The 72,089-nt window shown below is 39.0% G+C and overlaps 2 protein-coding genes across 2 annotated transcripts; one reads left to right on the forward strand and one right to left on the reverse strand.

The window, feature by feature from the left end:
- Window positions 1–10,494: 10,494 nt before the first annotated feature.
- pvrl2l (PVR cell adhesion molecule related 2 like) lies at window positions 10,495–43,065 on the reverse strand (the record flags this gene model as incomplete). Its single annotated transcript, XM_063011387.1, has 7 exons — window positions 10,495–11,052; window positions 16,853–17,001; window positions 33,000–33,117; window positions 33,224–33,517; window positions 37,420–37,663; window positions 39,963–40,072; window positions 43,011–43,065. Coding segments are annotated over 7 exons (1,500 nt in total), but the record flags the coding sequence as incomplete, so codon positions are not given.
- Window positions 43,066–52,948: 9,883 nt separating this feature from the next.
- On the forward strand, window positions 52,949–55,422 carry LOC134301042 (uncharacterized). Its single transcript, XM_062985575.1, has 4 exons — window positions 52,949–53,425; window positions 53,962–54,117; window positions 54,224–54,316; window positions 54,687–55,422. The coding sequence occupies exons 1-4, from the start codon at window positions 52,949–52,951 to the stop codon at window positions 54,996–54,998; spliced, it is 1,038 nt and encodes a 345-aa protein (XP_062841645.1). The 3' UTR covers window positions 54,999–55,422.
- Window positions 55,423–72,089: the final 16,667 nt, after the last annotated feature.

Consider the following 72,089-nt stretch of genomic DNA (forward strand, 5'->3'; position numbering starts at 1 on the left):
GGCAATTTTGTGTCTCCAATTCACAATTCTCCATTCAACTAACATGTCTTCAGACTGTGGAAGCTCCAAGATGAAGACTTCATGCAGAAAGGACCCAGACCACTACACCTGGAAACTGAACCCCTAATCAGTGGTAGCTCCCCCAAGCAGTGGTAGGTACTGGACTAATAATCAAAAGGTTCCTGGTTCAAGACCTGAGCAAGGCCCTTAACCCTCAATTGCTCAAACTGTGTTCAGTCATAAATGTAAGTCACTTTGGATAAAAGCATCTTTTAAATGCAGTAAATGTAAACCCAGGAGGCAACAGTGCTTTCCACTGAACCAGTGTGCCACCCTGTGATCTACAGCTATTTTTAATAAAATGTAAAAAGGTTCTGTAACGGATATTAGCTGGTAATATCTATTATTCACACCTCATTGTGTTAATAAAATTTTAACATGAGAACTTTGTGCCAATTATAATAACTTGAAAATAAACAATAATCAACTATTACCTGTGATTAAGCACCATAAAGCTAAATAGTTTCATTCAAAAGTGGTTTAAAAATCAATTTGCCCAAATTGATTGCATGTATAATTTGTTTTAGGTCACATTGTGCTTAACTGGTCCTTAATATGTAAAAGGATGCAACTTAGTAAACGGCCATGTCAGGTTGGCATGTTTGAAAAACACAGAATTAGGACATAACTGTAAAAGATAAAAGAAGCATTTACCAAACTTTTACCAAACATGAACCTTTCATAATGGTAAAAGAAATGAATTTGAATTTGAAGTGGGTGATGGTAAGCAGTTCTTAAAACACATCTTATATTATATTGGGTCTCTTTTGATATTATTACATATACACACTAAACAATTTTAATGGTTTGCATTTAGTCCACCAGAGAGTGCCATTTTTGTCACCACTGTTTCTGGCTAAAAAGATGCCAAAACTAATTTGCCATCTTTGCAGAATGTTTTTAATTCAGCTACATAATAGGGTTTCCCAGCATGAATTGATTTAAGGTCTTGCCACAACATCTTAATGGGAACCAACTGAGGACTTTGACTTCAAAACTTTAAATTTGTTTCTTTTGAGCCATTCAGAGGTGGATTTGTAGGGCAGTTGTTGCCTAGTGGTTAAGGTACTGGTCCAGTAATCAGAAGGTTGCCAGTTCATGCCACTGTTGGGCCCTTGAGCAAGACCCTTAACCCTCAATTGCTTAGATTGTATACTGTCACAACTGTAAGTCACTTTGGATAAAAGCGTCTGCTAAATGCCGAAAATGTAAATGTAAATGATTTGCTTGTGTGATTTAGATTGTCCTACTACATAACCCAGCTGTGCTCGAGCCTTAGATCACAAACTGACGCATGGCCATTCTCTTTCAGGATTTTCTGACATTCTATCAGTTATTACTAAGGCCCTACGTAATTAACACCCATGAAAAGCGTGCCACGGATCGTGAAATGAGCCGTTTCCTGTGAAATATGCAATTTGCAGTAAGATTTAAAATTTAAGGTTGGTTTTTAGCGATTTAACATTTTCATTTACATAGCATGTATGAGGAGCAATATGAGGCGGTCCTAGAAATCATACGGTATCATAATTAAGTTAGTGTAAGAGACTTTTCTGTGCTATAGTGTGCTGACAATGTTTGATGTATGTGTTCAAATATTCAGCACATTTTGTCTCTTTGGGGATTCCATAAAGTGTGCTTCTCTACACATGTGATCATCTATCTGTAGTCTGTGCTCAAAAGAACAAGCCAGTAAAGTATTATGGTCTGATAATGTTAGCTGCTATAGCTATTATCATGGCTAAATAATAGGTTCAGTCTTTAAAATTTAAAGTGGGGGTCGAATTAGTTTTCTTACTTGTGTGCATAGGCATTAGAGTGTTGTTTGTATGACTGTGAGGGTTTAAGAGTTTATTTGATTTTTTCATATGTTATATGGTGTTTTTAAGTCCTAGTGCTTCTAAGAATATAAGCAGTTTTTTTGGGGGGGAGGGGACGGGAGGGACGGGACTGATCATATGTAAACTCAAGCACTACCCCAAAATAAGTCTGAGGTTAGAGAATTGGGCTAAAAAACCACTAACAACTGTGATAGGTACAACTTTTTTATTCGCTCATCACCTCACTCTTATCATTTTCTACTGTCACACCTTGTCCTTCACACCATCCTCTTACACAACTATTAAGTAATGTCTCCCTAACCCCGTCATGAAAACTCCAAATGTACCTTAATCTCTGTCGGTCTAGCATTGCAGCAGAAATAGCTTGCTACAGCACATTGCATTCTCGGGGCTCAACTAGCTTTGGCTTTATAATACTGTAAACATATACCACAGCAAAATCCAGTTTTTGTGCTTGAAGTTAGTGCCACCAAAAGTGCTGTATGCTCCAATTATCTCTCTTACTTTCTCTCACAGTCCTGGGTGTCGACTTAGTGCACTTTTAAATTGTGTTTAGCACCTGCAATAGTAACTAAGAAACCGTTCCACTGAACAGAGTGAACAAATAAAGAATATTATTACACACACTCAATGATTACTTAATTGAGTATATCACGAACATTATTACTGACTGTAGTCAATCCATCATGTATCACAGGGGTTTTCAACCTATTTAGGCATGCGCCCCCCTTCGTGTGCCAAGTACGGCTTGCGCCCCCTTCGCATCACGCCCCCCTTCCCGTTGGTGAAACAGCGCCACAGTGTGCCCCCCCCCCCGCGCCCCACAAGTTGTAAGCCCCTGATTTATCAGTTGAAAGGGGCTCCCATATGAACCCCACCAACTAAATGTTATTTGGATGCAGGATCATTATCAGCGTTGCAATGACATGGCAGCGTGTGTTGCCATGATTTGCTGGCGCTGCGTGTTGGCTTCTGGCTGCGCCTTATCTCTGACCCCTAGGACCGGTGCTGCCCACCTGGACTATAGACAAAGGTGCAGAGCTTGGGCGTTCTAGGTCATAGAAACTTGTGGTGATAAGGGATGTTGGGCTGCTGTTGTTCTGCCTCTCTTGTCCGATCACACAGGTTTGATGACAGTGGGGTTCTCCCTTTGTCTGCATGGGTTTCCTCTGGGTGCTCCGTTTTTTTCCCCCAGTCCAAAGACATGTAGTCAGGTTAATTGGAGATACAAAACTGTCCATGACTGTGTTTGACATTAAACTTGTGAACTGATGAATCTTGTGTAATGAGTAACTACTGTTTCTGTCATGAATGTTACCAAAGTGTAAAACATGACGTTAAAATCCTAATAAATAAATAAATAAATGATGATGGTGCAGGAGGTGGGTGCTTATGTCCTGTGAAAGCCTTCATGACTGTGTTACCTGCTTGCGCTCCCTTTTAGTAATGCTGTAATAATTAGAGGTGCCGAAGTCTAATGCTACTCTCTGCAAAACTGATATTTTTCTCTTAACGATATAACATTTTAACTACATTTTCTGTTATTTTACCCTGAGGTGGTTCTGATGGAAACCTGTTTACCCACCTGAGGTTGTCGAGACTGCCATGCCAACAGTGCTGCTCCTGCTAGATCTGACAGAAACCTGGCATGTTGCACCAAAAATGTTTAGAACTTACTACAGACTTTATTACAGACTGGACTGGATAATAAAGTTATCACTTTTAGTTTAATTTAATTTTGTGTATGTATGTATGTGTGTAAATTCATTTAAATTATCCTCCAGTCCACCCAAGGAGGATGGGGTCCCTGCTGAGTCTGGTTCCTCTCAAGGTTTCTTCCTGTATTTTAAGGGAGTTTTTCCTTGCCTCTGTCACCCTCTGCTTGCTCAACAGGGGTTTTTGGTCTGTTGGTCCTGGAGTCTGTAAAGTTGCTTTGAGACTATGTCTATTGTAAAAAGTGCTATACAAATAAAAATGTACTTGACTTGACGTACTGTTATGAGTGTATCAGGTATAGAAATTGTGTCAATGCTGGGAGTACAATAATGCTCCAATTCGAAATTTAAAACCAACAACTTGGTGTAATTAGAAATTGTCCAATGATAAAAGACATTTTCAGATTGTGTATTATAAAGAAAACAGCTTTAGTCTCAAACTGCACACCTACAAAAAGGGTATGTGTTCCCAAAAAAGAGGCCAGTAAGTTTAAGATATTTAAAAATCCAAAAATGTTGCTACACTTTCACAAGAACAGAACACTTCACCATGTCATTACCATGATAATGACTTTGCAAATGCTGAGCATTGTATAACACCTAAAATGATCTCCTCAGTGAGGGTGAGTTTGGGTCCTATTTGATAAATTGAGTACAGAATGGTACAAGGCAACAGATGGGCTACAGTAGGTAATTGTAAGCATTTAAAAGCATTAATAAATATTAATATTCAGGCTCCTTGACTTTTTTTGCACACTTTTTATTGTGATTTAATTGATTTGACTATGTCTTATTTACACATAAATTAGCATGTAATCATTCATAATGAAGTCTAAACTAGCTATTAAGAGTTTAATTAAAAATTAAACACTGAACTTCACACAAGTATTCAGACCTTTTATTTCATATAATGTAGAAGCCCTTGAGGCAGCACTGACAGCTGCAAGTCTTCATTACAAGTTTTGTACTCCTGGATTTGGGCAGTTCATCCCATTCTTTAAGGAAGATACTCTCAAGCTATGTCACACAACGTGTGAGTGTCTGTGAACTGCCATCTTCAGGTGTGTTCACAGATGTTTAATGGGGTTTAAGTCTTAATCGGTTCAAGTCTTTTAATGTCAAACACAATCATGGACACAGTCCAGAGAATACGCCTCAGACTGGGGGGGCAACAGTGCATGTTTAATTGCAAATGTCCAGAAGGATCCACGCAAAACATCCCTAGAGTGGTTTATAGGCAAGCATTACAACATATTATATGATCTATGCAATTCTGATATACAATATAAGTTGTCTGTGGTTCTCCACAACCACACATATACCCACAAATACAACACTCAGTCATCTCTTACCCTACAGCCCTTTAATTCAACTCCTCTAAAACACTCAATTTGTTACAGCTCCCTCTCTTTAGACAATCTAGCCTGAGGAGGCAATATAGAAAGGCAGAAGAAAAAAATAATTTAATGGATAAAGCGTTTCTAGAGACAGGCAGAGGAAGAACGAATTTAAATCTAAAATAATAGAGAACATTAAATACTGGTTCAATTTAAAGAGCAGCAACCCCCACATGTACCACAGTAAAGCCTATGCCCTCTCATTAAGCTGGTCCTGAACCTTATTGTGTAAACACAAACAAAAACTGTCTGTACACATAACACACATGGACATCATACAAATACACACTGACAACACACAGACAGTACACAAACACACTGAGACACTGCATAAACACACATGAACACCACACAAACACAAATTGACAGAGCACAAAGACAGTACACGAACACACTGAGACACTGCACAAACACACACAAAGACAAAAAACACTTCACAAACACAAACAGACACTATACAACCAAACACAGACACTGCACAAACACATGTCAACAATCTACAAACACAAACAGACACCACATGCACACAAACACAGACACTGTACAGACACACACATGGACACTGCACAATCACACACAGACACTGCAAAAATCACATGGACAATGCACAAATACACACTGACAACACACAAAGACAGTACACAAACACACACAGACAAAAACACACACACACACACAGGGGCGATTTAATGCACGGGCTTACCTGGGCTTCAGCCCAGGGGCCCCGAATAATTGAGGGCCCCGGATTGGCTGTTTTATTTTTTATTTATTTTGTTAGTTATTTTGGTTAATAAGAATAGGGAAGCTTACAAACCAATGATTTTGTAAATCATTTACACGTTATTCATATTTCTGACTGTTGATTGGCCAGATAAACTCTAACGAGCTGCTGTAATTCTGATTGGTGGTTTCAGTTAAGCAACGTGAACAGTAGTATGTGAGTGACATTCAGCTCAGCCAATCAGAATGCAGCACCAGGTTGTGCGTTCGGATCAGAGCCGTAGATAGAGAGAGTTGCGACACTCCTTGATCTCGCCGCTACGCGGTCACGTGGTTCATGTAACCCTCAATAGTTCCAAACAAACCCGGCGCTGTCATGTTCTCAAATGGGACAGGCAGCAGTAAATGAAATATTAAACGGCAAATAATAAACATTTGTACAATTTCTGGGTATTTTCAACTGCGTTTACATTTACTGCATCTGCTTTAATGTCAATTTGGTATATAAAGTGGAAGATTGATGTTTATAATGACTTGTTAATAGGTCGTTCTTGTTAACACACAGTACATTATATTAGCATACATTACATAATGCGATATCCTTAAGTAGTAGAGACAATATACAGTATAGACATTAAAGTTTTTTATGTTTTGATTTTTGCATAAACTAATCTCCCTTCACTTTCCTGAGGATTCATAATAATAATCATTTTTGCTAAACACTAAGTCATGTGCTGGATTCATAAGGTTTACCTGCACTGAATGAACAGATTGATAAACACATTACCGTACCAAAAACATTATAGTGCAGGTACATGAAAAAGCATTCATTCATCTCTTATTTCATGAGTGATTAATAATTGATTCCTACATGTAATACATTAATGAATTCATTATGAATATGCACTAGTTCATTTTGTCTAATGTAAGTGGTGGACAAGGTAGACAAACCATGTAGTTGAGTTAAAGTAGAGATATCCAAGGTAACATATTACTCCAGTAAAAGTAGTAGTAAAAGTAAAAATACTCTTTACCTCCACTAAAGTACTAAACTAAATTTACCTTCAAATGTACTTAAGTATGAAAGTAAAAGTATAATGATTTATTGTGGTTCTAATGTTTTATGATCATTTCTGTAACAAGAATCTTGATTAATCAACTCATTTTAGGTGAAAAGACTCGTGTGTCATTAATTAAGCTTAACTGACTAAGCTAAATTGGGTTATACCTATTAATTAAGATAAACATGTAACATTTAGTGCTGAGCAAATGCTAAACAATAACAGTATTAAGTATATTAATGACATTAAATTCATAATTTTTTTAAAACAAAGCAACATACAGCTAAAAATGTTTGATAAGTAGTGGAAATGAATGGGGCTCTATGGGTTGTTTGGAACTATACAGAGCTCCACAACCCGGAAGCTGGGCAGAAAAAATGTCCCGCCCCCTTTCCAACGGTTCCCTATGGGAGTGTCGCCACTCTGTTCTCTCTACTCTTTTTAATATTTTATTTAAACTTCATCAGAGTACATGGAAATTACATTACATTATCAAGACAATCATTTACAATTTTAAAATCTTCCACAATTCAGAGTCCTTAAATAAAATATTCATTGTTCGTATTCTTTTCAGTTCAGTTCTTATATTTTTATAAACATTCTCTGCTGAAACAAACTGTTGGTCAATAGTCATTCTGCATCTTGTTTTCCATAATTTAGACTTCACAATACACAGTACTAACCACAAGAAGTCATGTTTATCTTTAGACATGATTTCATCAAAAATACCGAAACAGACGGACTTCATATGAATTTTAATCTCAAGACCTAAATTTTCCATTTTGCTCCATACTTCTTGGGAACGATAACACTCTAGAATAAAATGTTCTAAAGTTTCCTCTGTCTGGCATTTTGGCATAGGGCACATGTTTGTCTTCACAAAACAACTCCACTTCACTACAGATCTCACTGGAAGTCTCCTCACTGCTACCAACCATGTAATATCCCTTAACTTCTCAGATATTTTTTTACATAAAATATTATTTACACATTCTTTCTTTTCTTCCTCTCTAAGGCCTCTAAAATCCACTATATTACAATATTTCAAATCTACTATTAGCTTGTAAATCTTTTTATTAGAATCCTTAATCCAATCTATATTCAAAACATTAAATTTATTTATAAAATCACCATAAATTAATTTATAATAAGGAACTAAAGCTCTAGAGCGGCCTTTTTTCTGTTTCCAATTTGTGATGTTTCCAATCCAATCAGCTTGTCTGTAAATGCCATTTGCAATAATTTTACATACAAAAATTTTTGTTTTAATGGAAAGATCAATTGCTCCTAGACCACCCATTTTTTTCTGTTTATATAAAAGTTCACGCTTAGTTACTTCACGTGTTGAATTCCAAATAAAATTACAACATAATTTATTCATATTTTTAAGCCATTTATCTGTGGGAGGGAAAATACAGGATAAAAATATTATTTTTGATAAGATAAAGGTCTTAACCATATTTATTCTTGTTTTATAACTTAAATTACAATTTTTCCATTTACTAAATTCTTCTTTAATAATTTGTTCTTTTTCTTTCCAGTTATAATCTACACAGCCATTGTTATCAAAATATATACCTAGGACTTTAAGATGTTCAGTCTCAGGTACATCAATTGGAAATTTTTTATTAATGTCTCCAATCCACACACATTCTGATTTTAAAACATTCAGGGTGGCTCCCGACACTTTCTCCGCTCTGGTTCGGATGTTCTGCAGTTAGTTATGTAAATGAGACTCGCCTTATGTTCCCAGCATTGAAGTTCGGGTGCTGGTGCTGCTGCTGGAGCTGGAGCTCGGCAGTCTAAAGTGCTGTAACGCTTATTGAAGTCCTGACTAAACAGTTAAAGTGACTCTACCCTGTCGTGTGCCTTTATTCCCACACCACCACCGCACAGCAAAAGACCCATGCATCCCCACCGGACAGCGGCTAGGTGAGCCGACCCTCTACAGTAGCAAGTGGCTAATGCTAGCGGTAAAGTGCCGCGATAGCGAAAGTAAAAACACGACAATATTCTCGTTAAGTAAAATATAGAAATAACTAAAAGACAATGAAATATTATAATACATGTAATCACAATACACAGTGAGTGCATAGCAGGGGATTTTGGGAATCTGTGTAACCTGCATAACGTTACTAGACCTACAGGGGTTGGACAAAATAACTGAAACACCTGGTTTTAGACCACAATAATTTATTAGTATGGTGTAGGGCCTCCTTTTGCGGCCAATACAGCGTCAATTCGTCTTGGAAATGACATATACAAGTCCTGCACAGTGGTCAGAGGGATTTTAAGCCATTCTTCTTGCAGGATAGTGGCCAGGTCACTACATGATGCTGGTGGAGGAAAACGTTTCCTGACTCGCTTCTCCAAAACACCCCAAAGTGGCTCAATAATATTTAGATCTGGTGACTGTGCAGGCCATGGGAGATGTTCAACTTCACTTTCATGTTTATCAAACCAATCTTTCACCAGTCTTGCTGTGTGTATTGGTGCATTGTCATCCTGATACACGGCACCGCCATTGGATGCACATGGTCCTCCAGAATGGTTCGGTAGTCCTTGGCAGTGACGCGCCCATCTAGCACAAGTATTGGGCCAAGGGAATGCCATGATATGGCAGCCCAAACCATCACTGATCCACCCCCATGCTTCACTCTGGGCATGCAACAGTCTGGGTGGTACGCTTCTTTGGGGCTTCTCCACACCGTAACTCTCCCGGATGTGGGGAAAACAGTAAAGGTGGACTCATCAGAGAACAACACATGTTTCACATTGTCCACAGCCCAAGATTTGCGCTCCTTGCACCATTGAAACCGACGTTTGGCATTGGCACGAGTGACCAAAGGTTTGGCTATAGCAGCCCGGCCGTGTATATTGACCCTGTGGAGCTCCCGACGGACAGTTCTGGTGGAAACAGGAGAGTCGAGGTGCACATTTAATTCTGCCGTGATTTGGGCAGCCGTGGTTTTATGTTTTTTGGATACAATCCGGGTTAGCACCCGAACATCCCTTTCAGACAGCTTCCTCTTGCGTCCACAGTTAATCCTGTTGGATGTGGTTTGTCCTTCTTGGTGGTATGCTGACATTACACTGGATACCGTGGCTCTTGATACATCACAAAGACTTGCTGTCTTGGTCACAGATGCGCCAGCAAGACGTGCACCAACAATTTGTCCTCTTTTGAACTCTGGTATGTCACCCATAATGTTGTGTGCATTGCAATATTTTGAGCAAAACTGTGCTCTTACCCTGCTAATTGAACCTTCACACTCTGCTCTTACTGGTGCAATGTGCAATTAATGAAGATTGGCCACCAGACTGGTCCAATTTAGCCATGAAACCTACCACACTAAAATGACAGGTGTTTCAGTTATTTTGTCCAACCCCTGTACATGTCTTTGGGGTTTAAAATTACTGTTTACACCATTTATTACGCACGCATACCCCGTTAGCACATGTAGGTGTACTGTTAAAAGACTATTGCTATTTCACCTAATGATCCACATTATGTGTCAACCCTCCTCTATATAATGAAAGGCTGTATATCCAGAGCACTGTGGTGGCATTTCACAAAACACAACATACATTAGTAATGGCATATACAATTATCGTTATACATTTCCAAATGTCTTGTGCTTATATCCATGATCTATCGTCAAATTTACCAGCACAAAAATAAAGAGTTGCTAAATGTTGGTAAAGGCAAGGCTTGATTATTTGCTCATTCAGACGTATATGGCAGTCCGGGAGATGACGGAACCATCCCTCTGTGACTCCATGTTGTCATCAGGGTACTCGCCACACTCGTTCTCAATCTGCTGAATGTGGAAAGTTGTTGGCTGTTGTTTGTATCCGTCAAATCGCTCATCCTCCTCTGCTTCTTGCATGCTTTCAGTAAAGGCTTCAAACCTTTGCTGGTCAACTTCATCCAGTTTAATGGTCAGCAACATGTTGTGGGATGCAGGTTGGTACTCATTTGCTTTATCATTCAGGGCTCCTGGCTTGCTCTCATGGTATGAGTAGACAGACCCATTGTTATTGGTCCCAGTTCCATTCTTGCTGATGTTTTTGGTGCCAAAGAACTGGGCTTTGTTAATGTAGATGTCCTGCTTGCCGTCGCCCAAGTAACCATGCTGTTGATGACGACTGTGTGTCACTAACACAGCAACTAATGCGCTGACCAACAGGAGAGCTAGAAGGCTACCAAGGATAGCAGCTACTAAGGCACCAGTTCTGGAAGGGTCATCTGACAATTCTGCAGAAGAGGAAAACAAATAAGGAAGTAGGGGCAAGATTTAAGAACTTGTGATCACGTCAGTGGTGTCACATCAGTGCTGCTTTCAGCTTTTTGAGGAGATGGTTTTCAAACACACTTTGGTTGTGTTTTGGTTGTTTTTATTTGGCTGTTCCCAGATTCCCAGCTATGTGACGCAAGCCAAATTTACCAAGTCTCTTGATTTGGTTTTGAAAAAACTGACACTATTAAAACTGTCAGCCCTACACTTATGGTTATCCTGTTTTTTTGTGCTTGAGAACTGATGAGCTAAATAGACACAAGCACAAGAACACAAACACAACATACATAAGATAAGAAATAAAATAGGACAGAGGAAGGAAGAAAGAAAAATTGGGTTGGGGGATATTAGTGTGATTATGCAGAGAAGGTAAAAGTTACAGTACCTATTGAGAGAAAATATCGTTTCCATTTCTAGTAAAAATTTACAAAAGTAAAACCTAAACCTAGACTAGAATGAAAACCAAATACAAACAGACAAAAGTATTTGTCCAAGTACACTACACATTTTAACACATTTTTATTATGAATATGAAAATGTTTGTATTTCTAAGCATGAACAAACACATTTAAAACCCAAATTATAGCAAAAAAAAAAAAAAAGCAATAAAATCTAAAAACTCAAAAACAATTGTTAAAACATTTTTAAACTGATAAAAGTACAAAGAAAACATTTTCATTGTTTTCACTGACAAACCTTATAGTATTTTGAGAACATAAAAACAACAGAATGTGACGCCTACAACACAATCAAAAAAGTTGGGACAGAGGCAAAATAAGACTAAGGTTATAAAAGTAACACCGTTCTGGAAGTTTCTACAACTAGCAGTTTAACTAGTAATAGGTAGGGATGCACCGATCCGATATTAAGATCGGATATCGGTGCCGATATTACCAAAATGAGATGGATCGGATATCGGATAATTAGGCCGATCCATGGGGCCGATACGCTGCCTCAGTAGAGAGAATTCTAATAAGTCAATATTATTCGAACGCGCTACTTAGACAGCGCTTCCATCGGGTTTCGCTTTTAGCATCTTGCCATTAAAACCAATGAATTGAGGTAGCACAGCATGCTAACGTCAATATAACACCTCCCTTCAGGTACCGATAACGGTTACATTTCCTGACAAGCCCGAACTTGCAAATAAAAACACTCGGTACAAGTTTATACAGGTTAAAAATCAGTAATATTTTATTTACGTTTGATAATAACTCCATTCGTTTGTCCGCACCATCAGCCATGTTTAATTTTCTGTGAGAGAAAGAGAGAAGATTTGGAACAGCCTCCTCCTCGGGAGCGCGCACAGGATGACGTAAAATGCGTCTATGTAGAGCGCGCACTAGCTTTTCGAATTATGTTGAATTGCACTAGATGTTTGCTTGTTTACAGTGTTTGATTACTGATTGTATTGTACCAATGTATTCGTTTATTCTCAGGTTCTTCTTCCGCTGCTAGATTTTGAATTACTGTTTACACTACATATTTAAAAAATAAGATTGATTACTGTTTGTGTAACTACTTCAGTTTCAGCTGATACATTTAATTTATTTTAAAATATTTTAAGAAGTTTGCCTTTTTTATTTTGAATTTGAATGCTGTGCCAAGGTCCTGCACAATTGTTTATTATTTTATTGACAAATAAATAGCAGTTCAGTACATTTATATCTGTGTTAATTATATTTTGTTTTGCAAACTTCAATCCTGTCAATCCTGATGCCTTAAGTCTTTCCCACATGATAAAGTATACGGTTTATTATTTCAACAATGGTATCGGATCGGTATCGGGTATCGACCGATATGCAAAGTATATGTATTGGATCGGTATCGGAACTGAAAAAGTTGGATCGGTGCATCCCTAGTAATAGGTGAGGTCATCAAGATTAAGTATAAAATGAGTATCCACCAAAGGCTTCGTCTTTGCAAGCTAAGATGGGTTGTGGTTAACCACTTTGTGCCAAACTTTGTAAAAAATGTTTAATTAGTACAAAGACAATGTTTTCCATCGCAGGATTACAAAGAATTTAGGTTTTTCACCATCTACAGTTCATTATATAATGAAAAGATTCAGGCAGTCAGGGGAAATCTCAGTGCGTAAAGACCAATGGCAGAAACTGCTGCTGAATATGTGTGACCATTAACCCCTTAGGTGTTTATTGTTTGAGAAATTGTCTTGTTATCATGATGGACATAGCCAGATGGGCTCGGGAGTACTTTGGCCAATCACTGTCACTTAACAAAGTCCACCACTCCAATAAGAAATGCAAACTGAAACTGTATTATGCAAAGAGGAAGCCATATATTAATTTTGCACAGAAAAGCCTGCGAGTTCTCTGGGACCAAAATCATCTGAGATTGACTGAAAGATAGTAGATCAGATAAGTTCACGTTTCAGCTTTTTTGAAAAACACAGGCATCAGATTCAATGTGCCAATGTTGAAAAGACCATCCAGAGCTTATATTGATATTTTAAAGACAGATATGCTGCTATCAAAATTATGTTTTCTTCCAGGAACTTCAAGTCTATTTCAGCAGGACAATTCCAGGCCGATTCTGCATGAGTTACAACAGAGTGGCTTCATAGACATAGGGTGCTTGTGCTAGCCTGGCCTGTCTGCAGTCCATTTCTGTATCCCATTGAAAATGTATAGCACATCATAAAGAAGAGAATCAGACTACAGCAACCACAAAGTTGAGCAGCTCAAATCCTGCAAAAATGTATAAAAACTATAAAGTATAAAAAGAAAAAAGTATAATTAAAATAAAAGGTGACAGGACCCAGCGGTACACATGCCTCTGTTCAGCTTTTCTGAGTGTGTTGAAGGCATCAATTTCCTGATTTGTTTACATTTAACAAATAGAATCGAGTTTGTCATTGAAAACACTAAAATATTTTCTTTGTCTTTTTGTTTGTTAAATAAATGTTCTAGTTAATTAACAAATAACAGATTTTAGTTTTTATTGCATTTTTAGAAAGTGTCTTAATTTTTATGAAAATTTTAAAGTTTCTGTATGTACAGTGGTATGTAAAAGTTTGGGCACCCCTGATATTTTTCATGATTTTCCTTTATAAATCATTGGTTGTTCGGATCAGCAATTTCAGTTAAATATATCATATAGCAGACGAACACAGTGATATTTGAGAAGTGAAATGAAGTTTATAGGATTTACAGAAAGTGTGCAATAATTATTTAAACAAAATTAGGCAGGTGCATAATTTTGGGCACCCCAACAGAAAAATTACATCAATATTTAGTAGATCCTCCTTTTGCAGAAATAACAGCCTCTAAACGCTTCCTATAGCTTCCAATGAGAGTCTGGATTCTGGTTGAAGGTATTTTGGACCATTCTTCTTTACAACACATCTCCAGTTCAGTCAGGTTTGATGGTTTCTGAGCATGGACAGCCCACTTTAAATCACACCACAGATTTTCAGTAATATTCAGGTCTGGAGACTGAGATGGCCATTCCAGAACGTTGTACTTGTTCCTCTGCATGAATGCCTTAGTAGATTTTGAGTAGTGTTTAGGGTCGTTGTCTTGTTGAAGTATCCAGCCCTGGCGCAACTTCAACTTTGTCACTGATTCTTGAACATTGTTCTCAAGAATCTGCTGATATTGACTGGAATCCACGCAACCCTCAACTTTAACAAGATTCCCAGTACCTGCACTGGTCACACAGCCCCACAGGCTGATGGAATCGCCACCAAATTTTACTGTGGGTAGCAAGTGTTTGTCTTGGAATGCTGTGTTCTTTTTCCGCCATGCATACCGCCCCTTGTTATGTCCAAATAACTAAATTTTTGTTTCATCAGTCCATAGCACCTTATTCCAAAATGAAGCTGGCTTGTCCTAATGTGCTTTAGCATAACTCAAGTGACTCTGTTTGTGGCGTGTATGCAGAAAAGTATTCTTCTGCATTACTCTCCCATACAGCCTCTCCTTGTGCAAAGTGCGCTGAATAGTTGAACGATGCACAGTGACACCATCTGCAGCAAGATGATGTTGTAGGTCTTTGGAGCTGGTCTGTGGGTTGACTATGACTGTTCTCACCATCCTTTGCCTCTGCCTATCTGAGATTTTTCTTGGCCTGCCACTTCGGGCCTTAACTAGAACTGTGCCTGTGGTCTTCTATTTCCTCACTATGTTCCTCACAGTGGAAACTGACAGCTGAAATCTCCGAGATAGCTTTTTGTATCCTTCCCCTAAACCATGATGTTGAACAATCTTTGTTTTCAGGTCATTTGAGAGTTGTTTTGAGGCTCCCATGTTGCCACTCTTCAGAGAAGGTGCAAAGAGGAGAAACACTTGCAATTGGCCACCTTAACCCTGTCTCATAATTGGATTCACCTGTGTATGTAGGTCAAGGGTCAATGAGCTTACAAAACAAATTATGTGTTCCAATAATTAGTGCTAAAGGTATTCAAATCAATAAAACGACAAGGGTGCCCAAAATTATGCACCTGCCTAATTTTGTTTAAATAATTATTGCACACTTTCTGTAAATCCTATAAACTTCATTTCACTTCTCAAATATCACTGTGTTCGTCTGCTATATGATATATTTAACTGAAATTGCTGATCCGAACCACCAATGATTTATAAAGGAAAATCATGAAAAATATCAGGGGTGCCCAAACTTTTACATACCACTGTATATGACTTATTTTCAGAAAACCCACATAAAATGGTAAACTCTATGTAAACTCTAACCCTAATAATTTTTTTCTTGACATCCTGATCCGAAATAAAATGAACTGGGCTTACTTTGCATTTTGATTCATGCATTAGAGCACAGACGGATGTTAACTGTGTTAATGGTCTTTTGCAGTACCTGACTGAAAACATCTACATTAATTTTTTTGTTATATCGATTTACATCGATCAACCATAACATTAAAACCACCTCCTTGTTTCTACACTAACTGTCCATTTTATCAGCTCCACTTACCATATAGACGCACTTTGTAGTTCTGCAATTACTGACTGTAGTACCTGACTGCAGGTATTATTTGGGCGGTGGATCATTCTCAGCACTGCAGTGACACTGACATGGTGGTGGTGTGTTAGTGTGTGTTGTGCTGGTATGAGTGGATAAGACAGCAGCGTTGATGGAGTTTTTAAACACCTCATTGTCACTGCTGGACTAAGAATAGTCCACCAACTAAAAATATCCAGCCAACAGCGCCCCATGGGCAGCATCCTGTGACCACTGATGAAGGTCTAAAAGATGACCAACTCAAACAGCAGCAATAGATGAGCAATCGTTTCTGACTTTACAGCTACAAGGTGGACCAACAAGGTAGCAGTGTCTAATAGAGTGGACAGTGAGTGGACACGGTATTTAAAAACTCCAGAAGTGCTGCTGTGTCTGATTCACTCATACCAGCACAACACACACTAACACACCACCACCATGTCATTGTCACTGCCGTGCTGAGAATGATCCACCACCTAAATAATACCTGCTCTGTGGTGGTCCTGGGACAGTCCTGACCATTAAAGAACAGCATGAAAGGGGGCTAACAAAGCATGCAGAGAAACAGATGGACTACAGTCAGTAATTGTAGAACTACATATGGTAAGTGGAGTTGATAAAATGGACAGTGAGTGTAGAAACAAGGAGGTGGTTTTAATGTTATAGCTGATCGGTGTAATTGTTATAACAATTATTTATACATATATATTATTATAGTTGTTATATACTTTATTTTGTCACTGTATGTGTGTTTCTTAAAATCATGTTTAACAAACGACTTACCTATGATGGTGGGGGTAAGCTGGCTCTTGCCTGATCCCAGGCTATTTTTTGCCTCACAGATGAAGGTGGTGTTCATACTCTCATCCACCGTCTGCACTAACAGGGTGTTCTCAGCCACTCTAACTGTTGCTGGCAACTTTCCTGACACTCTAAAAAACACAAAAAATTACCAGGATGAGTTACCTTAAATTTAGTTTATTATTAAACAAATATGTAGTACAGAGCAGATAATGAAGACTCATCTTACTGGCTGCTAGGTTGGACAAATAAAGATATAAAATAGTGCTGTCAAAATTAGCATGCTAATTGTTAATAATAATAATAATTTGAAGCTTTTAATGCATTAAAAACTAACACAATGGGTGCCCAGGTGGCGCAGCAGGATATTACGCTAGCACACCAGCGCCGAGATTTTGAACTCCTTGATTCGAAATGCGCCATTGCCACCGATCAGCTGGGCGCCATCTAGCGGGCATAATTGGCAGTGCCTGCAGGGAGGGATGACCGGATATGTGGGCAGGGTCTTGAAATGCTGTGTAAAGACTCTGATTGGCAGATAGAGGCTCCTGTGCAGAGTGCATGGGTGGAAAAGGGTTCCGTTAAGGGCTATGCACAAGTTGGAGGAGGCATGAGCAGCAACATCCCCTCCTTAACTGCAAGAAATCGGGGATTCCCAGCAGAAGAAGACAAATTGACTACACTAAATTGGGAGAAAATGGAAACGCAGAAAACAATATATATATATATATATATATATACAGTACAGGCCAAAAGTTTGGACACACCTTCTCATTCCTGTGGTTTTTCTTAATTTTTTTTAAATTTTCTACATTGTAGATTAATACTAAAGACATCCAAACTATGAAGGAACACATATGGAATTATGTAGTAAACAAAAAAGTGTTAAACAAACCAGAATATGTTTTATATTTTAGATTCTTCAAAGTAGCCATCTTTTGCTTTAATGACAGATTTGCACACTCTTTGAAATTTTCTCAACCAGCTTTATTAGGTTTCCACCTGGAATGGTTTTCAATGAATGTTTGTGCCTTGTCTAGAGTGAATTTTTGGAATTTGTTGCTTTTTTAATGTGTTTGAGACCATCAGTTGGGTTGTGCAGAGGTAGAGTTGGTAAAATATAAAACATATTCTGGTTTGTTTAACACTTTTTGGTTCACTACATAATTCTTCATAGTTTGGATGTCTTCAGTATTAATCTACAATGTAGAAAATAAAAATAATCAAGAAAAAACATTGAAGAGAAGGTGTGTCCAAACTTTTGGCTGGTGTGTCCAAACTTGTGGCCTGTACTGTATATATATATATATATATATACAGTGTATCACAAAAGTAAGTACACCCCTCACATTTCTGCAAATATTTCATTATATCTTTTCATGGGACAACACTATAGACATGAAACTTGGATATCACTTAGAGTAGTCAGTGTACAGCTTGTATAGCAGTGTAGATTTACTGTCTTCTGAAAATAACTCAACACACAGCCATTAATGTCTAAATAGCTGGCAACATAAGTGAGTACACCCCACAGTGAACATGTCCAAATTGTGCCCAAATGTGTCGTTGTCCCTCCCTGGTGTCATGTGTCAAGGTCCCAGGTGTAAATGGGGAGCAGGGCTGTTAAATTTGGTGTTTTGGGTACAATTCTCTCATACTGGCCACTGGATATTCAACATGGCACCTCATGGCAAAGAACTCTCTGAGGATGTGAGAAATAGAATTGTTGCTCTCCACAAAGATGGCCTGGGCTATAAGAAGATTGCTAACACCCTGAAACTGAGCTACAGCATGGTGGCCAAGGTCATACAGCGGTTTTCCAGGACAGGTTCCACTCGGAACAGGCTTCGCCAGGGTCGACCAAAGAAGTCGAGTCCACGTGTTCGGCGTCATATCCAGGGGTTGGCTTTAAAAAATAGACACATGAGTGCTGCCAGCATTGCTGCAGAGGTTGAAGACGTGGGAGGTCAGCCTGTCAGTGCTCAGACCATACGCCGCACACTGCATCAACTCGGTCTGCATGGTCGTCATCCCAGAAGGAAGCTGACGCACAAGAAAGCCCGCAAACAGTTTGCTGAAGACAAGCAGTCCAAGAACATGGATTACTGGAATGCCCTGTGGTCTGACGAGACCAAGATAAACTTGTTTGGCTCAGATGGTGTCCAGCATGTGGGGCGGCGCCCTGGTGAGAAGTACCAAGACAACTGTATCTTGCCTACAGTCAAGCATGGTGGTGGTAGCATCATGGTCTTGGGCTGCATGAGTGTTGCTGGCACTGGGGAGCTGCAGTTCATTGAGGGAAACATGAATTCCAACATGTACTGTGACATTCTGAAACAGAGCATGATCCCCTCCCTTCGAAAACTGGGCCTCATGGCAGTTTTCCAACAGGATAACGACCCCAAACACAACCTCCAAGATGACAACTGCCTTGCTGAGGAAGCTGAAGGTAAAGGTGATGGACTAAACCCAATTGAGCACCTGTGGCGCATCCTCAAGTGGAAGGTGGAGCAGTTCAAGGTGTCTAACATCCACCAGCTCCGTGATGTCATCATGGAGGAGTGGAAGAGGATTCCAGTAGCAACCTGTGCAGCTCTGGTGAATTCCATGCCCAGGAGGGTTAAGGCAGTGCTGGATAATAATGGTGGTCACACAAAATATTGACACTTTGGGCACAATTTGGACATGTTCACTGTGGGGTGTACTCACTTATGTTGCCAGTAATTTAGACATTAATGGCTGTGTGTTGAGTTATTATCAGAAGACAGTAAATCTACACTGCTATACAAGTTGTACACTGACTACTCTAACTTATATCCAAGTTTCATGTCTATAGTGTTGTCCCATGAAAAGATATAATAAAATATTTGCAGAAATGTGAGGGGTGTACTCACTTTTGTGATACACTGTATATATACAGTGTATCACAAAAGTGAGTACACCCCTCACATTTCTGCAGATATTTAAGTATATCTTTTCATGGGACAACACTGACAAAATGACACTTTGACACAATGAAAAGTAGTCTGTGTGCAGCTTATATAACAGTGTAAATTTATTCTTCCCTCAAAATAACTCAATATACAGCCATTAATGTCTAAACCACCGGCAACAAAAGTGAGTACACCCCTAAGAGACTATACCCCTAAATGTCCAAATTGAGCACTGCTTGTCATTTTCCCTCCAAAATGTCATGTGATTTGTTAGTGTTACTAGGTCTCAGGTGTGCATAGGGAGCAGGTGTGTTCAATTTAGTAGTACAGCTCTCACACTCTCTCATACTGGTCACTGAAAGTTCCAACATGGCACCTCATGGCAAAGAACTCTCTGAGGATCCTAAAAGACGAATTGTTGCGCTACATGAAGATGGCCAAGGCTACAAGAAGATTGCCAACACCCTGAAACTAGGCTGCAGCACAGTGGCCAAGATCATCCAGTGTTTTAAAAGAGCAGGGTCCACTCAGAACAGACCTCGCGTTGGTCGTCCAAAGAAGCTGAGTGCACGTGATCAGCGTCACATCCAACTGCTGTCTTTGAAAGATAGGCGCAGGAGTGCTGTCAGCATTGCTGCAGAGATTGAAAAGGTGGGGGGTCAGCCTGTCAGTGCTCAGACCATACGCCGCACACTACATCAAATTGGTCTGCATGGCTGTCACCCCAGAAGGAAGCCTCTTCTGAAGTCTCTACACAAGAAAGCCCGCAAACAGTTTGCTGAAGACATGTCAACAAAGGACATGGATTACTGGAACCATGTCCTATGGTCTGATGAGACCAAGATTAATTTCTTTGGTTCAGATGGTCTCTAGCATGTGTGGTGGCAATCAGGTGAGGAGTACAAAGATAAGTGTGTCATGCCTACAGTCAAGCATGGTGGTGGGAATGCCATGGTCTGGGGCTGCATGAGTGCAGCAGGTGTTGGTGAGTTACATTTCATTGAGGGACACATGAACTCCAATATGTACTGTGAAATACTGAAGCAGAGCATGATCCCCTCCCTCCGGAAACTGGGTCGCAGGGCAGTGTTCCAGCATGATAATGACCCCAAACACACCTCTAAGACGACCACTGCTTTATTGAAGAGGCTGAGGGTAAAGGTGATGGACTGGCCAAGCATGTCTCCAGACCTAAACCCAATAGAACATCTTTGGGGCATCCTCAAGCGGAAGGTGGAGGAGCGCAAAGTCTCGAATATCCGCCAGCTCCGTGATGTCGTCATGGAGGAGTGGAAAAGCATTCCAGTGGCAACCTGTGAAGCTCTGGTAAACTCCATGCCCAGGAGAGTTAAGGCAGTTCTGGGAAATAATGATGGCCACACAAAATATTGACACTTCAGGAACTTTCACTAAGGGGTGTACTCACTTTTGTTGCCGGTCATTTTGTCAGTGTTGTCCCATGAAAAGATATACTTAAATATCTGCAGAAATGTGAGGGGTGTACTCACTTTTGTGATACACTGTATATATATATACAGTATATACAGTGTATCACAAAAGTAAGTACACCCCTCACATTTCTGCAGATATTTAAGTATATCTTTTCATGGGACAACACTGACAAAATGACACTTTGACACAATGAAAAGTAGTCTGTGTGCAGCTTATATAACAGTGTAAATTTATTCTTCCCTCAAAATAACTCAATATACAGCCATTAATGTCTAAACCACCGGCAACAAAAGTGAGTACACCCCTTAGTGAAAGTTCCTGAAGTGTCAATATTTTGTGTGGCCACCATTATTTCCCAGAACTGCCTTAACTCTCCTGGGCATGGAGTTTACCAGAGCTTCACAGGTTGCCACTGGAATGCTTTTCCACTCCTCCATGACGACATCACGGAGCTGGCGGATATTCGAGACTTTGCGCTCCTCCACCTTCCGCTTGAGGATGCCCCAAAGATGTTCTATTGGGTTTAGGTCTGGAGACATGCTTGGCCAGTCCATCACCTTTACCCTCAGCCTCTTCAATAAAGCAGTGGTCGTCTTAGAGGTGTGTTTGGGGTCATTATCATGCTGGAACACTGCCCTGCGACCCAGTTTCCGGAGGGAGGGGATCATGCTCTGCTTCAGTATTTCACAGTACATATTGGAGTTCATGTGTCCCTCAATGAAATGTAACTCCCCAACACCTGCTGCACTCATGCAGCCCCAGACCATGGCATTCCCACCACCATGCTTGACTGTAGGCATGACACACTTATCTTTGTACTCCTCACCTGATTGCCGCCACACATGCTTGAGACCATCTGAACCAAACAAATTAATCTTGGTCTCATCAGACCATAGGACATGGTTCCAGTAATCCATGTCCTTTGTTGACATGTCTTCAGCAAATTGTTTGCGGGCTTTCTTGTGTAGAGACTTCAGAAGAGGCTTCCTTCTGGGGTGACGGCCATGCAGACCAATTTGATGTAGTGTGCGGCGTATGGTCTGAGCACTGACAGGCTGACCCCCAACCTTTTCAATCTCTGCAGCAATGCTGACAGCACTCCTGCGCCTATCTTTCAAAGACAGCAGTTGGATGTGACGCTGAGCATGTGCACTCAGCTTCTTTGGACGACCAACGCGAGGTCTGTTCTGAGTGGACCCTGCTCTTTTAAAACGCTGGATGATCTTGGCCACTGTGCTGCAGCTCAGTTTCAGGGTGTTGGCAATCTTCTTGTAGCCTTGGCCATCTTCATGTAGCGCAACAATTCGTCTTTTAAGATCCTCAGAGAGTTCTTTGCCATGAGGTGCCATGTTGGAACTTTCAGTGACCAGTATGAGAGAGTGTGAGAGCTGTACTACTAAATTGAACACACCTGCTCCCTATGCACACCTGAGACCTAGTAACACTAACGAGTCACATGACATTTTGGAGGGAAAATGACAAGCAGTGCTCAATTTGGACATTTAGGGGTGTAGTCTCTTAGGGGTGTACTCACTTTTGTTGCTGGTGGTTTAGACATTAATGGCTGTATATTGAGTTATTTTAAGGGAATAATAAATTTACACTGTTATATAAGCTGCACACAGACTACTTTTCATTGTGTCAAAGTGTCATTTTGTCAGTGTTGTCCCATGAAAAGATATACTTAAATATCTGCAGAAATGTGAGGGGTGTACTCACTTTTGTGATACACTGTATATATAAAAAAAGTAACACAATTAACAAAGCTGGGTGTTTACTTCCTATGCTGTCAAACCAGACCACCGTGGCTAAAAATGGATAAGGACAAAGATTGAATTTTAGGCAGACAGGTTTATTTTTAAAAACTTGCCTAATGGATTTTTGGAGATGATCTGCACAGTTTGTAAAGTCAAATTTAATTAACACAGAAGTCATTTGTCTTTGACATATCACCTTAAAGCAAGACACCCTACTGAAACTCTTTGGGGCCTTGTCAATTTACATTACAGGTGTGTAGTACTCATAGACGAATAACAAAACCTGTAATTGAGAGGGTAACTACTACTTTGGTTAATTGGTCGACAGGAAAAACTGTTGCCCAGTTAACACAGTAGAAGATGATGAACTGAGACGCATCATTTGATTTGCATCAAGAGACACTGCTTTTTATTCACCCACAAGAGGAACCATCATGTATGAAAGCAAGAGGGCACTATACACTGTAAGCCCGGACTTTATATCTAATCAAACATTTGTAGTACAACATACATAAATTATTTACGTTTTTTTGCTCTACTATAAAATGCAGAGTACATTGTACTCATTTGAGTACACATTTAAATGTGCTAAAAGATTTAAGTTTACTAAACAAAAAAAATTACTTAATAATAATAATAATTTTAATTTTAATAATAACTTAAAAAAGTTAAGTTAAGGTAATTAAACTAATCCCACTTTTAAACCTTCTGTAAGCCTATTAATGTGCTCCTGTCAACAACTTCCGTAATATCATAAAGTAGTTTCATATTATACTAATAGCTATTGCACAAGCTAGATTCCACATTGCATTTGCACTATGGAATGATTGCACTGTACAGTCAAGCCCGGAAAGTCTGCACACCACTTTCACCTTCTTCACATTTTATTACATTACAGACTCATTCTATAATAGACTGAGTTAATTTTTGTCACAAAATTCTACACAAAATAGCCCACAGTGACAAAGTGAAGGCAGGTTTTTAGACATTTGTTTATTAAAAATCAAAATGTAAAATATCATATGTACACAAGTGTGCACACCCTTTGATATGACACCTAAAAGTGAGCTGAGGTGCATTTTGTTTTCACTGATACTGCTTGAGATGTTTCTACAATTTTCTATGTTCCATGTTTCTACAGTCCACCTGTGGTAAATTCAATTGATTGGACATGATTGATGATTCCCAGCACCTGCCTTTATAAAGTCCCACAGTTGACAGTGCATATCAGAGCAACCTCCAAGCCATGGGGTCAAAGGAATTATCTGCAGACCTCAAAAACAGGATTGTGTCAACGCATAGATCTGGAGAAGGGTACAGAAAAATTGTTGCAGCTTTACAGGTCCCAAAGAGCACAGTGGCCACCATCATTCGTAAATAGAAGAAGTTTGGAACCACCAAAAATCTTCATAGACCTGGCCACATGGCCAAACTGAGCGATCAGGGGAGACAGGCCTTTGACGGGGAGGTGAGCAGGAACCCGAGGGTCACTCTGACAGAGCTTTAGCATATCCTTGTGGAGATGGGAGAACCATCAGAAGATCAACCATCCAGGCAGCACTCCACAAATCACGCCTTCATAGTAGAGTGGCCAGACAGAAGCCACAGCCCACCAAAAGGCACCTAGAGGACTCTTAAACCATGAGAAACAAGATTTTCTGGTCTGATAAAACCAAAATTGAACTTTTTGGTCTGAATACCAAGCGTCGCGTCTGGAGGAAACCAGGCACCGCTCATCACCTGGCTAATGCCATTCCTACAGTGAAGCATGGTGGTGGCAGCATCATGATGTGGGGATGTTTATCAGCAGCGGGGCCGGGGCGACTAGTCCTGATAGAGGGAAAGATGAATGCAGCTAAGTACACCAAGATCCTTGAAGAAAACCTGCTCCAGGGCACTCTGGACCTCAGACTGGGGCGAAGGTTTACCTTCCAACATGACAACGACCTGAAGCACATAGTCAAGAGAACAAAGGAGTGGCTTCGGAGAAAGTCTGTGGATGTCCTGGAGTGGCCCAGCCAGAGCCCAGACCTGAATCCAATTGAACATCTGTGGAAGGAGCTAAATGGCTGTGTACCGATGCTCCCCATCCAACCTGACAGAGCTTGCAAGGACATGTCAGGAGGAATGGGCAAAAATGTTCAGAAACAAGTATGCTACGCTTGTAGCTATTTTCCCAAGACGCCTTGAAGCTGTAATTGCTGCCAAAGGTGCACCAACCAAGTATTAGGCTATGTGTAAAATAAAATTGCATATTTTTTCGAGATTAAAACACTGAGAGCGTCCTGACAAGTGCATTTCCCAATGGCTAGGCTATTCATGTTTTGGATCATTTTTATCTGAGATTAAGACAGGCATTGAGAGCACCCTGACAAGTGCATTTCCCATGGCTAGGCTATTCATAGCCACATCATGTTTGAGTATAAGCCAGACTGCCCAATAGCACTGCTTTGAACCCCAAATCTCAGTGTATTTTAGTGTATTTTTTATCACTGTGACACCTAAGCGCCATTCTCTCAAAAATATGTATTTCTTTTTTTTAATTTTAAAATTTTTTAAAATGTAATGATGATTTAATTTTTGAAGGAAAACAGTATTAAATTTGAAAAAAAAGCTAAATAGTTTTTTTTTTTACTTGTCCCACATTGTATATATTAATCAACCTTGTACAAAGATTTTTTGGTCATTTGATTTACACCTACCACGTGGGCAGTGGGTAGCACTGTCGCCTCACAGCAAAAAGATCCCCAGGTGGGGCGGTCCGGGTCCTTTCTGTGTGGAGTTTGCATGTTCTCCCTGTGTCTGCGTGGGTTTCCTCCGGGTGCTCCGGTTTCCTCCCACAGTCCAAAAACAGGCAAATGAGGTGAATTGGAGATACAAAATTGTCCATGACTGTGTTCGATATAACCTTGTGAACTGATTAACCTTGTATTGAGTAACTATCGTTCCTGTCATGAATGTAACCAAACAGTGTAAAACATGACGTTAAAATCCTAATAAACAAACACCTATCATGTAAATCCACTTTTACAATCACTTACCACATATTATTTGTGGATGGACCATTCTCAGCACTGCAGTGACACTAATCTGGTTTGACATGGTAGTGTGTGTTATACACCAGTGAGACAAAACATTTGGACCACACTTCTAAATGTTGTCAAAACATCTCTTTGAACGAACCCTACAAGACATCTAAAGAAGTCCTGTGGTATCTGGTAGCAGGCAAATACTGTCAGGTCCTTCAAATTATGAACACTGTAAGATAGATCATCCTACAGTTTATCCTAGTGCCATCTCTTCCCCATGTAAAGGATGCACATGTGCCCAGTTGTCCTCATTATATAGGATAAATCTGACCAGTCAACCATCTAATATTAAACTGATGACTAAGCCATATGACTAGGTCCAGCATTCTTCTTCTTATTATTAAATTATCTTCTTTATTCTGCCATTGCTTTCATAGCCTCAGTAACGGCTGAGCCCTAACAAGCCTATATCTGCCATCAATGTGTACTATTACCATCACAACAATATATCCCTGACTGTGACAATAACATTTGTTATGAAAATAGTACTGCAATTCAGATTTTTGGAGAGTGTTCCTAATGTTTTGGATCATTAGTGTAAGTGTATCAGATGGCCATTTTTATTAGGCACACATTAACACATATTGAAGGTACAGTCAGAGACCAGTCAATCTTTCTTTTTTTCATGCACAATGTGTGATAATCCTCCTTAAGCCATAATTAGTGGACAGTTCAGATCACAAAATGCTGTTGACCTTACATTTTTGGTTGGATCACTATTCATCCTTTGCACAGGTCTTAGTGCCCTGTGTTTAACCGAGACCTGGGCTAGACCTGATGAGTATCTAGGTTTAAATGAAGCATCTCCTCCGGGTTACAGTTATGAACATAAGCCACGTCTTAGCGGTCGTGGTGGAGGAATAGCCGCAATTTATGATAAAGACATAGGTCTTACTGTAAAATCAACTCCCATAACAAACTCGTTTGAAGTTCTTATCTCTGACATAACCAATAAATGTTCATCTGATAAAAATAGTATGTTTAAACTGGTTACTGTTTATCGACCCCCTGGTCCTTACTCAGAATTTCTTAACGAATTTGCCGATTTTCTTTCTAAATTAGTCTTATCAACTAAGAAAGCTCTAATTGTTGGTGACTTTAATATTCATTATGAGGATAAGTGTAATCCACTCAAAATTGCGTTTGATTCTATTTTAGAATCCTTAGGCATCACCCAAAATGTAACAGGACCCACTCACCGCTGTAAACATACCTTAGATTTAATACTTACTTATGGTATAAACATAGACAACCTGGAAATTATACCACAGAATTACTTAATCTCTGATCACTCCCTACTAATATATGAAGTGTCCCTGTCCAATAATATACAGCAACCAAATCGTTTTAAATGTAAGCGCACTATTACATCTGCAACTGCAGCAGCGTTCATAAACTGCCTACCAGAATTACCAAATATATCAGCATCAGAACCTAAAGAACTAGATCAGGCAACTCAAAACCTAGAGACCGTACTGCGCACAACCTTAGATAACGTAGCCCCACTCAAAACTAAACTGATTAGGGAGAAAAAACTTGCTCCATGGTACAATGACCACACATGCGCACTTAAACAAGCAGCACGGAAATTAGAACGTAAGTGGCGTCACACTACACTGGAGGTGTATAAGATTGCTTGGAAAGATGCTCTAACTGAGTATAAACATGCACTTATAAAAGCTAAATCTGTATATTATTCATCCCTAATAGAGAAAAATAAAAACAATCCTAGATTCCTTTTTGAGACAGTGTCCAAATTAACTAAAAACGTCAATGAAACTGAATCTAATATACCGCCTGACTGTACCAGTGATGATTTTTTAAAATTCTTTAATGACAAGATAGAAAAAATACGACTTCAGAGTCAGAGTGTGTCACTTGCCAATGTTAAGTATGGACTCACTCCGAGCAGCATTGGTGATAATAGTAACGAGTTAATCCAACTAAATTCCTTTAATCCAATCTCCCAAAATGAACTAACTGTGTTGATTAAATCATCGAAGTCATCATCGTGTATACTCGATCCTGTTCCAACTCGTTTACTTAAAGATTTACTCCCAGCTATTGTAGAGCCCCTGCTTACATTAATCAATGCATCCCTTAGCCTTGGGTATGTACCTAAATTGTTTAAAAGTGCTGTTATTAAACCCCTGATTAAAAAACCTAATCTTGATCCACATGTTTTATCTAATTATAGGCCAATTTCAAACCTTCCTTTTGTCTCAAAGATATTAGAAAAAGTCGTTTCCAAACAGCTATGTTCTTATTTGAATGAAAATTGTATTCATGAAAAATTTCAATCAGGATTTAGACCCAACCATAGTACCGAAACCGCATTAATTAGAGTAGTTAACGAGTTGTTAATGTCTTCTGATAATGGATGTGTCTCTTTTCTTGTTCTATTAGATCTTAGTGCAGCGTTTGATACGGTCGATCATAACATTTTACTGGAGAGGCTAGAAAATACAGTAGGTGTTAAAGGACTCGCACTCTCTTGGTTTCAATCATATTTGACTGACCGCTCTCAATTCGTTTATGTAAATAATAAATGCTCAGAAACTACAAAAGTAAAGTGTGGTGTTCCACAGGGGTCGGTACTTGGACCGCTATTATTTACACTCTATATGCTTCCACTAGGTGAAATTATTCATAAACATGGCATAAACTTTCACTGCTATGCAGATGACACACAGCTGTATATATCAGCCAAACCAAATGATACTGACACAATCAGTAAGATAGAAGATTGTGTAAACGACATAAAAAACTGGATGTCGTTGTTAGGCTCTGTGGCATCAGGGGAATGTACCATCTCTCCCTGACGCCACAGGCCTTACAGAGCAGAAACGAGCTGTGCCTTTTATTACCTGGCCAGCTCGTTAGGGCGAAGTGGCTACACCTGTGCCTTCCCTTATTTAAGGGATAGGTGCAGAGCTGTAGCCGTCGCACCTTCTGCTCTAGTTGGCTGTTTCTTTTTTCTTTCTTTGAGTTTGTTTGACACTGCGGTGTCCTTTTATGTTTATTGTTTTTTTTTATCTTTAGGTTGTGCCGCCGCAATGTGCCGCCACCGCCGTGCCGCTGCCGCCGGGCCACCGCTAGTGGGCGCCACCACGCCGCCGCCGCCGCCAAGCTGCCGCCATAGTGCCGCAGCTGTCGTGCCGCCGCCGCCGCCTGGTTGTCGCTCTCAGGTCGCCGTCGGGCCGCTGCCGCCGAGCCGTCGAGCCGCCGTGCCGCCGCCACCTAGAGACCCCACGGCTGCGCCCAGAGGAACGTGACCCCCTCCCAGCTACCGCTGGTGACAGCGTCACGTTCCGCCCTCTGGAGCGCAGGAGCAAATGGCCACTTCCCAGCCACCCTGGCTGGTGACAGCGCCTTTGCCATTAACTTTTGAAACCCGCAAATCGATCACACCCGGTAGCTGGCATGGCTCTAGCCAGCATTGGTTGCTGGAAAGCGCCATGCCACGCAGCTATTGTCGGTGTTACCCCCCCTTCTTCGGCCAACAGCGCGAGGTGGTCCATCTCGCGAACCCACTCTTTGCTTCAATAGCGCCGGGAGCGAGTCTGCCACTAGCGCCGCTGTGGCAGGCTGTTAAAGCTCCCGGTCGGGAGGCAAGAGTCCTGGGTTCGCGCCTCGCGCTTCCCCTTTTCTTTTGTATGCTTTTTTTTTTTCCTTTTCAGCCCCCGACGTCCGGCTGCCTTCGGGATTCCCCGAAGTGTTTTTTGTTATTGTTATTCCTTTTATTTTATGTATATTATGTTTATGATTTTGTAAATAAAACCCTTTTTTAGTTAAACCTCCGCATCCCTGGGTCCTTCCTCCCACATCATAACAGCAAGGTGCGACCATTACTGGACCCAGCGGAGGACCCCGTCCTCTCCCAAAAAATTTTTTGGGGGGGCACTCCCCCAGTGGCTTTTAGCCACTGGTGGGGACGGGACCGCCGGCTGGAGACCTCAGGAGAGGTCTCCTTAAGAAGGGGGTACTGTTAGGCTCTGTGGCATCAGGGGAATGTACCATCTCTCCCTGACGCCACAGGCCTTACAGAGCAGAAACGAGCTGTGCCTTTTATTACCTGGCCAGCTCGTTAGGGCGAAGTGGCTACACCTGTGCCTTCCCTTATTTAAGGGATAGGTGCAGAGCTGTAGCCGTCGCACCTTCTGCTCTAGTTGGCTGTTTCTTTTTTCTTTCTTTGAGTTTGTTTGACACTGCGGTGTCCTTTTATGTTTATTGTTTTTTTTTATCTTTAGGTTGTGCCGCCGCAATGTGCCGCCGCCGCCGTGCCGCTGCCGCCGGGCCACCGCTAGTGGGCGCCACCACGCCGCCGCCGCCGCCAAGCTGCCGCCATAGTGCCGCAGCTGTCGTGCCGCCGCCGCCGCCTGGTTGTCGCTCTCAGGTCGCCGTCGGGCCGCTGCCGCCGAGCCGTCGAGCCGCCGTGCCGCCGCCACCTAGAGACCCCACGGCTGCGCCCAGAGGAACGTGACCCCCTCCCAGCTACCGCTGGTGACAGCGTCACGTTCCGCCCTCTGGAGCGCAGGAGCAAATGGCCACTTCCCAGCCACCCTGGCTGGTGACAGCGCCTTTGCCATTAACTTTTGAAACCCGCAAATCGATCACACCCGGTAGCTGGCATGGCTCTAGCCAGCATTGGTTGCTGGAAAGCGCCATGCCACGCAGCTATTGTCGGTGTTACCCCCCCTTCTTCGGCCAACAGCGCGAGGTGGTCCATCTCGCGAACCCACTCTTTGCTTCAATAGCGCCGGGAGCGAGTCTGCCACTAGCGCCGCTGTGGCAGGCTGTTAAAGCTCCCGGTCGGGAGGCAAGAGTCCTGGGTTCGCGCCTCGCGCTTCCCCTTTTCTTTTGTATGCTTTTTTTTTGTTCCTTTTCAGCCCCCGACGTCCGGCTGCCTTCGGGATTCCCCGAAGTGTTTTTTGTTATTGTTATTCCTTTTATTTTATGTATATTATGTTTATGATTTTGTAAATAAAACCCTTTTTTAGTTAAACCTCCGCATCCCTGGGTCCTTCCTCCCACATCATAACAGTCGTGTAATTTTCTTTTACTTAATTCAGATAAAACTGAGGTTTTACTTGTTGGCTCTAAAGCTGCAAGAGACAAGTTGTCTAACCTGGTGCTAAACTTAAACACGTTCTCTGTTACTCCCAGCCCAGATGTAAAAAACTTAGGTGTCACAATAGATTCAGATCTCTCCTTTGATACACACATTAATAATATTACTAGAGTTGCTTTCTATCATTTGCGTAATATCTCTAAAATAAGAAATATACTATCTGTTAATGACGCCGAAAAACTGATCCATGCGTTTATAACTTCTCGGTTAGATTATTGTAATGCTCTTCTAACTGGATGCTCTGGTAGATCCTTAAACAAACTCCAGTTAGTTCAAAATGCAGCAGCTCGAGTGCTAACTAGAACTAAAAAATTTGATCATATCACTCCTGTTCTATCATCTCTACACTGGCTGCCAGTTAAATTTCGCATTGATTACAAAATACTTTTACTAACCTATAAAGCGCTACATGGTCTGGCTCCACAGTATCTGAGTGAGCTTATTAATTACTACAACCCAGCACGTCCACTTCGTTCACAAGATGCAGGGTTACTTATAGTTCCTAAAATTAAAAAGACCAAAGCTGGTGGAAGAGCATTTTCTTACAAAGCTCCACAACTTTGGAATAATCTTCCTGCCTCTGTTCGGTATTCGGACACAGTCTCAATGTTTAAGTCTAAACTGAAAACATATTTATTTTCTCAGGCTTTTGATTAATATAGACAAAGGCGCAGAGCTTGGGGGTTCTTGGTCATAGAAACTTGTGGTGATCAGGGATGTTGGGTCGCTGTCGCACTCTGGTTTGGGTAGGAGAGGTGGGCGCTGATGTCCTGTGAAAGCCTTCATGACCTTGTTACCTGCTCGCTCTCCCTTTTAGTTATGCTGTAATAATTAGGGCTGCCGGAGTCTAAAACTCTCTGTAAAACTGTTTGTCAACTAGCATTGTACATTATTAACTACATTCTCTGTTGTTTTACCCCGAGGGCATTCTGATGGAAACCTGTTTACCCACCGAGGTTAAGGATTAAAATCGAGACTGCCGGGACAACGATGCTGCTCCTGTCAGATGTGACGGGTCTGGAGTAATTGCAACGACAAGAAATCACTACAGACTTTATTGAAGACTAGAGCGGATAACAACCCTATTATTATTTAATTGTTTATTTATCTATTTATTACCACTGTATGACTTTTAGATCATTCAATTCTGTGTTTGTATGATTTGTGTAAATCGTGTATTTGTTTGGAGTGTCCTCCAGACCACCCAAGAAGGATGGGCCCTGTTGAGTCTGGTTCCTCTCAAGGTTTCTTCCTGTAATTTTCAGGGAGTTTTTCCTTGCCACAGTTGCCCTCGGCTTGCTCAACAGGGGTTTTTGTATCTGTTGGTCCTGGATTTTGTGGAGTTGCTTTGAGACAGTGTATATTGTAAAAAGCGCTATATAAATAAAGTTGACTTGACTTGACTTGCAACAATATTGCTCTGACAACTGCAGTTATAGTCAGTGGGCCCCAAATGATTCCTTCTCTATTGATTAACAGGGTAGAGGGGGTTTACAAAGTGTACAGAGGGACTAAAGTCTGTGATTGTACACCCACACAGTGCTTTTATATGCTGGGTGCAGGTCATAAATTTGCCAGTGAATGTACTTACAAGATAGGTAAATCTAATAGTGGCTCAAGTGGCTGGTGAGTATATATAAAGGAATGACAGGCAAGGTTTTCATCTCAATGTAAAAAAAAAAACCTCTCAAAGCAAAATCTCAAAATAGAACTCAGAACATGATCACATTAGCATTCCATTAAAGATTTACATAAAATGTTACTCACGTTGTCCAGGTAACATCAAAAGCCTTGGGGTTAGCATCAGCATGGCATTTCAGTACCACATCCTTTCGACCCATATACCAGTTATCATCATAGCCCTCTATTCGGACAGTAGGGGGATCTGAAGAGATAAAAAGAGGGAATAATAGTTCCTTTACATCAGTGGAATGTGTACCATACATAAAAGGTCAAAAAGAACTGTGTGTGTGTGTGTGGCCACAACTTACAGTGCACGGCTAGCTTCACGGCAAAGTTTTGGGGTGGGTCCTGTTTTCCCTGCGTGATCACACAGGTAAGGTCACGGCCATTATCGGTAGATGCTGGTGCCATGATGTACTCACTTTTTACTGTCACCGTGCCATCAAGCTGCAGCTCCTGTGTGCTGTTGTATTCACCATTGGCACTTGTCACCCATGAAATACTTGCCAGTGGTTTTCCTTGTGCCGACTCACAACGTGCAACCACCAACTTTGAACTGCTGGCTGGCACCATGACAGAAAAAGCTGAGTTTTTAGCCTTGGCTAAGGACAGAAGTAAAAGAAGAAATGTTAAAGAGCAGTGAATAAAGGAAGAGCTGTCTGATTTTTAAGTGGTACTGACTTCAACCTTTACATATGGTGAGGTCACCTTACTAAACTCAACACCTCACAAAACCCATTTCCAACCAATGGTTATGGTTGTGGACATTCTTGAATAACCTTTTTGGTATGTTCATTTATTAATAATCTCAGTATAAGAAACATTGTGGGTATACAATTACTGACTGTAGCTAATAGGCATTTTTTTATGAACAGCTCTCAAGTAATTTCAAGTCATTATTCTCTTTGTTCAACATCTATTAAACTTTAGATGTTGTACTTCTCAAATTAGAATTTAAGACCTCTTGATGCTATTTGGAATTTATTTTTACTCAGTGACCAAAAAGAAGCTTAGTCATTTTTTTAATGCATTTTCTCCCCATTTTCCTCCCGATTTAGCACACTCAATTTGTCTTCCGCTGCTGAGAGATACCAGATTGTATCCGAGGAGAGCACGTCACTGTACACGCCTCTTCTGACACGTGCACAGCCCTCCTCTTCTCGCCCCTGCACTCTGCACAGGCGTCTCTTCTGCCAATCTGTGTCCTTACACAATGTATGAAGATACCACCCACACACAGTCCGGCCCCCACCCTGCAGATACCATGGCCAATTAGTATCTTCTGCAGACACTGCCAATTATGCCCGCCAGATGGAGCCCAGCCGACCGGTGGCAATGCCGAGTTTCGAACCGAGGAGTTCAGAATCTCGGCACTGGTGTGCTAGCGGAATATCCCGCTGCGCCACGAGGGCGCCCAGCCTAGTCATTTTAATGTAGCCCCAATGTATGATGCTCTCTTCAACATGCATTTTTTTTCATCGCACAGTGCATTTTTTCATGTTATGTTATTCCAGAACAAACAATGTGAAATATATAGTGGTTACTTCAGACAAGCAGCATGACAAAGATGTTGTGTTCCTTGTGTGAATTTTGCATAATAGCCACTCTGAAGAAGAGTACCAACACTACTGAATCTTCCATATATGTATATAACTTTATTTGTGTTTATGTATGACAATTTACGTCTTTAAAATGTTTAGCCTTTTCCAGCTTTTTTGCATCCCCACATATTTTAGACGCTCTGACATTTTAAAATGTATGTTTGTCACATTTTGATCAGGGCAGACTTTTAGTACATTGTAAGTGCAGGGGACATCCATAACCCACACTTTTAATTACACCTTATTTAATAATTAAACCCCAAAATTCCAAAAAGTTAATATAATTATTAGGCTACACGGTTAATGTCTCACGTTTGGGTTTTTCACCATTTACCAAGGTAGTATTTGTTTGGCATATTTTGCTTTCTATAGGTCTTAAACTGACCATCTCTGCATAGGTTTTCTCAATTTAAAAGCTATTTAGTTTCCTTGGCTCGGGGTAGCTGATCTTTTTTGTGCATCTGAGTTTTGTTTCAGATACTGCAGTTTCTGATGCAGTGCTGTGTTCCCTGAGCAGTTGGTGCAGTTGGGGTGTTCTGGCAACCTGGGCCATGTTCAGGCTTGCTGCAGTTGCATTACTTCTGTAGTTTTGTGGCTATGTGGACATATTTTTGGCACTTGCAGCCTCAAAGTGGATTAGAAATGTATAGTTCCACCCAATAGGTACGAAATATCAATTTTCTCTGAGGGATGTCGTCTGTTAAAAGTGCACATGTAGGAATTAGTTTTGATGGTCCTGTCTTGGCACTTATTACTGACCCATTTTACATTGATGTCTCCCTGGTTTGATAGCTTGATTGTAATTCCGGTTTTATCCTTGCCTTCTAGTTCCCTAGTGCAGATGACTCTTTTGATACTGTTGAGGAAGGGATGTGGAAGGGTTTTGATCCATATCCTTGCAATTTTAGTAGCTTGGAGATTTTTTAGCACATTCAGTCACTATTCAACAAGACATCATGTTTCTGGTATTTTTGTTACTGTTTCCACTATTCTAATAATTCCTTTGTGGATTGCAAAGGGTGAAAGCTAGTGAGATGTCAGGTGTTTCAGATTCCAATAGGACAAACAGTTGCCAGTTGTCGCTTCAGGTGGAGCACATTTCTATGATCCTGTAGTTAAGGTCAGTGTCCATCATTATTATTTCAGTTTTTAGCTTGTATATTGAAGGGTGGACAATTTTAGTATTTCTACCCTCCACCCACCTTGAAGCCCAACAAGGGGATACACAGAGTCACAGACTTCCTGCACTTGTGCACCAGGACTATAAAGATGATATACTTGAGCAGTCATTGGGTGTCCTGACATCATTTAACTGACACTCAGCAAATGCCTTCGGAGGTATCTTGATGTCCAAAAATGACTCATTTGGGAACTCTTAGGGCCAACCAGTTAATTGGAGCCGGCCTCTCCAACCTTCTCTCTATGTGAAGTAGAAGCCGAAGCACTGTGTTGGGTCCTGGAAGCAGCAGCTAGCCATTACCCTCAAGGATCAGGATCTCTTCCTACACAGACAGAGGTTGCACCTTATGGCAAACAAGGTGCCTCATTTGTTTGCTTTTTAGGAACAGCATGTGGAAGCTGATGAATTTTTGTATCCCTGGTCCTAGGGGGAAGAGTTTTCCAAACTTGTTCTAGTAACTCTGTTTGATACACACTGGACTAGCAAAAATGAATAAGAAACAATGAGAAAAAGTAACAAAGGCAAATGGTCCATTAAAATGAGCTAAATTTATGTTTGGGTTAAAGCTGGTTTCTCTAAATTACTATCTAATAACAGCATTAATTAAGTAATAAAACAGGTTATTTGGAGCTATAAGCCATTAAATAGATGGCAGGCAGACTGGAGTTGGCAGAGATAACATGGATAAGGAGAGCCAAAATTAAGCACTGAGCCAAAATCTCAGCTTTAGTTTTTTAGGGGATTTTGTCAAGAAGTCCTAAAGGTATATGCTTATTAAAATCTGGTCATAAATTCATTAAAAACAGCACCCGAGACATTTTAAATTAAAGAACTGTAAGACTTAAAGCTAAAAAGGCTAAACAAATTAAATCACTGGGTGAGTTTCATTTACTTATACTGTGTTTTCAGTGTTTTCATAGTGGCAAAAGCAAAAAAAAAGGAATTTAAATGTAGCATTAGATATACTGGCTCTTAGGTAAATTATTATATATTTTGGTTCAATCACTTCTCATTCAAAACACTCACAGCTGGTCGTATTGGGGACTAGAGCTGTATTAAAATTTTTATTTAATTTTTTACTTACTTTTAATATTAAGTTTTAATTCATTCAAAACTGAGCTATGTATAAACATAGTGTGTTAATGTATACGGCAACCAGTGGAGTATGTGGAAACTCTTTCATTTGCATAAGCAGGGACATTGTGATGTAAATGTTTTTATACCAGTTTTGTGGACAACAACCCTGTACAATGTAACTTATTTTTTGGCACATACATCTTGTCAGGTCTGTGTACCTTTGCTCATTTATTTTTTTCATTTTAATAACCAATATTAAAAAAATAGGGAAGTGGGTCATTTTTCATTTGAAAAACCAATATTAAAATCTGAAAAAAATAAAATAGAAATGATCAAACTATTATAAAAATATTAAAATATTTCGGACATAATAAAACCAATGACCAAAGGTACATGGCACTAGTTGTAGTGGACTGAATCACAGTATCTGATTCAACTGAAATTTTAGTGGCCTGGCATTCATGCAGTGTCAACTAAAATGGCAAAACCACTTTCAATTTAAAATTGACTGTGCTACATTTTATATGGTCAAATGTGTTCCAACTGTAAAAGCATCAAACTGCCATTTTAACAAATAATAGTTCTACTGTTGTCTTCAATCTTTGGTATATACATTTTGTTATATCGCATCTAAAGAGCAGCTTACCAAGCATGATGAGCATGGTGGTGCCCTGTTCATTTCCACTAGGGTAGGTGGCGTACTCACAGGTGTACCTGCCTGCGTCCGACATCCTCACATTGTCAATCCTAATAGAGGGGTTTTCCAAAGAGCCCTGTGTGAACTGTACACGGCCTTTGAAGCTTGACTGAGGAAAACTCTCACCATACATAGGGTGGAAAACAGCTATGTTTTCTCTTTGGCCTTCGCTTGCCTCAAAAATCCAAGATACCTGAGGATTAATAATTACACATGAATTTACAGGATATACTGTACATGAGAACTATGAGCAAAAAAAGTAATGCACAGTAATACTCATGAATGTGAACTAACTAAAATAGCCCTCCTGGGGCTTCTTAATAAAATACTGATATGATAGCAGGCAATTATAAATTGCATCTTTAATCTTTTTTCTCACATTAACTGTGACCAAGAATTTGGGAGTTATAAAAACCTAAAACTGAAGTTGAATTTCTTACATTATATGCACAGTAAACAGGACGGCCAAGGAAAGCAAAAAAAACAGCACATTGATCAGTCGGGTAGTTTAATCAATCAACCAATCAATACTATATAGCCAAAAGTTTGCAAATGCCCCTCTTAATTATAATTTTAAGTTTTAAGCCACTCCTATTGCTAAATAACTATCACTTTTATAATTGTTATAAGCTTCTGTGTTTGTAGAAATAGCTTGGGCAAGGCCTTTTCCAGTTTCAGCATGGCTGTACTCTTGTGCACAAAGCAAAGACCATAAATGCATGGTTAGATGAGTGCGATGTGTACAATTTCCAGTGGCCTACTTAGAGCCCTGACCTTAACCCCATTCAACTCATTGTTAAAATTGTGATTGGGCTTCTTGTCCATCAGTGCCTGACCTTACATATGGTCTTTTCACTAAATGGGAACAAATTGCCAGAGCTGAACTCCAAACATTGTGTGTGGGGGTGGGATTGGGTCAGTTGGTGTTTTTGAAATTGGAAGTCTTACAAGCTAATGCTCATATGTTTACATAATATTTGCTGTTTATCTATATACCTAACAAATCATTAATAAATCAATAATCAATAACGTGGCTGTACTGTATATTTATATATTAAAAGTCATAATTAGATGCATGAGCAATTTATGAGGCATTTATTATTAGTCAATATTATATGCATATCTTTAAAAAATATATAAATTTTAAATGAGTGACTAGCCAAAATCAATTACTGACCTGTTGACTGTAACTAAGGCTGCCTGCCAGTTTACAGCCACAAATAAAAAAAAATTGGGACAGTATGGAAAACAAACTTGTTTTGACTATAGTTGCATTGCAGACAGTATGAACCCAAGATATTTTATGTTTTGTCTGGTCAACTTCATTTTATTTGTTAAGATAAATCATTTCTTGCATGTCAGGCCTACAACACATTTTAAAAACAGTTGGGACTGGGGTCAATGTAGGGCTAGTAATGAGGTAAAAAAAAACTATATAATGATGTGATTTTAAACAGGTGATGTCAACAGGAGATTGTTATCATAATTTGGAACAAAGCCAGTATCCACAAATGGCTACGTTTTCGAGGAATCAATGATGGGCAGAGGATCTCCAGTTCGTCAACAAATACATGAGAAAATTATTGAAATGTTTAAAGACAATGCAAACCTACACTGAACACCCATGATCTCTGATCCTTCAGATGACACTGCATCAAGAGCCATCATTCATCAACAGCTCATATAACCATGTGGGCAAGGGATTAACTTTGCAAACATTTGTCAAGCACTACAATACAAAGTTGCATTCACAAATGCCACTTAAAACTTTAACATGCAAAAAATCAGTGTGTTAACCATGTCCAGAGTGCTATCGAGATCAGTATTTCAGATCTTTTTTAAAGAAATGAACGCTATGTGATCCAGACCAAAAATGAAAAAGACCATGCATAATATTGTCAACAACAAGTCCAAAACTTAGGGTCTGGAATGGTATGGGATTGTGTCAGCCCCCTTGCAGTGGCAATTTAAACTTTTGATGGCAGCATTAATGCAAAAAAGCTTTAAATGACCTTTTTTTCCAGGAACGTCTATGCGTCTTTTAACAAAACAATGCAAAATCATATGTTGCATACATTACGAAGGCATGGCTGTGAAATAAGATGGGACAGGTATTGGACTGGCCAGCCTGCAGTCCTGACCTGCCCCTGATAGAAAATGTGTGAAGAATTTTGAAACAAAATGCGACAACGACAAGCCTGTACGATTCACACCTTAAAACGTACTTGCAGGAAGAACGGGACAAAATAACACCTGAAACACTAAATCGCTTGGTATCCTTGGTGTCAAAACGTTGTTTAAGTGTTGTGAGAAGGATGGAAACATCACAATGTGGTAAATGCTTTACTGTACCAACTTTTTTGTGTTGTAGGCCTGAAATGCATGTATATTAAGAAATGAAATGAAGTTGGGGGAGTCAAAGTCTCAACTTTGTCTTTGGGAGTGTTTGAAAACTTTCACAGTAAATATTAAAAATAAACAAGTTTCAGTACCTGTGTGAGTTTAGAGGTTCCCGCATTGATAAATTCACAGCGCAGATTAACAGACTTGTTTGGGTAGGCCTCCACTTCAGGCAGAACCCGAACACGCTGACACAAAGCCACTGTTGAGAAAGTGCCAATGTTAGCATATATCAACACAGACAAACAGTATGTGACAATAATTAGAACCACCCTTAAAAACTCTAAGCTTTAAAGCTTAGTCCTTTAAACTTTAAAGCTTAGTCCCTAAGAATGCAATCACAACAATTTTCTAAATCATTACATTAAAAAATATATAGGCTTTGTTCTCAAGGGGTCTGAACATCTTCTGACATCCAGAAGTCCTGGTCTTTGTCTAGATGTTCTCTCAGACTCATATGCATCTACAACCTTCTTTTTTAAGGCCTCAGAGAGCTCTTTAGATCTCACCATGGTGATAACACTCACTTCAACAATCAAGAGCAAACCAAACTAATGTCTGAGGTTTAAATAAAACTCCAATGTCCTCTAATGATGGTCTAATCTTTGCAGCTGATGTGGTGCACCGGATTCTAATTTTAGACATTTTAAGTAGTAATAAATGTGGGGGTGTCCTAACTTTTTCCTCACAATAAATTTCCATTTTTGTTCATTACATTTTACAACTTGTGTTTAAAAGTAATTTTTAACATTTTTGTTGTTTAGTTATGTAAGCTCCATCTCTCAGTACTGTTCAAATGAAGCTCAATGTCCATATGTTTAAATATGTTAAAAAAGACAAAGGTTTTCATGGGGTGTCCTAACTTTTTCACATGACTGTATATTGTATAGGCTGAATAAATTTCATGGCACTGTATACATCAGAGATCTGCTTTGTCTTTCACGTTTCAACTGGACAAGTAGAGCAGAACTCATAAAAGACTTACCCTGATCCAATTTTTACCCAATTGCGTTATGCTTCCTCGCTACCAGTGCTGACCCCCGCCCCGATTGAGGAGAGCAAACTGATACACTCCCCCTCCGACACGTGCACAGTAGCCAACTGCATCTTTTCACCTGCACAAGGCGAGTTCATATGCGGATCAGCCTTGTGCACGGAGAGCCACACCCTGATCAATGCATTATTTCTCAACTCTGTGCAGACGCCATCAATCAGCCAGCAGAGGTTGTAATTGCATCAGTTATGAGGTCCCTCTCCGGCTCCCTTCCTGGATAAACAACAGCCAAACGTTGTTTATAAAGGTAAGAAAGTACCTCTCCTGTGCAAAGATGGCAGAACCTGTTAGACTCTCTGCAGCACTTCATAGATCAGGTTAATGGCACAGTGTTAAGCCAGTGTTAAGTGTTAAGTTTGAAATTTGCTTTTCTGGCCTGATAAGAAACTCTTTGGACAGAACAGCATACATTATTTAATCCTCTGGATAATACCATCTCAATGGTAAAACATCGTGGTGCAAGCACTATGCTATGGGGGTGCTTTTCAGCAGCAGGGTCAGCAAGATTAAAAAGAATTTATGGACTGATTAATGCAACCAAATAAAGAAAGAAAGCCTTCTCCAAAGTGCAGACAAACTCAGACTAGTATTACAGTATAACATTACTTTTATCACAACAATGGGCCAAAACAACTTGTTTGTTTTATTAGGATTTTAACGTCATGTTTTATACTTTGGTTACATTCATGACAGGAACGGTAGTTACTCATTACACAAGGTTCATCACTTCACAAGGTTGTATCAAACACAGTCATGGACAATTTTTGTATCTCCAATTCACCTCACTTGCATGTCTTTGGACTGTGGGAGGAAACCTGAGCACCCGGAGGAACCCACACGAACACGGGGAGAACATGCAAACTCCACACAGAAAGGACCCAGAACGCCCCAACCGGGGATCGAACCCAGGACTTTCTTGCTGTGAGGCGACAGTGCTACCCACTTAGCCACCGTGCCACCCATGCCTGTGAGTACCACGAAGAATAGGATAAACTGTAAAGACATATCCAATAACAATTGCTGTCAAATAGGCTTCTACAAAGTATTAAATAAAGGATCTGAATAATTTTGTTTAGTTTTCATGTTTTTACTTGATTATAAGGGCTGATTAAGTGTAGACTGATGACTAAAAATGCAAGTCAGAAGAATCTCTGAATCGATTGTATGTGTTAATAACAAGCTTAATCTTGCACTTGAATTTCTTGGCTAGAAAGAAGTAAAAGTTGCAACCAATGACATTCAGTGTTCACATGATTTATCTGAATTTGAGAAGTATCTAAAATTTTCTACTGTTCAATGTATTAGATATGGCACTGCATAATTAAAACAGTAATTAGATGGTAGGGTTGGGCGATATTGCCGATTTTCATACCGTCATCAGGAAATACCGCGGCATACGGTATTACCGCGGGGGTGGGGGTGGGGGGGTAATTACAGTGTACACACTTGAGTGTAATTACAATATTTCAATGATTTATTATAAAAAGATTTAACAATCTGAACGTCAAACATTGCTTATCTTGTCTGATCTATAATAAATACGCATAAGTATAAATGCATGTGTATCAATTACACTTTAACACAAACATTAACACATAACATTTTGGCATTGTAATCTCTCTCTGCCCACACAAAACAGAATAACAGCAGGCTAAACACTTCAATATATTTCAAAAGTTAACTGCTTACTTTATAGTTACAGATATTTCTTAACAGTGTATGAACGTGTACGATTAGTTATGCCTGTAATCCAGAATTAAGTTCTATACCGTAACAAAAAATATGAATGTAAATGTTCATGTTGCAATGACGGTGATGTAAAATAATGTTAAAATAATTCAAAGTCCAAACATTTGAGTGGTTAACAAGAACGCTACTTTACATGTCACACAAGCTCAGCGCAAAACACGAACATGGAAACGGTAAAAATCCGATCTCTTCCCTACACACTCGCTCCCTACGCCCTATAGTGCACATAACATTCTTAAATGGCCAGACAATATATTTTATAATTCACATTACACGACAGGTGAGACGTTCTTTTTTCTTAATATAGCGCTTTTATTTAGGAAAAAATAGTTCTTACATAGGCAGGAAAATCTATGGCAGACAAGAGTCAGAACAGCGGATTGGTCGTAACGTTATTATTACTGTTTGCTCCTTTTTCTCAACACTTGTGCTCGATTTACACTGAAGATATATTTAGTAAATAAGTACATGTCCGCGCATGCACGCGCTTGTGTTCATTTCCGGTTGAACTGATAAAAAATGTTGATTTTGAAAAATTAAAAGAGCCGTTTTTCAGTTTCTGCTTGTTAGCGCACAGCTAACGCTAGCCAGTGTGGCTCTTCACTCGTCTCTCTGTGTTATCACCAGTAAGCACCCCACAGCCAATCAGCGAGCTCCAACCGCCTACCCCTCCCACCCCTCCCTCACTGTGGATGCGCGCATGTCCTAAAGTCTCAGTTTTCAAGGTAAACCTGAAGCAGAAATTTGGCGCTTCACATTTAAAAAATACCGTCACCATTTTTGAATACCGTCACCATTTTTGAATACCGCGGTATACGGTAATATCGTCATACCGCCCAACCCTATTAGATGGTATTGCATGAAAAAACATCATGCTTCTGTGATAAATGCATGGGCTTCAGAGAACCATTGTCACTCAAAACCATCCGTCACTACAACAAGAAATGCAAGATGAAACTCAATAACACAAATAAAAAGCTGTACATAAATTCTATGCAGAAACACATAAGAGCACAAAGAGTTCTCTGGGGTGGAAGTGGAGTTCTCAGTGCCAAGTATAAAAAGGATCACCCAGACTGTTATTTTAAAAGGTGCAAAAGCCAACATCTGTCATGGTATGGGTAACTTGCATATGTGTGAAAGTACCACTGTTGTGAAGGTTTATATTGGAATTTTAAAGAGACACATGCTGCCATTACAACGAAATCTTTTCCTGGGAGGTCAAAGATTATTTCAACATTATTTCAGCTACATTGGTGTGATTTTTTAGACACAGAAAGTGTGCGCTCGACTGCAACAATTAGTGCCCTCAGTTCCTGAACCATTAAAGTCTCATTAATGAAAAATGATGGAACCACGCCTCTGTCCAAACTTTTTTTGCGTGTGTTACAGACATCACATTTTAAATGTGTTTTATTTACAACCCCAATCAGAAAAAGTAGGAACAGTAAATCAGTGTTTATTAAATTTACTTTTATTTCAATGCAGTATGAAACACTATGAATCTAAGATAACCAACCACAGAATCAAAGTTTTGTCATGACTATCCCAGCCTCCCTACCCAAATCCTACTCAAACAAACCATCAGATTAACAATAGAGGAAAGTTCACCACAGAGGACCTAAGTGCCTAAAATATCTCAAAAGATTCTGTATTGTGGACTCGCTCTGGATTCTTCAACGTCATCAAGCACTTAAAATGTTACATGCATTATTATGAATATTAAATGTAAATTTAGTTCCATGTACTGATTTAATGCCAGAAATGTTGAAGATTAATGTAAACACTGATCTCTTTTCTTTTTAAATGTAATTGCATTTTAATTTCTAAAACTGTTATTTGAGTGTTTTAAGGCTTTATGTGTCCTGTACACTATCCAACTTTAGTCCAACTATTGTATTTAGTGTCTGCTCTGTTTTGTCAATTGGTAAACAATTTGTTCTGTAGAGCTTCTGTAGAGTATTGAGGGCAGCTTCTAACCAACTAATGACTCCAAAATCAATTATACATTTTATAAAAACAGCATAATCTTAATAATTACAGATCACATAAGAGTATTATTTAAAACTTTCTAGTTTAATTTTTTGTCCACACATCGGTAAAGTTTGCTTTAATTCAATTTTTAATTTAAATATTTAAGCCTTTATGTATCTTGCCAATAAAATTAAGAAGAAATAATTAAAATCATAATTTGGCAATGTGGACATAATCATGTAATAAACAAATAGACTTTTCAATGAATAGCAAACATTTTTTATAGTAAAAGGAAGTGAAATTCACGCAACAATATTTTGTTATTTTGTGTTTGCTGCAGTAGCAGCTAGAACTTTATTTTAATGTAACAGAAGTTGATATATTTTGCTTCTACTTTTAAATATAGTAAACTGTTCATGGTTGGGCTGGGGTTGTGTGGATTTAATAAGCACTGAAAGAGTAATGTAAAATTTAGTTTATTCTATTAATCACTCAATCTAGGCTTTTAGATATATGCATTTTTGAGAGAAAAAAAACACTGGCGTTTGGAAAACATGCTAAATAAGTGCACATTGTAGACAAGAAATGTCATTGACCTGGATACAACAGTCATGCTTATTTATTTACTTTTTTTGCTCCAAATTTGGTACATTTAGATGTCTACCATAGGGCTAAATTCAGCAAAAGATCCCTCTTTATTCCAATGTTAGTGCCAAATTGTTGTACTCTATGCAAAGAGTGTCTTGCTCTAGTTTGCATTAAACTCATACTTGTCAAGTTCATGTGAATTAATGCTTGTAGGACATCACAACAGTGCAGAGCAATGGTAGAAAAGAATTAATTAGTGTGGCTGCTGTGTTCGCCCTGTCAGGACTGTGAGAATTTCACAGTTGCACTCGATGTTGCCTCATATTCGGCTGATTTGTAATGGACTAAAAAGACTTCCTTGAGGCAAGGATAGGTTTACATGGTTTATGGGGTGGAAATAAAAGGCGGTGCAAGTCGACAGAATACCAGTGACAACGTTCGATTACCATGATAAATGAGAAGCTTGGAGCCATTCAAGCGCTAGGTCTGTAATTACTGATGGCTCCCGATACTGCTTATAAATCTGATAACATTGAAAAACAAATGTAAAATATGTAGGGAATGGTAATGTTAGCCCCTGTACTTGATTTGTGTATGCCATGTGACTCAGCACACTAAAAATGGTGATGATTGTGCCATAAAATTATCCTCAGGGGCCAGATTCTTACTCTAATGAGATTAAATTCTGAAGAATATGTCTAGTGATTTTGGTTTTAAAGTGGATGGGAAGGACTCATTAAGGAGGGAACGAACACAATCTGAATTGTACAAGTCAGTCTATACCTCCTTAATGTGAAACAATTAGTCTGTCTGAAAACCTAGTGTGCTGCCTTGCTGCCCACTGCCTAACTGGGCAGCTGCCTAAATAGAGAGGATTGTACTTAGCGATTACGATGATTACGTCATCACAGTTTTGGCTTACTAAGCTAACACAGTTAGCCTCAGGCCACTTAAACCGATGGGCTAAGGAGACACAGTCCGTTAGCATGCTAAGCTAACATAAGCATTTCTCTTTGTGTTCTGAGGACAGTTAAATTGTCACTGACAAGCCCAGATTTGCAAATAAATTACACTTGTACACCTTTATACAAATTAAAAATCTATGAGAATTTATTTACATTTGAAAAAAGCTCCGTTTGTTGTTTCACATCATCTTTAACATTTTTTTGTGGAAAAAAGTTGTGCCTCAATGAATGCTGGGATTGCCTTCACCACTGAAGAAGCATTTTAAGGTATTTATACATTTAGACAGCCTTCTTTTCGGATGTGTGCATAAGATGACGTAAAATGCTGTATATGTAGAGAGTTTTTAGATAAACCCTTAAATACACTTTGAGTTATACATGTTTAGTTATACACTATGTAGAACACAGGATGCAGCCTGGAATTCACTTGTAAACAATGTCTGAATTGTTAAAAATCATCAGATATCAGTTTAATGAGTACATTTTGTCTTGCAGATGAAGAAATAAACTGCAGACTGTACTGTAGCATTAGATGTTCTCATCTTGGTTCGGCAGGGAGCATAGGTTGCAGAATCTTTCCGAAAAGCTTATTTGGTCTTATGGCACCTTTTGGCATCATGGTGTATGTAACTGCCCTGAATGAAAAAGCTGACTTCAGAGTGATCATGATGGCACCCTTTTGAGTGGAGCCCCACAGATGTTTCTACAAAATGCATCTGCGTAAATGTGGTGTATTGCATGTCGTCTTTTTTTTCTTCAAAAAACACAGATTATCATGCACTGGTGGACTAAGAAGCAAGTGTTATGATAAATTAGTTTTAATCTTTTTTTTAAATTTAATTTTCCTACTTTTGTCTGTGCTCGTGCATTTTGCCCTGTGGGGAGAAGGCATGGCACTCTGAGTTCTCTGACTGGGGACAGCGTAGGCTTATGTACCTGTGGGACGAAAGTTCCTTTCTAGGCATGCATGATACCCCCTACTCCACTAACATGCCTCTCTGCTTTGGGTTAAAGTTTTCAGCTGGCTTTTTTTGTTTCTTTATTTTCTGTTATTTTGGCCATAATTTACTTTGTCGTTTCGTGGCTTATTTTTGCCACAGTATTGTTTTACTTTGGTTAAGCATCCTGCATAGTGGGTTCAGTCTCCCCAGACTCGCAAATACAAGGATACACCTGCCACTTCAGTGGCGTGATACAACCTGCTCTGTTACAAAGTATATGAAATAAAAGTAAATAACAGTGCATTAAAGCTAAATGATGTGCTGCTACCCATGAGAAGGAATGTAAAAAAAAACATTGAAACAACCTAACAATACCTTGTGCGCCACAAATCCATCCTAGAAAAAATATTTGTAAAAATGACTGCCTTCTTGTTAGCAAGTCAATCACAGTAACATGCAACTGTGATTTAATATAATCAATCATCAGATTTTACAAATTTGCAAATACCAGTATTAATATTTTTTATAAGTAATGAAATATTATTACTTTATACTAAAATAAATAATAAAAAAATATGCTATTATTTATTAAGGAGGGATGACAATTTTCTACTCGACAGTAATTAAGAAACAGTAAACAAAAGTGAGAATTCATTCATACAAGAAGTAGTCAGTCTATAACAAAAGATACACCAAAATCTGTCTGGTAAATATGGTTTGGGTTTAAATTTGACATTGAGCAAGAAAACATTTTTAGGCTTTGTGGATTTTATGCTGTATACCATGCCCTGTTCTTAGCTCTTTAATGCAGCCTAATTAAAATATGTGTTAATTAATTACCTTTGCAGATACCATGATCAAAGTCAAATAGTCAAAAAGATATTACACCTTCTTTTGCTCTTCTGCCATCTGCCCTTCTTCCCACATATACTGTACTCTCACAAAGTTCTTTGCTAATGGCAATCCCAATCTGTCACCAAAGCATCCCATTTCTGTCTCAGAATATCACACAGTGTCCTGTAACGTGGCATTCTTTCACCCCTTACTTTTCTATCTCCATGTTGTCTCAGATCCTCCTACGTCTTATCTCGCTTTTTCACCCTTTCAATTGCATACCTCCTGGTAGACAGAACAGCAAGAAGGCCCACTCTTACATATGAACTGTAATTTATGCCCTCTTGCAACACATAAGGCTGGACTACAAATTGGCGCAAATTAAATGGCCAAAATAACTTGGACATCTCAGCATGAGCTTGTTGGACATCTTATTTCAAAAACAAATTGTATTAAGTTAGAGTGACATCTATTTTCAGTTATAACAGTCACTTTTCTACACTGAAAAAATGGAAACTCGAGGGCTGTTCAAATTACAAATATGCAGTTTGTATATATTACATAATTTATTTATATTTCTCTTCAGAACATGTTTAAATCTTGTAAATATATTTCAATTTTTAGGTATGTAAATTCTGCTAGTTTCAATCATGTTAAGAATAATTAAAGTAGTTATGTTTTATTACCCGGGAAATTTCGCCTTCGGGGGTCAGTCTCGAGGACAGAAAACCGTCACTGTTGAAGCACGCCATATTTTCCCTCGCTTTTGAAAGATTTACTGTGGATGTGGACCGCAAACTACACGGAAAAGGTAATTAAAACTTATTAAGTTTCAGTCAGTGTTAGAGGTAGTTTGTTTACATGCAATATTTGAACAAGTTTAGTTTTTGATATGCCGATAATTTCGAGCGAAACGAAGTTTATGTTAATGCTTAAACGTTAACTTTTTTTTATCAGTATTAATAATGCGGTAATGTGTCTTAGATTTTGAAAATGTATGTGACAGAACTTCTCTTTTAAAATCCGTAATAAATGGTAGTTTTTTTTAAAACGTTACTATTGTAAAACAAGCTAACGCTTGTGAAAATAGACTTTATATATATGAGATAACTTCATTAGTTAAATAATATTATAATTCTTTAGACGGTGTTGGTCAGTTTTCTCATTATAAAAGCCTTTATGGAGTCTCACTGTAAATTCCTATGGTTTATTTTAAACTGTTTAGACGTTTTTTTCATCTAGTGCCATTGTTTGGCCTCTTGAGTGCTGTTCCAAAGGTTGTGCAATTGTGGTGAGTACATTTTTTTTTCATTTTGAACAAAATCTTATTTTAATGTAAATGTAATGATTTAACACTTAAAAGTATATGTTTGAAATTTATATAAACAGACCACAAATGTGTTTCTCTAAATTGAAATGTGGATTAGATGTTAGATTTACTTGATTTCTATGAAGTAGTTAGTTAAAAAAAAATTAAGTTTAAAATTATTTTAAATGAAATAATACAATTTATTTTGTACTTTATAGGTATCCTCCAACTTTGCTCTGAGTGCTGTGTCAAAGGCTCTTTAGTGGTGAGCATTATTATTCAAATGCACTTGTTGCCTTACTGAAGTTGGAATATTTAGTCCATGTGCCAGGTACAGCTATTGATGAATTTTTACAAGAACTTTACTTGATAAACTCTGCATCAGTTCCACTATCAAGAGATGCTGTAAGGGATATCTTTCAGCATCACAACCTACATGTTGATGAATTTGTAGTTACAGAAATCACCACAGCGGTTTGCTCATCTAACCCTGTTCCAAAAGCAATTGAAAAAGGTGGCCCTCTAAGCACTTCGTATCGACGCAAACAGTACTACAAGGAAAAATTCAATGTTGTGGAACCAATTACTTACATACTTGATCATAAAAAAAAACACACTTTTCAGTATGTTCCACTGTTAAAATCTTTGCAGCAAATTTTAAATAGAAAAGACATTCTTGATAGGATTATTCAAAATCATAGAGAACAGCAGGACATCGAACTTGACCCATCTTATGAATTCAGGTCACCTGAAGATGGTTTACATTTTAAGGAAAACAGCTTCCTGAATGCAGATGAGTTGCGAATATCACTGCGTCTCTATATTGATGATTTTGAGACCTGCAACCCCCTAGGCACTTCCCGGAAAAAACACAAGCTTTGTGGTATTTACTGGATTTTAGGTAATTTGCCACCAGGCTCCCACTCGTCGTTGTCGTCTATTTATCTTGCAGTACTTTGTAAGAGTGGTTTTGTAAAAACTTACGGTTATGACAAAGTTTTGGAACCTCTTCTTCAAGATCTAAAAACTCTTGAGGACCATGGTGTGTATGTGCCTTTGTTTGGCAGGTCTCTTAAAGGTACAGTGTTGTGTATTGTGGCTGATAACTTGGGAGCTCACAGTATTGCTGGATTCATAGAAAGTTTTTCTGGTGATTTCTTTTGTCGGTTTTGCACAGGAAGGAGTTGTGATATTAGGAATCATTGTGTTGCATCTGGTGCTTTCAGGCTGAGAACTAAAGAGGACCATGCAGAACATGTAAAAACAGCTTGTGAGATCAATGCACATTGCTTTGGAGTTAAAAGGGAGTGTGTTTTTACCAAAAATCTGTCTCATTTTCATGTTGTCTCCGGTTTCCCTCCTGACATTGCTCATGACTTATTTGAGGGCATTGTGCCTGTTGAGCTGGTGTACTGCTTGGCATCAATGATTTCAAAAAAGTTATTTACATTGGATCACTTGAATAAAGCTATATTGGCTTTTCCCTATAAATGGTCAGACAAAACGAATAAGCCACACATTGTACCACAGAGTGTCTTGGTTCGTAAAACTATTGGCGGCAACGCTCATGAAAATTGGAGCCTACTGAGGCTGCTTCCATTTGTGATTGGGCATCTTGTGCCAGAAAATGAGCCAGCGTGGCTTGTGTTGATGGATTTGAAAGATATTGTTGAGTTAGTTGTTGCTCCCGTGCATACTGATGAATCCATCTCATTCCTTGACAGCAAAATTGTTGACCACAGACAGAGGTACCAAGAGCTGTTCCCTGATGTCCGAATTCTACCGAAGCACCACTATCTTGAGCACTATCCTCAGATGATAAGATGTTTTGGACCAGTAGTTGCAGTTTGGACAATGCGATTTGAAGCCAAGCATGGCTTCTTTAAGAACATTGTGCAACACACCAGTTGCTTTAAGAATATACCTCTTACTTTGGCTTCAAAACATCAAATGATGATTGCTTTTCACATAAACTTGCCATCCTATGGTACATCTAGCCTAAATGTATCTAATGTATCCACAGTTCCAGTTGATGTACTGAAGGAGGAAGTGGCTGAGGCTATTAGGCTAAAATGCCCTAGCATGTCTGAAGTTCATCTTGCCAAGAATGCATCAAGTAGTGGCATAGCCTACAGTAATGGCATGGTAGTTGTCCATGGATCAGCAGGTGGATTACCAGAGTTTGCTGAAATTATTCAGATTTGTGTAATACATGAGAGTCTGTTTTTTATTGTAAAAGTTCTGTGTGGGTGGTACAGTGAACACTACAGAGCCTTTGAACTAAGCTTGTCCCCGTCCAGAGAAATAAAACTTGTGGCACTCAGTGACCTCACTGACACATATCCACTGGCCTGTTACATGGTTGGATCAAGCCGTATGGTGACCTTAAAAAGGCATATCATTATTAAAGGTTGGTTAACCCTCCCCAAAGTTGTCATTAAAAGTGTTCTGTTTTGTACATATATGCAATTTTGTTGACTTGTGTGATCTAATGAACTCCAGGGCTAGGTTGCCAAGAGCTCCCAGTAGGGTCTCCCAAGGTGAACAGGTCTGGAGTGAAGATCCAAACAAACACGATCCATATTTCGCCCTTATGAACCCAAAGGAGAGCACACTGTGTGCCCTGCCCAGGAAAGGGTTACCAGGACCTACCCCTGGAGCTTGGCATGGGGGTAGTGTCCAACAACGAGTTTCTTGTGGCTAGGCAGCCCATTTAACCCTGGCCGAGCTCAACCCGAAAAGGCAACGTGGGAGGATGTTGTGGACCCACTACCCGCAAGATCCAGATTAAGGGTGTGGTGCAGTGTTTGTTGGGCACAGTGTGGGGGAAGGGGCCCCTGGCAGAAACATCTGGGTTTTTTGCTTGCCCTATTGCCACCATGACCCTAAAAGGATAAGTGGAGTAGTTGATGATGTTTTATGATTTGACTACAAAATAAAAGCCTGGGCTAGAATCAGTTTAAAAATGAGAAACCTGACATCCTATTCAATACATGGTTGTTTCAATACAATAAAAATAAATAAATAAAATAAAAAATCTGATTAACCTAAAATAATAAGTAATTATGCTTTAACCTAATCACTATTCTTACTTTCTCTTAACAGACTAAGGCATAGAAGGATGTATTCCCCAGCAGTTCTCAGAGTTATCCTGGGTGACAACAGCAGTCAGAGGATAACTTTCCAAAATGGACTTCCTGAATCTATCAAATAACTTGTTGATGAGGTACAAAGACAGTGTGAAGTTCACTTTAATTTTAGGCTTCAATTTATGGATGCACTATTTGGAAATGAGTTTATGAACCTTACTTCAATTGATGAAGTACAGGATAGAGGGACAATCAGAGTAATTCCCATAACCGACGCTTCAGCTCCCCACTGTGCTAATATCTCTTTTACCTCAGCTACTGCCCATCGCTCGGTTGATGAATCCTCATCTCTGTCTAGTGTTGACACAGATATACTCTCTTCACCAGAGTCAGAGTCATCGTCATCAAGCTCTCGGTCATTTTGGCCTAGAATCTTTCATGTTCCTAAGTTTTGTTACGATGCAGAGTTGAAACTTCATCAGGGCAATGCAGCTTACAAGGAAAATGGTACATTGCTTATTCCAGATCCAAAACTGAAGTCAAACATTCTTGACGGCCTGGTGCAAGAAATAGTTATGTTTAAAGTTTATGTCACTGATAAAGAGTTTAACACTGTTGGAGAGGCCCTCATCTCAAAGCATCCTTGCCTGACTGAGAAAGGCTCCCTCACTGGATTTGCTGGATGGAAAGCTAGCTTGAAGAATAAACTGGCAATCTACCGCACTCACTTGAGAAAGCTTGGGTGTCCAGAGGTGACAATAAACTCTCTTAAGCACAAACCAGAGGGCAAATCAAGTGCTGCTTTTGGCATAAAAAAACCTAGGAGGTCTGAAGTGAACTACTGTCCCTCCTATCCTGCTGGAGAATCTGTTAAGAGCCTTGAGAGTGTGAGAGTTGAGCTTCTTTCAGATGTTAAGAAGAAGAGCAACAGGGAAGTACTGAGAATGAAAATGGAAAAGACATTTGCATACAGGAGACATGAAGTGGTTCGTGATACACCAATGATACAAGACTTTCAGGCAAGATGGCCAGCACTCTTTGACGTAAGCGAGGTATGTAATTTATAACATTCTACACACAGAGATGTTATGAACAAGCTAAAACAAAAGCTGTTTGTATGAAGCCTAACTGTTGAGCTTTGCCACAAAGCTAAACATTTGGCATATTTTTGTAAAATTATCTGCTGGCTGCTTGACGGCCCCCCTTAGTTTTAGACAAATTATCGTCATTATGTAGTCCGCTTATGTGCCCAACAAACATGTGGCCAACAAACACTGCACCACACCCTTACTTTGGATTTTTTGGGTAGTGGGTCCACAAGATCCTTCCATGTTGCCTTTTTGGGCTGAGCTTGACCAGGTTATGTGGGCTGCCTATAGCCACCAGGAACTCCCCGTCGTACACTACCCCCAGGCCAAGCTCCAGAGGTCATAATACTAATTATTTGTGAACTTTGGAACTGCTGTACAAATTAAACTTAAGCTTCCTCTTGCTTATAGTAAATAAACGGGTGACAAACGTTTTCATTGTATTTCTTTCCAAATTCCTGCTTCACAGCACGTTTATGTCTAATCATTCTTGTTTTCAGATAAATGCTGAATTTAAGCGGATTACCACCATGCCCCTTCAGTCCAGATTTCTCTCTCAGTTAGATGTGCACTCTGAGAAACTGATGGTTCTGTTTAAAAAGAGAGGAGGACAAATAGGCAAACACCTAGAGAGCATCATAGCACCCATGGCTCAAGTAAGTATACTTCCTTGAAAAAAGTACTGCTTTGTTGATGTAGCATTTGATTAAAAGGAAAAAGACTTTAAGCAAACAACTTGCTCTGCTTATTCCCTTTGAATAGAATGATGATGTTGATTTAGGACGAGAATGTATCATCAAGGCAATTTGTGTGTACCTCAACGAGGATCCAGAAAACCTCTTGAGAGAGTATGTGGTGAGTACTATTTACAATGTCTATTTATTGAAATTCTATATCAGCCAAGTCAGATATCAATATTGTAATGATGGGGCTGTGACAGTATGGATTTTTACTATGGTGAAAAAGCAACATATGCCTGCTCTTTGGCAATTTATTGCCAGTGACTTGTTAGCATGTAAATGAATATGGGTAATAAAATACAGTACATAGAATAATAATTCTGATGAGAATATTGCAGTTGAAATCCATTTTGGGGCCCAGTGCGATCATTCACAAAAATGTGTAGGCTAACTTCAGAACCTGTCCTTTCATTCTGCAGTACAATATTTCCTCTACACATTAGCAATGTGTTTGTGTAATCTTATTTTGTGACTGTGTTCTTCAGGCAGCAGATGAAGCCCTCATCCAGGGATCCATTGAGGAGACCACACTGGGAATATATGTTTTAAAAAAAAGAGATGCCAGTGATAAACCAGACGACATTGGGATTGTCCTTGAGGGTCAAGTGGTCTTGCAGGAGTTGGATAACGTTGCATTAGCTTCTGCAATGTTGTTTGGCCTAATGTATTCTCTAAACCTAAACTACCCTCCTGAACTCAAGTACACCTTCGAAGTGCTTCAGAAGGTTGTCATGGAGCTGGAAGGCAACACACTCTCTAAGAAAGTCCAAGTCCTTAAAAACAGACTTTATCAGTAAACTGACGTTTTGGAATGAATCACTGAATAGAGGGTATCTTGGCCTCAGCCTCTGTTATGACCCCTCTCATTGATTTTTGTGAACATATGTGAACCTTGCATTCAAATGCTTTGTTATATATGCATATATTATTTATAAGTGGTACAGTACCCCCTTTCCTGTTGGATTTGGGGTGATTTGTTCATGCATTATTTACTGTTGAAGACTGTAATGGTGGGAAGCAAGTCATTATAATCGTTTGAGCGCTTGCACATTTATGGGGCCTTTGTTATTAACAGATTTACAACACTACATTGTTAGGTAAACACAAATATTATAAGGAAAGTCTTACTGTTTTGTTTGAGGTTCGACCAATACCTACTGCTTTTATCAAAGATATTAGCTGTCCAGAGTTGAAAACTACAGTGTTGTAAAAAAAAGTATTTGCTCCTTCCCAATTTCTTATATTGTTGTTCATTTGTTACATTTTAATGTCTATGAGTTGTAAACTAATTTTAATATAAGATAGTCAACATGAGTAAACACATTACTATTTCACATGTTCAATAAACTAAACTATTATTTAAAAGCTGCAGTCATGCCTAGTAACACCGAACACATTTGTCAATTGGATTATCGGTTATCGGTGTTATCTGTATTGAATACATCTTCATGAAACTAAATGATCATTTAAAAGCTGCGTTTGTGTTTGCTTGTGTTGTTTATTTTGTGTTAATGTTATTTGAAAGCTGTAAAACATTGGAATGTGACATTGGCAACAGTAGAAGATTTGGGAAGGTGCAAATAGATTTTTACAGCCTTGTACGTAAGAATTATTTGCGTCATGTGGATCACTCTTTGTTCTCTAATGTTTTTGCATAATTAATGGTTAGCATGTCAACAAATTCATTCAGTGTAGTTTGGTGTGAAATGCTCTGTTTTAGAGAAATTTGCAGTTTTTATATGTAATATTCATGCTAAATAGTGAATAGTTATATTTGTGTTGCAGACATTGTGAACCCATGTTCCAATCACCACTGAAAAGAAAATTTGATTTAACCACTGCATACTACTACTGAATGATATTGCTTTGGGTTCCAGTAGTAATGGATGTTTACTATGCATTTTCTTTATAAAACACATTATATAACTGATCAACCATAACATTAAAACCACTGTCCATTTAATCAGCTCCACTTACCATATAGAAGCACTTTGTAGTTCTACAATTACTGACTGTAGTCTATTTGTTTCTCTGAATGCTTTTTTAACCTGCTTTCACTCTGTTCTTCAATGATCAGGACTCTCCCAGGACCATGACAAAGTAGGTATTATTTGGGTGGTGGATCATTCTCAGCACTGCAGTGACACTGACATGGTGTTGGTGTGTGTTGTGCTGGTATGAGTGGATCAGACACAGCAGCGCTGATGGAGTTTTTAAATACCGTGTTCACAGCGTGGGCAGCGTCCTGTGACTACTGATGGAGGTCTAGAAGATCAAACAGCAGCAATAGATGAGCGATCGTCTCTGACTTTACATCTACAAGGTGGACCGACTAGGTAGGCGTGTCTAATAGAGTGGACAGTGAGTGGACACGGTATTTAAAAACTCCAGCAGCACTGCTGTGTCTGATCCACTCATACCAGCACAACACACACTAACACACCACCACCATGTCAGTGTCACTGCAGTGCTGAGTGATCCACCACCCAAATAATAACTGCTCTGTGGTGGCCCTGATAAAATGGACAGTGTGTGTGTAGAAACAAGGAGGTGGTTTTAATTTTATGGCTGATTGGTGTATTTTATTTTATTTTTCAAATGTATGTTTTGTGTATATGCACACAGATTTTTGTTTGGGTTTTTTTTTTTTTTTTGAGTGACTTATTTATTTTCCTGGTAAAGTTGTTTGAGGAAGAAAAGGCCAAATCCTCACAATAGTGCAGTTCAGAGTAAATTTATAAAAATGATTGGTATTGTTACTAAATACAGATATTTTGTGTTTTTAAAGAAATGTGTGTGTGTTTATTGCCATGTTGGCTTTCTGAAAAAATAATGTTGTAGGTAAAAGATTAGGCAAAATTAGTTAGGTACAAAATACACTACTTAACATGAATCAGGTTACAAAATAATTTGAAAATGTAAAATTGATGCCAAAGGTTTATAACTAAATAGTATCAGGTTGACCTGGGGATAGGTTGGTTTAACACACTGTGTACTTAGCATAATGAAGTCATGTTGGTTTAATAGATGATATTTCAAAATAATTTACTTTAATGAAAAGCTTTAAATTTGTATAAAAATTTAAAAAGTCATGTTAGTTTAACAAATAATAATTGATTATACTTTACGTTAATGAAAAGCTTTAAATTTGTATAAAAAAGTCATGTTAGTTTAACAAATAATAATTGTTTATACTTTACGTTAATGAAAAGCTTTAAATTTGTATAAAAAAGTCATGTTAGTTTAACAAATAATAATTGATTATACTTTACATTAATGAAAAGATTTACATTTATATGAAAAAGTCATGTTGATTTAACAAATAATACTTTAGTGTGTAGAACATGAATGCTTAATTTTAGGTAAACATAACTTTATTATGTGCAACCGATGTACATATTTTTTTCATGTAAATCCAACATAGTTTTTTTTTCAGTGTAAGAAGACTTCTAACAAGACTGTAAAGCAGCGGTCCCCAACCTTTTTTGCACCACAGACCGGTTTCATATAAGATACAATTTCACGGACCGGCAGGGGCGGGGGGATTTAAAATAGAGCTTTTTCGCTGCAACGAGACACTGCTCCCACCTAGGGGTGATTGGTGATTTTGAGACAATAACACCCATAAAAAAGTAGTGTTTTCATTGCTGATGTAGTGATCGCTAATTATTTATTCTTTCTGTGAGGCCCGGTAATAAATGACCCAGTGGTTGGGGACCACTGCTGTAAAGTATGTCTGTGGCATATTGTGCCCATTCAGTCAAAAGAGTATTTGTATGGCTGGGCACTGTAAAAAAAAAAGCCTCAATTGATGTCTCAGTTAATTTCAAAGCTGTTCAGTGGGGCTGAGGTCAGGGTTATGTGTAGGCCACTGAAGTTTCTTTAAACTGAGATTTTCTTTGTGTCTTTCCAGACTTTGCTTTGTGCACGGGGCACAGTAATGCTGGAACAGGAACGAAAAATATAGAAATTTCCTTCATATAATTGATTTATTACATCTGTCAGCAATTGCTGTAGCTGAAACACATGAATTCTAAAATTAAAAGGGGTATCCCAGTATTTTTGTCCATATAGTGTACATTTAACATTACCCTTTCTCACACAACATTACATTTTAATGTACTGTATAATACAGCCCCTAATCTTCAAACTAGTAAACTGTCAAATATACAAATGTACATGTCAAATAAGGCAGAGAGACAGAAAAACAGAGGAACACGCTACATTTCAATTATTCCTCCATAATGGTCTGGAATGGCTGCAGAATGGGCTTGCATAGTAAATTGTTGCAATATCTAAGCATCACTCCTTTTAAAATTCACATTGAAGCTCAAACCAGACTGAGTTATCTGGCTAGATAACTAAAGTTCCCACAGGCTTTCACAGGGACCTCTTCTCTTTACAAACAACACAGTGTCTTTTTGGATTTTGGAAAGATTTTTGGAAAGATTCATCACAAAAAACTAAAGTCTCCTTCACATTTTTTTTTCACAACTTTGTTTCTAGACAGTCCACACAGACTGCCTTTACTGCTTGTTGTCATTATGTTTTTTTTCTCCTTTTCACTTTCACTGGTTTTAACCCACACATATGAAAACCTGCCAGGACTTTTTTTCCTTATTGCCCATCCATACTAACACACACACACACACACACACACACACACACACAGACACACACACAGACACAGACACACACACACACACACATGGTTTGAATGTATGACCTTGACTTTGTTCATTAACCGAATAGCATGCATGCATTCCTTTTTATCTTTGCAGTCTTTTTGCTTGTCTGAGTGCCTCGGCTATCACTCCTACGAGTGCTCTGTCTCTCGAGGTCAGACTTTAGCATACCAACATGTCTGACTTTCATCTTTATCATTCCTCCTCAAGTGTACATGAAATATTCTTTGTTCCATTTTAACACTTTTATCTTGTTGGTTTTCTCCTTTTTTCTTTTATGAGTTATCTGCTAGTCCATTTCATAAGAACACTTATTACACTAATCACACTAACTTCCCCTTTTCTTTTTTTTACTTGTTTCTCATCTTATTTTATGTTTTAATACATCTGTGTCTTTGTGTGTGTGTACTGGCAGAGGGTAGATAAAGCAATAAAGCACAGGGCACAGGGGTCAGTAAATGGTTTGATCAGAATGACATGTTATAAACCACACTGTATGATCGTCACAGTTATCAACTTGAGCTCCTATGAAAGATTTTTTAATTTTTGTTTTAGAAAGCTCTCTCCATCATTGTCAAAACAGCAGCTCAGGGGGCTAAGAATGGTGTTCCGTTAAGTTTTCAAAATATCTGCAGGACTTCTGCTATTACCCTTGGGTTCTTATTTTTACCTTCAGCACAGCAGATTTTTCCACATTCCACAGTAATTTAGTACAAATCAGATTTCATTACAAATTAGATAATAAACACAAAAAAATCAAAACAATCTCAGAAAAAAGTTAAATCTTATGAGTTAAAAAAATATGAGTTTTGCTAAATGTCAGCATACACTCGTACTGGCATGGTTTCCACACATACAGTGTATCACAAAAGTGAGTACACCCCTCACATTTCTGCAGATATTTAAGTATATCTTTTCATGGGACAACACTGACAAAATGACACTTTGACACAATGAAAAGTAGTCTGTGTGCAGCTTATATAACAGTGTAAATTTATTCTTGCCTCAAAATAACTCAATATACAGCCATTAATGTCTAAACCACCGGCAACAAAAGTGAGTACACCCCTAAGAGACTACACCCCTAAATGTCCAAATTGAGCACTGCTTGTCATTTTCCCTCCAAAATGTCATGTGATTTGTTAGTGTTACTAGGTCTCAGGTGTGCATAGGGAGCAGGTGTGTAGTACAGCTCTCACACTCTCTCATACTGGTCACTGAAAGTTCCAACATGGCACCTCATGGCAAAGAACTCTCTGAGGATCTTAAAAGACGAATTGTTGCGCTACATGAAGATGGCCAAGGCTACAAGAAGATTGCCAACACCCTGAAACTGAGCTGCAGCACAGTGGCCAAGATCATCCAGCGTTTTAAAAGAGCAGGGTCCACTCAGAACAGACCTCGCGTTGGTCGTCCAAAGAAGCTGAGTGCACGTGCTCATCCAACTGCTGTCTTTGAAAGATAGGCGCAGGAGTGCTGTCAGCATTGCTGCAGAGATTGAAAAGGTGGGCGGTCAGCCTGTCAGTGCTCAGACCATACGCCGCACACTACATCAAATTGGTCTGCATGGCTGTCACCCCAGAAGGAAGCCTCTTCTGAAGTCTCTACACAAGAAAGCCCGCAAACAGTTTGCTGAAGACATGTCAACAAAGGACTTGGATTACTGGAACGATGTCCTATGGTCTGATGAGACCAAGATTAATTTGTTTGGTTCAGATGGTCTCAAGCATGTGTGGCGGCAATCAGGTGAGGAGTACAAAGATAAGTGTGTCATGCCTACAGTCAAGCATGGTGGTGGGAATGCCATGGTCTGGGGCTGCATGAGTGCAGCAGGTGTTGGGGAGTTACATTTCATTGAGGGACACATGAACTCCAATATGTACTGTGAAATACTGAAGCAGAGCATGATCCCCTCCCTCCGGAAACTGCGTCGCAGGGCAGTGTTCCAGCATGATAATGACCCCAAACACACCTCTAAGACGACCACTGCTTTATTGAAGAGGCTGAGGGTAAAGGTGATGGACTAACCAAGCATGTCTCCAGACCTAAACCCAATAGAACATCTTTGGGGCATCCTCAAGCGGGAGGTGGAGGAGCGCAAAGTCTCGAATATCCGCCAGCTCCGTGATGTCGTCATGGAGGAGTGGAAAAGCATTCCAGTGGCAACCTGTGAAGCTCTGGTAAACTCCATGCCCAGGAGAGTTAAGGCAGTTCTGGGAAATAATGGTGGCCACACAAAATATTGACACTTTAGGAACTTTCACTAAGGGGTGTACTCACTTTTGTTGCCGGTGGTTTAGACATTAATGGCTGTATATTGAGTTATTTTGAGGGAAGAATAAATTTACACTGTTATATAAGCTGCACACAGACTACTTTTCATTGTGTCAAAGTGTCATTTTGTCAGTGTTGTCCCATGAAAAGATATACTTAAATATCTGCAGAAATGTGAGGGGTGTACTCACTTTTGTGATACACTGTATGTGCAAAAGTTAATAATTCATGTTGTTTCAGCATGATTTCACAGTATTGCAAAAGCACATTGTGATGTTATTAAATAATTGGCTTTCTCTGTCTTCAAGTCCCCCAGTGTGTGAAAATTTTAATAATACATGTTGTTCCAGCTTGATTTCACAGCATTCCATAAGCACATTGGGATGTTTTTTAATGATTGGCTTTCTGTCTTCAAGTCCCCCGTCTTAATTAATCAACGAGGTTTAGTTCAAATGACTGTAGAGTCGAATCCTTGACAGTCTGCACTCCTTGATCTTAAATCAGTTGTTGAAAAGCTTTGTGGTGTGTTCTGGGTTATTATTCTGCTGCAATATAGATTTTTACGTATAACATATCACCGAACTCCAAAGTAGAGAAAAAACCCAGACTTTAATATTTTTACTAAATGCTTCACTTTTCTTTCAATCTCTTCTTCCTCTTTTCCTTACATAAACCCTTTTGTTACTGCCATACATTTTAATCATTCATTGATCAATAAATAGATTATTTTCCAGTCATGTGCTATGAAACAGTTGTATGTTTAAGCCCATGCCAAGTATTTTGCCTTGTTTAACTCCCAAAGAACTAAAATCCCATATTATTTTTTTACATTTTTAAACTGTTGTTAAACTGATTAATAATTAACAGGTTGGGACGGTAAAGCATTTACCACTTTGTAATGTTGCTATTCCTTTTCACCACACTTAAAAGACGTTTTGGCATGGAGGATACCAAGTGATTTAGTGTTTCAGCTTTTATTTTGTCCCATTTTTCCTGCAAACACGTCTTAAGATGTGCAACAGTACGGGGTCATCATTGTCGCATTTTTCCTTTCAAAATTCTCTATTGGGGACAGGTCAGGACTGCACGCAGGCCAGTTCAGTACCTGTACCCTCTTCTTCCGCAGCCATGCCTTTGTAATGTGTGCATGTGATTTTGCATTGTCTTGTCCCTGGAAAAGATGACGTCTTGAAGGCAGCATTTGTTGCTCTAAAATCTCAATGTACTTTTCTGCATTAATGCTGTCATCACAAAAGTGTAAATTACCTTTGCCAAGGGCACTGACACGACCCCATAACATGACAGACCCAGGCTTTTGGACTTGTAGCTGATAACAGTCTGGATGGTCCTTTCTGTCTTTGGTCCGGAGCACACGGCATCCAAATTTGCCAAAAAAGACCTGGAATGCTGAATCATCTGACCACAATACACGTTTCCAATGTGTGATGGTCCATCCTAGATGCCCCCGAGCCCTGAGAAATCGATGCTGCTTCTGGACATGGTTAACATAAGGCTTCTTTTTTGCACATGTGGTTATATCAGCTATTGTTGAGTGGTGGTTCTTGATGCAGTGCCGTCTGAGGGATCAAAGATCATGGGCGTTCAGCTTAAGCTTGCCCCCTTGGCCTTCATGCACTGAAATTCCTCCTGATTCCTTGAATCATTTAATGATATTATGCACTGCAGAGGGAGAAATATGCAAATCCCTTCCAATCTTTCTCTGAGGTTCATTGTTTTTAAACATTTGAATAATTTTTTCACACAGACAAAACATGAAATATCTCAGGTTCATTCTGTCTGTAATTAAATAAAAGTCAAAGTAAATATAAGGAACACTGCATTTTTATTTTATTTGCATTTTCCACACTGTCCCAACTTTTTCTGATTTGGGGTTGTATTTTCTTTCCAACAATTCTAAACTACTTACTTGAATTTTTGTGTGCAACAGTAAATGAACCAAAAATATAATTTAAACCTGGAAAATAGGTTGTACATGTTTGTGCAAGCTGCACTTACTCCAGTGCCACTTTCATGTCATATTGACAAAAACTACAGGCTGAGGCTGCAATATTTATATGTTAACCTAGAAATACACAGAAAGTGAGAAGGATTGGCGGAGCATGGTTATAGCCTCTTTACCTCATTAGCTCTTGTTGCTTTTTAGACCAGCACTGTTCTGATCACTCTGTTTGGATTGGTTTAAGCTAAGAGAACCTGTTAGCTAGCAGCACTTGTACAAAAAAGAGACAGTGGTTTCCAATTACCACAGAAGTATGTAAACAAGCTGCAAAACAATGAAACAAGAGAAACAATGTCCATTTCTGAGGCTGTGTATGTGTGAGTGTGTGTGTGTACCACTGTATTCTCACCACAGCAGAAACAAAAGATTAGATTTTACCTATTACTGCCACATAGGAAAACATCCACCACAATAATTAACTGCAAATAATTGCAAACCGAATTCTCTAGACCACAGACTACAGCTGTAGGAAAATAATAAATCTCCCAGACTACTTGATAGTATGATATAACTTCATTATTAATCATTTTTGCTCAATAAAACAACTAAAAGATGAAGTAATAGATTAAAAAAAAACTAAATGATAAAAAAAAGATTCTAGTGCAGTGGGTAGTGCTGTCGCCTCAGAGCTAGAAGGGCCTGGGTTCGGTTCCCCAGCCAGACAGACAGGGTCTTTTCTTTGTGACATGCCCATGTGGTTTCCTCCAGGTGCTCCAGTTTCCCCCCACAAGTCCAACGACATACAGTTAGGCCAATTGGAGCTACTAAAAATTTGAGTTTGGAGTTTCTACAATGGAAAGGCATTGACGTGATTAAAAGTGAAAGTGTTTAGGTCCAGATTTAAGGCATTCAGTAGCTGTTTAGCTCTTATTGTCGGTTTTATGTTTGGTTTTGCACTGTATAGAAAAGTGTACAGAAAGAGAGGAGGGGGCAAAGCAGGTGGTGTAGGCTGGATTTTGAGGGTTGCCTCTGAGTGTAATTGCTTCTTGAAAAGTAAGCTTTAATTGTCTGTTTTTAAGTGATGGTTCCTGTGCCTGCACATACAGGCTTTGTATTAGGTAGGTCCAGAAGGCTCCAAATCTCATGGCCTGGTGGGGGATGGTGCTTAGGAGGTATATGTATGATCTTCTGGCTGATTCATAGATGATACTTCCGTAGTCTCAATCATTGTTCTACAGATGTGAATAAGTGGGAAATATTCTGCACCCCATTTGGTGCTAGCCATTATTTTTATTACATCCAGTTTCTTGTGGCATTGTTTTTTGAGAACCTTGATATGCGGGATGAATAAAAGTTTGCTGTCTTGTGTCAGACCTAGGAATGTAGTTGTCTTTGTAATTTTATGAGGGTCCTCTCCGATAGAAGTTCTGGTTTCAGATGGGGTATTAGTTTTTGGAAGAAATACATGCCTGATTTTTTTAGAAAGATTTTGAAACTGTCGTTGATAGACCAGCAGGGGATTTTATTGATGATGATTTGTGACTGGCAATCTACAATGGGCATATGTTTTCCCCCTGTATCCAATGCATAGACCATTAGCATATAAGCTATGAAGCAGTTCTAGTGGAATCTTCTTGGTTACAATATTGATCTTGAGGTTAAAAAGTGTGACAGATAGAATGCTAATTAGCGTATATTTGAAAATAAGGTTAAACATGAAATATCTTTACGTGCTGTTTTTTAATTAAATACAAGTGAATTATCACTGCAAATCACTGCAAATTTTATATACAGTCCCAACTTGATTGGAATTGGGTTTGGGTTTATCAAGGTCCAGAGATACATAGTGAACTTAGTGTTTGCATTTGAAACCCATGGTTGTTAACCAAAATATTTTGTAAATAAAAACCCATTAAAATGTTAGTAATGTTAAGTCAAGTGAATATAAGTTAGTAAAGTCTAATATCATCTAGTAAAATCTACAACAAGGGTTCTATGGTCTATGGACCTTCTTCTATACAAAAGGCATATTATTCCTACAAGTAAATGCTTAGAAGACACTTGGGTGGCACAACATATTATTACGCCTGCCTACCTCCAAAGAGATCCGATTTAGAATCTCAGTGATGCTATCAGGCGACTGGGCATATACACAGACGCAATTGGCTATGGGTGGCACAGCATATTATTACGCCTGCCTACCACTGATGAGATTCGAGTTAGAATCTCAGTGATGCTATCAGGCGACTGGGCGTGTACACAGACGCAATTGGCTATGGGTGGCACAGCATATTATTACGCCTGCTCACCACTGATGAGATCTAAGTTAGAATCTCAGAGATGCTATCAGGCGGCTGGGCGTATACAAAGAAGCTGTCCAGGGCATTCCTGCTTTGCGCATAGTGTTTCCCAGTGAAACCAGAGTCGCTGTGACCCTGACCATGATAAGGGAGTTACTATGCCTAGTTTTATACAATAAAGTTAAGGTTTAGTGTTATACCTATCTCCATTACAGTTTTATTAAATCTTGTTTGCAGAGTGTTATGCATAGTAAAAATAAAGGAAACACCACATTTTACATTACAAACCACTGGAAGTTTGTACTGTGAGATGCAAGACTGAATGTGTGGGTGTATGTTCATCTGAGCTTTAAATCATGAAAGTTTAATCTGTAAACACACACAAACAAACACACACACACACACACACACACACACACACACACACACTCATTTCCCTGGTCAGCTGCTTTGCATAGCCTTGTACACTTTTTTTGCCATTACTGCACAGTTTTGTGTACTATTGAGTCCAGGCTTCCTGTTATCAACACCTAAAGCTGATCAGCAACAAGGGTAGCTAGGTGAAGACTAGTACCCACAGTAAAATTGTCACTGCTTGTTTGGTATTTTCCAATGAGGTAAAATGTGTGTACTTCGCCATTAGTGAAGCATGTTGTACATCATGATATTTAATGATCCTCCTCTACAGCTGGCTGACCTTCCACATTCCCCACTGGTAGCTAGAATGTTGAATATTTAACAGAAATATGGCACAAAAATTATGTAACAAAGCATGTAAAATGGTGACAATGAGAACACATACACTGTACCTGATGCCAAAATACACGTGAGAACAGCTCATTCATATACAAAGACTGATATTCTGATAAAGCTTGCATATTAATGACTAGCTGAACACATAGTTTTGTGCACTTTTCCCTTGCTGTGGTTCTGTTGTGCCCGGGATCTTTTTAACTGAAGAGTGGTACATGATCCTGATACACTACTTCTGTTTCTTCATCTTGCACCATCCAGTTCTTAATAACATCCTAGTGTGCAGTACATGTACATAAACTGTTCTACTTTTATTCACTTCTGCTTTCAGTAAGTCTTTTATAGACTATATTTTAAGCAATTAACAATAAAACTAAAAGCAAGAAAGCATGGGAAATGTTAATGATTTTATATATTCAAATAGATACATATGTCCTTTACCACATGGTAATTGTGATAAACTTTAATTATTTAATGACATAATTAAAGAAAGATGATTCATATGAATTCAATTATGAAAAGACCTTTGAAAATCCCCTGTAGTGGTGTAATTGGGGCTGATTCTTGGTCATTAAATTACTTAACCTTAGCTTGCTGGTTAACCAAATACATAATCAAGTTAATTAAGAGTTGAAATATACACCGGCAAGGCATAACATTATGACCACTGACAGGTGAAGTAAATAACATTGATTATCTCTTCATCACGGCACCTGTTAGTGGTTGGATATATTAGGCAGCAAGTGAACATTTTATCCTCAAAGTTGATGAATTAGAAGCAGGAAAAATTGGCAAGTGTAAGGATTTGAGCGAGTTTGACAAGGGCCAAATTGTGATGGCTAGACGACTGGGTCAGAGCATCTTCAAAACTGCAGCTCTTGTGGGTTTTCCCAGTCTGCAGTGGTCAGTATCTATCAAAAGTGGTCCAAGGAAGAAACAGTGGTAAACTGGCGACAGGGTCATGGCTGGCCCGTGTGGTCCGATCTAACAGACAAGCTACTGTAGCTCAAATTGCTGAAGAAGTTAACGCTGGTTCTGATGGAAAGGTGTCAGAATGCACAGTGCATCGCAGTTTGTTGCATATGGTGCTGCATAGCCGCAGACCAGTCAGGGTGCCCATGCTGACCCCTGTCCACCTGAGTATGTTCCTGAGTATCGGAACTGGACCACGGAGCAATGGAAGAAGGTGTCCTGGTCTGATGAATCACGTTTTCTTTTACATCACGTGGATGGTCGGGTGCTTGTGTGTTGCTTACCTGGGGAACACATGGCACCAGGATGGACTATGGGAAGAAGGCAAGCCGGTGGAGGCAGTGTGATGCTTTGGGCAATGTTCTGCGGGGAAACCATGTACATCCTTTCATGGAAATGGTATTGGCTGATGGCTTTGGCCTCTTTCAACAGGATAATGCGCCCTGCTACAAAGCAAAAAAGGTTCAGGAATGGTTTGAGGAGCACAACAACGACTTTGAGGTGTTGACTTGGCCTTCAAATTCCCCAGATCTCAATCCAATCAAGCATCTGTGGGATGTGCTGGACAAACAAGTCTGATCCATGGAGGGCCCACCTCGCAACTTACAGGAGTTAAAGGATCTGCTGCTAACATCTTGGTGCCAGATACCACAGCACACCTTAAGGGGTCTAGTGGAGTCCATGCCTTGACGGGTCTGGGCTGTTTTGGCAGCAAAAGGGGAACCAACACAATATTAGGACTGTGGTCATAATGTTATGCCTGATCGGTGTATATTAGGTAGATTCTCTTATGAAAGAGTTTAAATGTGTTTATTTTTATATGATTTTAAATAAATTTGTGACCATCATCTTAAAATTATTTGTATTTATCCATTTTTAACAATAGCTCCTCATATTATTGGATAAACCCAACTAAAATATATAAATGAAAACAGACAGTAATAATTTGCATTAATTTTGACCTGCATACAATTGAAAACAGTACAAAACAAGATTTTCGTATTCTGGTTAAGGTCACAGCAGGCACAGCTTCACAGGAATCATTGGGCACAAAGTAGTAAGAAACCCCAGACAGGAATCCAATCCATCGTGGGGCCTCAGCCATTACAGAAATTTTTATTAAATGCCTTTTCTCCCCTTTTTCTCCCCCTTTAGCGGGTCCAACTGCCCAATTGCATCATGCTTCCTCTGTGCCTATGCCGATCCCTGCTCTGACCGAGGAGATCAAAGGTAACCCACGCCCCCCTTGACACATGGGCAGCAAGCCGTATGCATCTTATCACCCACACATTGACGAGTGTTGTGCCACCTAGCGTTGTGTATGGAGAGACTCACCCTAAGAGCACTCTTTCCTCATCTCTGTGTAGGCGCCTCTAATCAGCCAGCAGAGGTCGTAATTGCCCCAGTCTGACAGAGAGAGACCCATATCCGGCTTAGTCCCGCCCATCTGAACAACAGGCCAATCGTTGTTCATGTGACCGCTCAGCCTCAGCCAGCAAGGCAGAGCTGAGATTCGATACGATGTATACGAGATCTACATTCTGAATGCTGAACTTGTTCATGTTCTGAAACTCAGTAATGTGTTCATATTTTGATGGGATGCTTAAAGCTTGTCAGTTAAAGGTTAACAGTTAATAAATAATGCTTCATTATTGGTTAAAAGATATAGAATTTTTCAATGGATGCATATTTTTATCCATTAATCATGTTTCACCCTTTAATTTTGCCACAGTGCCATTAAGGCCTGATAGATTAAATTCTGCAGAGATGTTTGTCCATCCAACAGGTTCTTATTTCTTTGCATACGACATTTGGAGAACTTTTAGATTTAACCTCTTAAGACAAACATGAGGCAGCTGACCAAAATTTGAAATGCAACAGCAAATGCTTATGCTTATAACCAGTTCAGTCTTTGATAGTTATTTCAAAAAACATGCTTACACATCATTATAGTGATTAAGTGTAGATTGATTAGTAAAAATGGCAATTATATCAATACAAAATTAAATCAACAAAACAATAGAGTGCAAAAAGTAAAGAGGTCTGTTTACATTCTAGATTACTCCTGGTTAAACAGATTGTTAAAATATTTTAACTTAGTAGTTCATAGTGTAGTAGCTCAGTGTTCTAACAAAAGAAACTAACAAACAGAAAATTCAGAAAATTAAAACCAACAGAGATAAAAGAGCTACAATTGTGTTCATTCCACTTGTTTGGGAATGACAAAATACTGTTGTCAAGGCAACAGCTAGAACAAAGGCAGTTGGATGTCAGATTACCAGCTGTTTATTTTCAGCCACATCTGGCAACAAATAAGTTCATCGTCGAGCAACTGAAAAAGCATGCCAGAAAAGATGAAGTAAAGAGATAGAGAATGATGGGTAAGAGGAAGTGATGGATGGCTAGAGAACATAAATATGGTAGATGTCTGACTTTGTCCAGTTTTTTTGATGATTGAAGACAGTCTTTTAGGGATTTTCCCTTTATTGTCAGTTGTGGTTTTGGTCTTTGATGGCCAGATTATATCAGCCTAATCTCTCTATCTCTCTCTTCTCTTTCTCTCTCTCTCTTTACCCCCTTATCAAAGATTTTCCTTATATTTAAACCTGGAGTGAATAGCCATACTGCCTGTTCATAAAAATAAGCATGTTTTAATCAGATTGAGCCACAAATGGCCTTTACTACAGTTATAATTACATAAAAAAGCTAAGATAAGAATAATTGTAGTTAACACAGCAAGGTTTTACTAAATTTGATAGAGGTTTAATATTCAATATATCGATACTTAATATATCAAGTTTGTGCACATCATAAGAGCTAGTAATCACCATATGCGAACAATGAGAAACAGCAAGTGGCAAGGTACTAACAGACAATTATTGGCTATGTCCCAAACCGCACACTACAGTACTACGTAGAGTACATACTACACAAGATGTTAACTCATTTCACCAACAGTGACTTTACTATTTTAAACTATTATGAAAGTATATGATTATTTATTATATGACAATTAATACTCAGGAATTACATGCATTAAGTGTAATGTGGACTAAACACTGTATTTAAATTATAAATGAATTTAAAAATCCAGTTAGAAAATCTTGTTAGATTTTTTTATTAAGAAAAAACAAAAACAAATCTTCACACTTACATAAACTTAATTACATAATCAGAAACACTTCGTGTCAAAAAAAACTCACACTTTCAATCACCATATAAGATGAATACTTCAGACAAATCCAACAAATGGCACTATTACATTTCTCAAGTGGGCAGACTAATGAGGGTATTTATTTTATTTATTTATTTATTAGGATTTTAATGTCATGTTTTTACACACTTTGGTTACATTCATAACTGGACAGGTTATTATTACTGGTTACACAACATTCATCAGTTCAAGTCATCAATGTTAAACACAGTCATGGACAATTTAGTATCTCCAATTCACCTCAATTACATGTCTTTGGACTGTGGAAGGAAATCAGAGCTTCTGAAAGAAACCCATGTGGCACGGGTTAAACATGTAAACTCCACACAGAAAGGACCCAGACCACTCCACCTGGAAATTGAACCCAGGACCTTCTTGCTGTGAGGCGTCAGTGCTACCCACTACAACACCTATTTCCCATTACACAAATTATCAATAACGTAAACATTCCTATGCCATTCACACTACACAAGATACATGTATACATTCTTTTTGTGATCTCAGGGTAGTCTCACACTATGCAATCTTTATCCAATGCAGAACACTTTGTCAGAAAAGCAGTCATATAAGACATTAATAACTGTCAAAAAAGTCATAATTTGATTAAATCTGTCATTTTGCATTTCACTTTGTAAAACAACACAATTAGTAATTTGTTATTTATATACTTAACCTTTATTTAACTGACAAAAGTATAAAATAAGATTTCCAATGTTTTACTGTCCAATTTAACTCAACTGACTGTGGTCCCTGCTGTTTGATTCTCCTTTTCATATTGCACCTTACATTTACAATACCAACAACTGTTGTAGGACATGCAAAATAAGGGCTGGCATTGCCTTGAAAAATAATCATGGTCTTCCCTAAAAGAGGCACTACTCCTATGACAGCGTATGTTTCTCTAAAATCAGTGTCAACGGTACCTTCACACATATGGAAGTTACTCGTGTGGGAACTTATGCACCTATATCATAACAGATGTTGGCTTCTAATTTTGATTCTGACATGAGAACACATCCAACAAATGTGTCCACGGTCTCTTGGCTCAACTGAAAAAAGCTCAAGCATGGGGAACTTTGCATAGTATTGTATAGCTTATGTTTCTTCAACCAAGTTTCAGGCTGCTTGATGCAGCCGTGAGTTTCCGATGTGGCTATATTTATCAGAATTGCATAACAATTTCTGGGGGGTCTAAGGCCATAGACATTTAACAGTGATTTCCGGTCTTGAAATGAAACCTTTTGATGTGTTTTACAACCTCAAATCAGAAAAAGTTGGGACAGTACGGAAAATGCAAATAAAATAAAAACGCATTGTTCCCTACCTTTACTTTGACTTTTATTTGATTGCAGACAGTTTGAACCTGAGATATTTCATGTTTTGTCTGCTCAGCTTTATTTCATTTGTTAATAAACTTTGATAACTGCATTTCAGGTCTGCAACACATTCCAAAAAAAGTTGGGACAGGGGCAATTTAGGGCTAGTAATGAGGTGAAAAAACTAAATAATAATGTGATTCCAAACAGGTGATGTCAACAAGTGATTTTGATCATGGTTTGGTATAAAAGCAGCATCCAGGAAAGGCCGAGTCTTTGATGAGCAAATATGGCCAAAGGATCTCCAGTTTGTCAAGAACTGTGTGAGAAAATGATTGAAATGTTTAAAAACAATGTACCTCAAAGAAAGATTGAAGGGATTTGCATATTTCTCCCTCTACAGTGCATAATATC

This window comes from Trichomycterus rosablanca, chromosome 2 (assembly GCF_030014385.1).
Source record: "Trichomycterus rosablanca isolate fTriRos1 chromosome 2, fTriRos1.hap1, whole genome shotgun sequence".
NCBI classification, from domain to species: domain Eukaryota; kingdom Metazoa; phylum Chordata; class Actinopteri; order Siluriformes; family Trichomycteridae; genus Trichomycterus; species Trichomycterus rosablanca.

What these genes read in the sequence shown, in the direction of transcription:
- LOC134301042 (XM_062985575.1), top strand. Translation starts at nt 52,949, where the DNA reads ATGTTTAAAGTTTATGTCACTGATAAAGAGTTTAACACTGTTGGAGAG. An exon ending in CACTCTTTGACGTAAGCGAG is followed by an intron (nt 53,426 to 53,961) that starts GTATGTAATTTA and finishes TCTTGTTTTCAG; the next exon opens with ATAAATGCTGAATTTAAGCG. An exon ending in TCATAGCACCCATGGCTCAA is followed by an intron (nt 54,118 to 54,223) that starts GTAAGTATACTT and finishes CCCTTTGAATAG; the next exon opens with AATGATGATGTTGATTTAGG.